This window comes from Bos taurus, chromosome 6, assembly GCF_002263795.3.
Source record: "Bos taurus isolate L1 Dominette 01449 registration number 42190680 breed Hereford chromosome 6, ARS-UCD2.0, whole genome shotgun sequence".
Lineage (NCBI taxonomy): Eukaryota > Metazoa > Chordata > Mammalia > Artiodactyla > Bovidae > Bos > Bos taurus.
Window position 1 is genome coordinate 84,763,136 of NC_037333.1, and position 72,089 is coordinate 84,835,224.

The 72,089-nt window shown below is 38.0% G+C and overlaps 1 protein-coding gene and 1 pseudogene across 1 annotated transcript in view; both read right to left on the minus strand.

Annotated features, from left to right (window-relative positions):
* Positions 1 to 1,913: 1,913 nt before the first annotated feature.
* LOC530356 (UDP-glucuronosyltransferase 2C1-like) lies at positions 1,914 to 41,433 on the minus strand (annotated as a pseudogene).
* An 8,916-nt stretch (positions 41,434 to 50,349) lies between these two features.
* LOC526979 (UDP-glucuronosyltransferase 2C1) overlaps positions 50,350 to 72,089 on the minus strand; it is a 34,220-nt gene continuing 12,480 nt past the window's right edge. Inside the window, 3 exon segments of the mRNA XM_002688305.6 lie at positions 50,350 to 50,879; positions 62,782 to 63,001; positions 64,214 to 64,301. Coding sequence (XP_002688351.2) covers positions 50,600 to 50,879; positions 62,782 to 63,001; positions 64,214 to 64,301 — 588 coding nt within the window. The 3' untranslated portion in view covers positions 50,350 to 50,599.

A 72,089-nucleotide genomic window follows, 5' to 3' on the forward strand; every position in this document is an offset into this window, starting at 1 on the left:
TCTTTCTCTGTATTCCTTATTCACTTAGTATGATAACTTCCACATCTATCTGTGTTGCTGCAATATTTTGAAGATTAATCCCTGTCTATTTCTTCATCTGTAAATGTTTTTTTTCCCACTCCAAAGGTTGCCTTCCTATTTTGATCATGTTCCATTTTGTTGTGCAACAGCTTTTGAGTTTAATTTGATCCCACTTGTTAGTTTTGTTTTCATTTCCAATACTCTTGGAAATGGATCAAAAAAATATATATCATTGTGATTTATTCAAAGAATGTTTTGGTGTTTGGTCTTACATTTAGGTCTTTAATCCATTTTGAGTTAACTTTTGTGTATGGTGTTAAATTGTGTTCTATTTTCGTTCCTTTACATGTATCTTTCCAGTTTTCCCAGCACCACCTATTGAAGATCCTGGTTTTTTATCCACAGTTAGAGATTGATGATAGGTCTGTGGGTTTATTTCTGGACTTTCTATACTGTTCCAGTGATCTATATCTGTTTTGTGCCAGTACCATACTGTCTTGATGACTATAGCTTTATAGTGTTGTCTGGGCAAGCTTATTTCTCCATCTCTTTTTTCTTTCTCAAAATTGCTTTCATCATTCAGGGTCTTTTGTGTCTCCTTAATTTTTTTCTTTAATTGTGATAGTTTATGAAAACTTCCATTGGTAATTTGGTAGGGATTACTTTGAATCTGCAGATTGCCTTGAATACTATAGAAATTTTGATAATATTGATTCTTCCAATTCCAGACTATGGTATGTCTTTCCATGCAAAGAGTTTCATTGGGAAAGACCCTGGGAAAGATTGAGGGTTGGAGGAGAAGGGTACAACAGAGGATGAGATGGTTGGATGACATCACCAGCTAAATGAACATGGGTTTGGGTGAACTCCAGGAGTTGGTGATGGACAGGGAGGCCTGGCGTGCTGAGCTTCATGGGGTCACAAAGAGTCGGACATGACTGAGCGACTGAACTGAACTAGGTTTTTCATAGCTTTTCTTCTGAGGAGCAAGTGTCTTTTAATTTTATGTATACAGTCACCATCCACAGTGATTTTAGAAGACAAGAAAGCACTGTTTCCACTTTTCCACCTTCTATTTGCCATGAAATGATGGGACCAGATGCCATGATTTTCTTTTTTTTTTTTAAATGCTCAGCTTTAAGCCAGCTTTCCCCTCTTTTACCCTCATCAAAAGGCTATTTAGTTCCTTTTTACTTTCTGTCATTAGAGAGGTATCAACTGTGTATCACCTGAGGTTGACATTTCTGCAGCAATCTCAATTCCTACTTGCGATTCATCCAGACCAGCATTTCACATGATGCACTCTGCATACAGTTAAATAAACAGAATGACAATATACAGCCTTATTGTACTTAAGTTATTTTAAAAGAGTGGATATTAAATTCCAGTCATTTACTTTGGTCAATCATACCAATAACCATGCAAACATACAAGAGTCAGCTAGTTCTCTGAAGCCAAGAAGTGTTACAGTACAAATGAAGTACTATCATTATTAATATCCAAATGAAGGATAATCTTCAAATGAGAAACACCACCAACACACACAAAAACAATGTTTTGTATTCCAAAAGGGACAAAGTCTAATGTGGAATAATATGGAAGGAAATTGATGGTGTAAAATGTGCTTTACAGCAGAGTAGAAACCCTAACAGACTTCAATATTCCTTACTGGCAAAGAAGCTCTGTCTAGAGTGTGTTCTGCATTAGTTCTTGTATACTTCTTTTAGAGAATATGAAATAATTATTGATTATTGAACCCTAAATTATGTTATATATTTAAGAAACATTCAACCTGATCAGTATGGAAATAGAATAAATCATTATGTTCCTGAGGCCTCAAACAGCATCTCAACTGGTTGAACTAAAAGCAATGAATAAAATAAAGCACTAAGTCTTTAATGGTAACAATTTCCATATGTTTATTCATCTGTTGTATCTTTGTAAAGAATAGATTATTTTAAACCTTAATTCTGAATCATGTGGCATATTTTTGGAGTGAGTCTTTGATCTTTAACATGATAAGTTGAAGAATAGAAAAGTGCACCGACGACCCAGAGGGATGGTATGGGGAGGGAGGAGGGAGGAGGGTTCAGGATGGGGAACACATGTATACCTGTGGTGGATTCATTTTGATATTTGGCAAAACTAATACAATTATGTAAAGTTTAAAAATAAAATAAAATTAATAATAGAACAACAACAACAACAAAAAAGAAACAAACAAAAAAAAAAAAGAAAACAAAACAAAACAAAAAAAACAGAAGAATAGGAGAGAAATCTTTCCAAATCAGTGGCTGGATTATTCAGATAGACTCTGTCAAGGTTTCTAGTTCAACTGTCAAAAAAAAAAAAAAAAGAAAAACTATTCTCTCTTTTTCTTCTTTGCAGTCTTACCAAACTTCCAGTAACAAAACAGGCAACATTTAGTGACCAGGAATACAACAGTTGCCACGCAAGCTAGCAGGAAGCCAATCACATCCAAAGAGTGGTACTGGAACCAGTTGAGGTCATGGAAAGCTGGTCGAAGGTGCTTGGCTCCTTTGTGGCGCATGACAAACTCAACCCAGAAGACTGCTCGGTCCAGGAGTTTCACAGGCTGATCATGGTGAATTCTTGATAACTTCATAGCATTCTCTTTATAGCTAAAATTGAATAAATAAATAGCAACTTGAAAAGTTCGTTAAGGACATGATATACCTAAAGCAGTTATATATTATAAAAATATATTGTGTAATTAATTATATGATAAATTGTGTCATAAATGATATCACCAAGAATATGAAAATCATAGGAAATTTTGTTTCCTCTTGAGATATTTCTAGATGTGATGGCTCATCAGTTTGAATGTGTTGGATGCTTTATAGTCTCAGTAATTATGGGAAGTGGGAGAGAAACTAATTTCCAGTTGGAAATAGCATTCTGAAGTACAGAACTAGGAATGATGATTAGAATGTGTAGCTTGAGAATACAGAATTTTGATCTAACTTGCTGAGTGTGGTATTGGGAACATGATAGTGACAGGAAGCAGCATGGAGGGGAAGGTCTATGAAAGAGGAACCCTTTCCCCACTCCTTCACTCTTCCCCAGGTTTGGGCTGGAGTGTCAGTGTTAACAAGACTTCAGCAGTAACAGGAAATGGTTTCAGTCTGTGATCTTCATGGTCCTGACATGTCAGATGAAAGCAAAAAAAGCTTCATGCGACCCTCTGGGCAAGAAGTAGGGCCTGAGACTGAATAGATGCTGGCATTTTTGCTTCAGGCTAAAGAGGGCTGGGAGAAGGCAATGGCACCCCACTCCAGTAGTCTTGCCTGGAAAATCCCATGGACGGAACCTGGAAGGCTGCAGTGCATGGGGTCTCTGAAGGTCGGACACAACTGAGCAACTTCACATTCACTTTTCACTTTCATGCATTGGAGAAGGAAATGGCAACCCACTCCAGTGTTCTTGCCTGGAGAATCCCAGGGACGGGGGAGCCTGGTGGGCTGCCATCTATGGGGTCGCACAGAGTCGGACACGACTGAAGTGACTTAGCAGCAGCAGCAAAGAGGGCTGTGTGTTGAAAACCAGAAACATTACTCTGCCAAAAAAGGTCTGAATAGTCAAGGCTATGATCTTCCTAAGGTAAAATGCCAAATAACTAATGCCTTCAACTGTGGTGCTAGAGAAGACTCCTGAAAGTCCCTTGGATAGCAAGGAGATCAAACCAGTCAATCATAAGGGAGATCAATCCTGAATATTCACTGGAAGTACTGATGTTGAAGTTGAAGCTCCTGTATTTTGGTGATCTGATAACAAACAACTCATTGGAAAAGTATATGATACTGGGAAAGATTGAGGATAGAAGGAGAAGAGGGCATCAGAGGATGAGACGGTTGGATGGCAACACTGAAAATGAACATGAACTTGGGCAAACTCTGGGGGATGGTGAGGAACAGAGAGCCCCGTTATGCTGCAGTTCATGGGGTTGCAAAGAGTAGACACAACTGGGTGACTGAACAACAACAATAACAGAGGGCTGCACATGCAGTAGTGAGATGGAAGGATGGCAACGCATAGAACACTACCCCTTCTAACTTCTGTCAAGGAACAGAAGACCCCACCAGGATTTGGCTGAAGGCTTTGAATGGCTGACTTAGAAGCAAGATTTCCTTGGGTTTGTGAAGGAGGAAGTTATTTACCCACACCAAAGTGCAATCATCATTGACAGAGAATGCAGAACATTAAATTGTAGAAAATCATGGGAAAGTATGTAAAAAGTTTTGAGGAAAAGAACTATACACCATAAAAAAATAAACAAAGCCCTGCTGCCCTTTCGTTAAAAAAAAAAAAAAAAATAGGTAGACCTTTCCTAATACACAGGAATTTAAGGAATGAGTACTTTTGAATATATCTCAGGAAAACAAATAATCGTGACAGAATTTCCAAGACAGATACAGAAACATAATATTTATCAGATAAAAAAATCAATAAAATAAATAGATGTACTCTATTAGGACATAAACTGCATCATTAAGTACATATAAATATGAAACTAATGCTAAATGATATTGGAAATTGTGGTCATGGACAAGATTAATATATTGTAATCTTTGATAACATTGCATTGATAATATAGCAAAAAAAATAAGATGTGATGTTAAGAGACACTGATGGAACCTGGTGTTGTTTTAAAGAGTAAAGTAAGTCAGAAAGAGAAAAAAGAATATCATATATTAATATTGTAACCTAGAAAAAAAAATAGTACTGATAACCCCATTTGTAGGGTAGGAATAGAAATACAGATGTAGAGAACAGATTTGTGGACACAGCAGGAGTAGAACCCAGTTGGATGAATTGAGTGAATAGTCCTAACATATATACACTATCATGTGTAAAGTAGACAGGCAGTTAGAAGTTGCTGTATACCACAGGCAGCTCAGCCTGGTGCTCTGGGTCTTCCTAGGTGGCACAGTGGTAAAGAATCTGCAGGAGAAGCACAGACACACGTTTCATCCCTGGTTCAGGGAGATCCTCAGGAGGAAAAAATAGCAAACCACTCCAGCATTCTGCACTGGAAAATCCTACTAACAGAGGAGCCTAGCAGGCAACAGTTGATGGGGTCAAAAAGACGTGGACACCTTAGAGATTGCCACAAAAACAGAGAGGGGTGGGATGGGATGCAGGTCAGAGACAGGCATATATATATATTTAGCATGATTCAGGTTGTACTTGAGAAGGGAATGGCAAACCACTTCAGCATTCTGCTTTGAGAAACCCATAAACAGTATGAAAAGGCAAAACAATATAACACCGAAAGATGAACCCTCCCCAGGTCTGTAGGTGTCCAATATGTGACTGAAGAAGTCAGAGAAACAGCCCCAAAAGGAATGAAGAGGCTGACCCATAGTGAAAATGACAGCTATTTGTGGATATCTCTGGTGTTGAAAGGGAGTACGTCAAGGCTGTATATTGTCACCCTACTTATTTAACTTACATGCAGAGTACATCATGAGAAACACTGGGCTGGAAGAAGCACAAGCTGGAGTCAAGATTGCCAGGAAAAATACCAATAACCTCAGATATGCAGATGACACCACCCTTATGGCAGAAAGTGAAGAACTAAAGAACCTCTTGATGAAAGTGAAAGAGGAGACTGAAAAAGTTGGCTTAAAACTCAACATTCAGAAAATGACGATCATGGCATCTGGTCCCATCACTTTATGGGAAATAGATGGGAAAACAGTGGAAACAGTGGCAGACTTTATTTTTCTGGGCTCCAAAATCACTGCAGATGGTGATTGCAGCCATGAAATTAAAAGACGCTTACTCCTTGGAAGGAAAGTTATGACCAACCTAGATAGCATATTCAAAAGCAGAGACATTACTTTGCCAACAAAGGTCCATCTAGTCAAGGCTATGGAGAAGGCAATGGCAACCCACTCCAGTACTCTTGCCTGGAAAATCCCATCAGGGGCCTGATGGGCTGCAGTCCATGGGGTCGCTAGGAGTCGGACATGACTGAGTGACTTCACTTTCACTTTTCACTTTGATGCATTGGAGAAGGAAATGGCAACCCACTCCAGTGTTCTTGCCTGGAGAATCCAAGGGATGGGGGAGCCTGGTGGGCTGCCCTCTATGGGGTCGCACAGAGTCGGACACCACTGAAGCAACTTAGCAGCAGCAGTCAAGGCTATGGTTTTTCCTATGGTCATGTATGGATGTGAGAGTTGGACTGTGAGGAAAGCTGAGTGCCAAAGAATTGATGCTTTTGAACTGTGGTGTTGGAGAAGACTCTTGAGAGTCCCTGGGAATGCAAGGAGATACAACCAGTCCATTCTAAAGGAGATTGGTCGTGGGTGTTCTTTGGAAGGAATGATGCTAAAGCTGAAACTCCAGTACTTTGGCCACCTCATGCGAAAAGTTGACTCGTTGGAAAAGACTCTGATGCTGGGAGAGATTGGGGGCAGGAGGAGAAGGGGACGTCAGAGGATGAGATGGTTGGATGGCATCACTGACTCAATGGACATGGGATTGGGTGGACTCCGGAAGTTGGTGATGCAGAGGGGGGCCTTGCGTGCTGCGATTCACAGAGTCGGACATGACTGAGCAACTGAACTTACCTGAACTGGTGGTGAAAGTAAAGTCCAATGCTGTAATGAACAATATTGCATAGGAACCTGGAATGTTAGGCCTACGAATCAAGGTAAATTGGAAGAGATCAAACAGGAGATGGCAAGCGTGACACTGACATTTTAGGAATCAGTGGACTAAAATGGACCGCAATAGATGAATTTAATTTAACTGACCATTACATCTACTACTGTGGGAAAGAATCACTTAGAGAAATACAGTAGCCCTCATAGTCAACAAAAGAGTTCAAAAAGCAAAACTTGGGTGCAATCTCAAAAATGACAGAAACATCTCTGTTGGTTTCAAGGCAAATCATTCAAAATCACAATAATCCAAGTATATGCCCCAACCAATGATGCCAAAGAAGCTGAATTTGATGACCTACAAGACTTTCTAGAACTAACACCAAACAAAAGATGTCCTTTTTACCATAAGGGACCAGCACGCAAAAGAAGGAAGGCAAGATACCAAAAGTAACAGGCAAAGTTGGCCTTGGAGTACAAAATGAAGCAGGGCAAAGACTAATAGAGTTTTGCCAAGAGAATACACACCGGTCATGGCAAACACCCTCTTCCAACAACACAAGATGACTTTACACATGGACATTACCAGATGGTCAATACTAAAGTCAGATTGATTAAATTCTTTGCAGCCAAAGATGGAGAAGCTCTATACAGTCAGCAAAAAACAAGACTGGGAGCTGACTGTGGCTCATATCTAAAACTTCTTATTGGCAAATTCAGACTTAAATTGAAGAGAGTAGGGAAAACCACTAGACAATTCAGGTATGACCTAAATCAAATCCCTTTTGATGATTATACAGAGGAAGTGACAATTAGAGTCAAGGGTTTAGATCTGATAGACCAAGTGCCTGAAGAACTATGGACAGAAATTCATAATATGGTACAGGAGGCCATGATTAAAACCATCCCCAGGAAATAGAAATGCAAACAAGCAAAATGGTAGTCTGAGGGGCCTTACAAATAGCTGAGAAAAGAAGAGAAGTGAAAGACAATGGAGAAAAGAAAAAATATATCCATCTGAATGCAGAGTTTCAAAGAATAACAAGGAGAGATAAGATAGCTTTCCTAAGTGATCAATGCAAAGATAGAAGAAAACAATAGAATGGTAAAGACTAGAGATCTCTTCAAGAAAATTAGAGTACCAAGGAAACATTTCATGCAAATATGAGCAAAATAAAGGCAGAAATTGTAGGAACCTAAGAGAAGACTCTTGAGAGTCCCTTGGACTGCAAGGAGATCCAATCAGACCATTCTGAAGGAGATCAGCCCTGGGATTTCTTTGGAAGGAATGATGCTACAGCTGAAACTCCAGTACTTTGGCCACCTCATGCGAAGAGTTGACTCATTGGAAAAGACTCTGATGCTGGGAGGGATTGGGGGCAGGAGGAGAAGGGGACGACAGAGGATGAGATGGCTGGATGGCATCACTGACTCGATGGACATGAGTCTGAGTGAACTCCAGGAGTTGGTGATGGACAGGGAGGCCTGGCTTGCTGCTATTCATGGGATCACAAAGAGTCAGACACGACTGAGTGACTGATCTGATCTGATCTGAACAGAAGCAAACGGTATTAAGAGGAGGTGGCAAGAATACACAAAAGTTTAGACAAAAAAGATCTTAATGAACCAGATAGCCACGATGGTGTGAACACTCATCTAGAGTCAGAAATCCTGGAGTGCAAAGTCAAATGTGTCTTAGGAAGCATTACTATGAACAGAGCTAGTGGAGGTGATGAAATTCCAGCTGAGCTATTTCTAATCCCAAGGAGGCTGGCATGCTACAGTCATTGGAGTCACAAAGAGTCAGACAATTTGAGTGACTAAGCATAGCACAAAAGATGATACTATTAAAGTTATGCACTTAATATGCCAGCAAACTTGGAAAACTCACCAGTGGTCACAGGACTAGAAAAGGTCAGTTTTCATTCCAATCCCAAAGAAAGAAAATGCCAAAGAATGTTCAAACTACTGCAGAATTGTTCTCATCTCACATTCTACCAAAGTAATGCTCAAAATTCTCCAAGCTTGGCTTCAACAGTTTGTGAACTGAGAACTTCCAGACGCTCAAAGTGAATTTAGAAAAGGCAGAGGAATCAGAGATCAAATTGCCAACATCTGCTGGATCATAGAAAGAGCAAGGGAATTCCAGAAAAACATCAGTTTCTGCTTCATTGACTACATTAAAGACTTTATTGTGTGAATCACAAGAAACTGTGGAAAATTCTTAAAGAGATGGAAATACCAGGTCACCATACCTGCCTCCTGCAAAACCTGTATGAAGCAACAGTTAGAACAAGACATGGAACAACAGACTGGTTTTAAACTGGGAAAGGAATATGTCAAACCTGTATATTGTAACCCTGCTTATTTAACTTGCATGCAGAGTACCTCATGAGAAATGCCAGGCTGGATGAAGCTCAAGGTGGAATCAAGAGTGCTAGGAGAAATAGCAAAAACCTCAGGTATGCAGATGACACCAGTCTTATGGCAGAAAGCAAAGAGGAACTAAAGATCATCTTGATGAAGATGAAGGAGGAGAGTGAGATAGCTGGCTTCAAACTCAACATTCAACAAGCGAAGATCATGGCATCCAGTCTCATCAGTTCAGTTCAGTAGCTCAGTTGTGTCTGACTCTGCAACCCCATGGACTGCAGTGTGCCAGGCTTCCCTGTCTATCGTCATATCCCACAACTTGCTCAAACTCATGTCCATCATGTCTGTGAATTCATCCAATCATCTCTTCCTCTGTCTTCCGCTTCTGCTCTTGAAGGGATTAACAATCAGCTGCCTGTTGGTCTGGCTAAGCCATAAGAAACACACCATGGGAAAAGAATAAAAGCAAAATATAGCAATACCATAATCTAAACAAAAGTACATCAGTTTATTAGTTGGGATCGTCATGGCCTAAACTAAGTAGAAACATAATGTGGACCTGGGAATGCAGGTCGGCACAAGTTCAGAACGCTGCTTGTGCATACACCAAGATGTTTTCCCAAGGCATATTTGGGTCTAAGACCTCCAGCTGGGGATATTCCTTGTACAAGAACATAACAAAGATAGTTCAAAGTAATCAATAAAATGAGAGATGTGACCAGGGACACAGGAGGCTGATTTTATAATGGCACAACAAATACTTTATGCATGCCAAGACACTAAATAAAAGTGATGTGACTCTGAGGAACAGGTGGCCAAAGTATTGGAGCTTTAGCTTCAGCATCAGTCATTCCAATGAAAATTCAGGACTAATTTCCCTTAGGACTGACTGCTTTGATCTCTTTGTAGTCCAAGTGACTCTCACCAGTCTTCTGCAACTCCACATTCAAAAGCATCAAATCTTCAGTTCTCAGCTCTCTTTATGGTCCAACTCTTCCATCCATACATGAAACTTCACTAGAAGGACCATGGCAAATAGTTGGGGAAACAATGGAAAGAGTGACCGACTTTATTTTGGGGAGCTCCAAAATCACTGTGGATATGACTGCAGCCATGAAATTAAAAGACGATTGCTCTTTGGAAGAAAATCTATGACAGAATTAGGTAGCATATTAAAAATCAGAGACATCACTTTGCCAACAAAGGTCCAACTAGTCAAAGCTAAATTTTTTTCCAGTAATCATATACAGATGTGAGAGGTGGACCATAAAGAAGGCTGAGCACTGAAAAAATTAAGCTTTTCATCTGTGGCATTGGAGAAGACTCTTGAAATTCCCTTGAACTGCAAGGAAATCAAACCAGTCAATCCTAAAGGAAGTCAATCCTGAATATTCATTAGAAGTATTGATGCAGAAGCTGAAGTTCCAGTACTTTGGCCACCTGATGGAGGAGCCAACTTGTCTGAAAAGACTCAGATTCTGAGAAAGACTGAAGGCAGGAGGAGAAGGGGGCAACAGTGGATGAGATGGTTGGAGGGTGTCACTGATTCAATGAACATGAGACCAAAGGCCTGGAAATAGTTTAGGATGGGGATGCCTGGTGTGGTGCAGTCCATGGGATTGCAGAGTCGGACACAACTGAGTGACTTAACAACAAAACGTTGTTGCATGGTAGAAACTAATGTAACATTTTAAATCGGTTATCTCCAATTAAAAAAACGTTAAACATAAAAGAGAGACACTGGTAAGTGACTTCATAGTGAAAAGTCATTCAATATTTAAAAAATTTAAATGTTTATAAAATAATTTTAATCTCTAATGTCAATGCATGTTTATAGATTTACAGAAAATTTCTAGTAAGAATTTATCTGACATATAGTAACATTTGTCCAACACTGGGAAATATTTTAATTTTAATATAGTTTCTTTTTTCCAAAGAATATATTTGTTTTATTTATGTGAAACAGAGTTACATAATGTAATCCTTCATTATTGAGAATTTATTTATTTGTCTATGATCACAGCTAACTACCATGTTGTACAATGTTCCCAAGAACTTATTTATTTTATTACTCAAAGCCTGTTCCCTATTACTCAAAGCTTGTCTCTCTACTCTTTCAACTCCTAAACCCTGGAAAACACCAGTCTACTCTCTACTTCTATGAGTTTGAATTATTAGGCTGCATGTATAAGTGATGCTAAATAATATTTGTCATTCACTGTCTTACTTCACCTAGCACAATAACAAGTTTTCAAATGTGGAAGTATTTCTGTCTTTTTTTTGTTAAATAATATTCCTTCACATCCATACACCACATTTTCTTTATCTATTCATTCATTTAAAGACACTAAGTTTTAATTCATACCTTGACTTTTGTGAATAATACAGCAATTAGCACTAGGGTGAAGCTATCAAATTGCCAGCATCTGTTCGATCATCGAAAAAGCAAGAGAGTTCCAGAAAATCACCTACTTCTCTTTTATTGACTATGCCAAAGCCTTTGACTGTGTGGACCACAAAAAACTCTGGAAATTCTTAAAGATATGGGAAAAACAGACCATCTAACCTCTTTAGAAATCTGTATGCAGGTCAGGAAGCAATGGTTAGAACTGGACATGAAACAACAAACTGGTTCCAAATGGGGAAAGGAGTATGTCAGGCTGTATATTGTCATCCTTATTTAATTTAACTTATATGCTCAGTACATCATGAGAAATGCTGGGCTGGATGAAGCACAGCTGGAATCAAGATTGCCAGGAGAAATATCAATAACCTCAGATATGTAGATGACACCAACCTTTTGGCAGAAAGTGAAGAACTAAAGAGCATCTTGATGAAAGTGAAACTTGAGAGTGAAAAAGTTTGCTTAAAGCTCAACATTCAGAAAACTAACATCATGGCATCCAGTCCCATCACTTCATGGCAAATAGATGGGGAAACAGTGGAAACAGTGACAGACTATTTTTTGGGAATCCAAAATCACCACAGATGGTGACTGCAGCCATGAAACTAAAAGACGCTTGTGCCTTGGAAGAAAAGTTGTGACCAACCCAGACAGCATATTAAAAAGCAGAGACATTACTTTGCCAACGAAGTCCATCCAGTCAAAGCTATGATTTTTCTAGTAGTCATGTGTGGATGTGAGAGTTGAACTATAAAGAAAGCTTCACATGGAAGAATTGATGCTTTTGAGTTGTGGTGTTGGAGAAGACTCTTGAGAGTCCCTTGTTCTGCACGGAGATCCAACCAGTCCATCCTAAAGGAAATCAGTCCTGAATATTCATTGGAAGGACTGATGCTGATGCTGAAACTCCATTACTTTGGCCACCTGATACAAAGAACTAACTCACTGGAAAAGACCTTGATGCTGGGCAAGATTTAGGTAGGAGAAGGGGACGACAGAGGATGAGATGGCTGCATGGCATCACCGACTCAATGGACTTGAGTTTGAGTAAACTCCAAGAGTTGGCAGTGGACAAAGAGGCTTGCTGTACTGCACTCCATGAGGTTGCAAAGAGTCTCATATGACTGAGCGACTGAACTGAACTGAACTGAAGATGTCTCATCCATATTCTGTTTTCATTTCTTTAGATATATAGCAGAAAGAGAGATCACTGGATAGTGGTGTAGTTCTACTGGTGATCTTTTGAAAAGCTTCCATACCGTTTTCCACAGTGGCTGCACCAATTTACATTCTCACCTGGAGTGCAGTGGAATTTTTCTTTTTCTAAATCCTCACCTCTTTATTTCAGTTCAGTTCAGTTCAGTCACTCAGTCGTATCCGACTCTTTGTGACCCCATGTATCACAGCACACCAGGCCTCCCTGTCCATCACCAACTCTCAGAGTTCACTCAAACTCATGTCCATTGAGTCACTGATGCCATGCATCCATGTCATCCTCTGACGTCCCCTTCTCCTCCTGTCCCCAATCCTTCCCAGCATCAGAGTCTTTTCCAATGAGTCAACTCTTCACATGAGGTGGCCAAAGTATTGGAGTTTCAGCTTGAGCCTCACTCCTTCCAATGAACACCCAGGACTGATCTTCTTTAGGACAGACTGGTTGGATCTCCTTGCACTCCCAGGGACTCTCAAGAGTCTTCTCCAACATCACAGTTCAAAAGCATCAATTCTTCTGAGCTCAGCTTTCTTCACAGTCCAACTTTCACATCCATACATGACCACAGGAAAAACCATAGCCTTGACTAGATGGACCTTTGTTGGCAAAGTAATATTATGCTATCTAGGTTGGTCATAACTTTCCTTCCAAGGAGTAAGCGTCTTTTAATTTCATGGCTGCAATCACCATCTGCAGTGATTTTGAAGCACAAAAAAATAAAATCAGCCACTGTTTCCACTGTTTCCCCATCTATTTCCCATGAAGTGATGGGACCAGATGCCATGATCTTCGTTTTCTGAATGTTGAGCTTTAAGCCAACTTTTTCACTCTCCACTTTCACTTTCATCAAGAGGCTTTTTAGTTCCTCTTCACTTTCTGCCATAAGGGTGGTGTCATCTGCATATCTGAGGTTATTGATACTTCTCCCAGCAATCTTGATTCCAGCTTGTTCGTCTTCCAGCCCAGCGTTTCTCATGATGTACTCTGCATAGAAGTTACATAAACAGGGTGACAATATACAGCCTTGACGTACTCCTTTTCCTATTTGGAACCAGTCTGTTGTTCCATGTCCAGTTCTAACTGTTGCTTCCTGACCTGCATATAGGTTTCTTAAGAGGCAGGTCAGGTGGTCTGGTATTCCCATCTCTTTCAGACTTTTCCACAGTTTATTGTGGTCCACACAGTCAAAGGCTTTAACATAGTCAATAAAGCAGAAATAGATGTTTCTCTGGAACTCTTTTGCTTTTTCCATGATACAGTGCATGTTGGCAATTTGATCTCTGGTTCCTCTGCCTTTTCTAAAACTAGCTTGAACATCTGGAAGTTCACGGTTCACATACTGCTGAAGCCTAGTTGGACAATTTTGAGCATTACTTTACTGGCATGTGAGATGAGTGCAACTGTGCGATAGTTTGAGCATTCTTTGGCATTGGCTTTCTTTGGGATTGGAATGAAAACTGACCTTTTCCAGTCCTGTGGCCACTGCTGAGTTTTCCAAATTTGCTGGCATATTGAGTGTGGCACTTTCACAGCATCATCTTTCAGGATTTGAAATAGCTCAACAGGAATTCCATCACCTCCATTAGCTTTGTTCATAGTGATATTTTCCAAGACCTACTTGACTTCACATTCCAGGATGTCTGGCTCTAGGTGAGTGATCACACCATCGTGATTATCTGGGTCATAAAGCTCTTTTTTTTGTACAGCTCTTCTGTGTATTCTTGCCACCTGTTCTTAATATCTTCTGCTTCTGTTAGGTCCATACCATTTCTACCCTTTATTGAGCCCATCTTTGCATGAAATGTTCCCTTGGTATCTCTAATTTTATTGAAGAGATCTCTAGGCTTTTCCACTCTGTTTTCCTCTATTTCTTTGCATTGATCGCTGAGGAAGGCTTTCTTATCTCTCCTTGCTATTCTTTGGAACTCTGCATTCAGATACTTATATCTTCCCTTTTCTCCTTTGCTTTTTGCCTCTCTTCTTTCCACAGCTATTTGTATGGCCTCCTCAGACAGCCATTTTGCTTTTTTGCATTTCTTTCCAATGCAGAAGTGCGCCGGCTGAGACAGACCTCGCAGAAGCATGGCCGAGAGGAGCTACCCCACATCCGAGGTCAGGGGTGGTTGCAGAGAGGAGCTACCCCACGCCCAAGGTCAGGGGAGGCGGCCAAGGAGCAGCTGCACAGGCAAAGGAGGGCAGAGAGGAGCTACTCCTCACCTCTTAGATCATGTCTTTTAATGATGACCATTCTGAAAGTTCCAAGCTGGCTTGAAACTCATTAAAAAAACTAAGACCATGGTATATAGTCCCATCACTCCAAGGCAAATAGAAGGGGAAAAATTGGAAGCAGTGATAGATTTTATTTTCTTAGGCTCCAAAATCACTGCAGATTGTGACTGCTGCCATGAAATTAAAAGACACTTGTTCATTGCAAGGAAAACTATGATAAACCTAAACAGCACATTAAAAAGCAAGGATATCAGTTTGCTGACAATAGTCCGTATAGTCAAAGATATAGTTCTGCAGTAATCATGTTTGAATGTTATTTCATACATGCATGCTCAGTTGTGTCCTGCTCTTTCAGACTCCACAGATTAAAGTAGTCCGGGCTCCTCCATACATGGGATTTTCCAAACAAGAATACTAGAGTGGGTTGCCATTTTCTAAACCAGGGGAAGATTTTCCAAACAAGAACGCTGAAATGGGTTCCCATTTCCTACACCATGGTTTGATCACTCTCCTAGAGCCAGACATCGTGGAGTGTGAAGTCAAGTGGGCCTTAGGAAGCATCACTATGAACAAAGCTAGTGGAGGTGATGGAATTCCAGTTGAGTTACTTCAAAACCTAAAAGATGATGCTGTAAAGGTGTTGCACTCAATATGCCAGCAAATTTGGAAAACTCAGCAGTGGCCACAGGACTGGAAAAGGTCAGTTTTCATTCCAATCCCAAAGAAAGGCTGCCAAAGAATGTGCAAACTACTGCACAATTGTACTCACCTCACACACTAGCAAAGTAATGCTCAAAGTTCTCCAAGCTTGGCTTCAATGGTATATAAACTGAGATTTTCCAGATGTTCAAGCTGGATTTTAAAAAGGAAGAAGAATGAGAGATGAAATTGCCAACATCCATTGGATGCTAGAAAAACAAGAGAATTCCAGAAAAAATTTACTTCTGCTTCATTGATTACACTAAAGCCTTTGACTGTGTGGATCAAATCAAACTATGGAAAATTCTTCAAGAGATGGGAGTACCAGACCACCTACCTGCCTCCTGCAAAACCTATATGCAGGTCAAAAAACAACAGTAAGAACCAGACATGGAAAAATGGACTGGTTCCAAACTAGGAAAAGAGTACTTCAAGGATGTATATTGTAAATCTGCTTATTTAACTTGTATGCATAGTACATAATGCAAAATGCTGAGCTGGATGAAGAACAAGCTGGAATCAAGATTTCCAGGAGAAATATCTATAACCTTAGATACGCAGATGACACCACCAGAATGGCAGAAAGCAAAGAGGAAATAGTCTATTGATGAAGGTGAAAGAGGAGAGAGAAAAAGCTGGCTTAAAGCTCAACATTTGAAAAATGAAGATCGTGCCATCTAGTCCCATCACTTCATGGCAAATCGATGGGGAAACAGTGACAGACTTTATTTTCTTGGACACCAAAATCACAGTGGATGATGAGTGCAGCCATGAAATTAGAAGAATCTTGGTCCTGGAAGAAAAGCTATGACAAACCTAGAGCGTGTATTAAAAAGCATAGAAATTACTTTGCTGACAAAGTCTATATAGTCAAACTATGGCTTTTCCCAGCAGTCAGGTATGGATGTGAGAGTTGGACCATAAAGAAGGCTGAGAGTCAAAGAATTGCTTTTTCACTGTGGTGTTGGACAAGGCTTTTGGGAGTCCCTTGGTCTGCAAGGAGATCAAACTGGTCAATCCTGAAGGAAATCAACCCTGAATATTCACTGGAAGGACTGATGCTGAAGCTGAAGCTCCAATATTTTGGCCATCTGATGTGAAGTGCTGACTCATTAGAAAAGACCCTGATTATGGGAAAGATTGAAGGCAGGAGGAGAAGGGGACGAAGAGGATTAGATGCTTAGATGGCATCACTGTCTCGATGACATGAATTTGAGCAAGCTCGGGAGATGGTGTGGCAGGCAGAAAAGTCTGGCCTGCTACAGCCCATGGGGTCGCAGAGCTGGACACAACTGAGGGACTGAAAAATACCATGGGATCTCCTGACTCAGGAATCGAACCTACATATCCCACAACAACTGCATCAGCAACTGGTTTCTTTACCACTGAACCATAAAGAAGGCTGAGCACCAAAGATTTTATGCTTTCTGATTGTGGTGTTGAAGAAGACTCTTGAGAGTCCCTTGGAGAGCAAGGAGGTCAAATCAATCAATCCTGAAGGAAATCAACTCCGACTATTCCTGGAAGGAGTGATGCTGAAGCTGAAACTCCAATACTTTGGCCATCTCATGTGAAGAACTGACTCACTGCAAAAAACCTGATGCTGGAGCAGATTGAAGGGAAAATGAGAAGGGGGCAGCAGAGGATGAGATGGTTAGACAGCATCGCACTTCACACTCTAGGAGACAGTGGAGAATGGAGGAGCTTGTCATGCTGTAGTCAATGGGTCACAGCATCAGACACAACTTAGTGACTGAACAACATCAACAACAATTCTAATAGGTGTGAGGTGGGATTTTGATTTGCATTTCATGATGCTTAGTAACATCAATCCCCTTTTCAAGTACCTGTTGACCTGTCTTCTTTGGGCAAATATGTATTCAGTAACTCCATTCATTTAAAAAAAAAAATTGCTCTTGAGTAATATGTGTTACTTATATCTTTTGTATATCAGTCTATATCAGATGTGTAATTTTCAAAATATTCTCCAATTTTGTACATTGACCTTCATTTTGTAAATCATTTACTTTTCTGTGTAGAAGCTTTTGAGCTTGATAAAGCCCCACCTTTTGTTTTGCATTGGTTCCTTGTATTGTTGGTATCATATCCCAACATTTCTTGCCAATACCCTTGTCAAGAAACTTTTCCTCCAGTTTTATAATAAGACATTTATGGCTTCAGGTCTTATCTTCAAGTCTGTAGTCCATTTCTAGTCAAGTTTTGTAAGTAATGCAATGCGGTGGTTTAGTCTCTAAGTCGTGTCTGTCTCTTGTGACATCATGGACAGTATCCAACCAGGCTCCTCTGTAGACGGGATTCTCCAGGAAAGAATACTGGAGTGGGTTGCTAATTCCTTCTCCAGGAGTTCTTCCTGACCCCAGAATTGAACCTTGGTCTCCTGCATTGAAAACAGATCTTTACCAACTGAGCTATGAGGGAAGTAATGTAATATAAGGGTCCAAGTTTTATTCTCCTGCATATGATTATTTAGTTTCCCTAGTACTACTTATTGAAGAGATAACACTTTTCCTATTGAGTTATTCTTCACTTTTTCTCAAATATTATTCAACTTTATATATAAGGGTTTGTATCAGGGCTCTCAATCCTGTCCATTGGTCTATTTTTATGACAATATCATCTTTTTAAAATTGCTATAACTTTGTAGTATAGTTTTAAATAACAAGTTGGATGTCTCCAATGTCATTATTTCTTGGGACTGCTTTGGTTGTTTGAGATCTCTTGTGACTTTACACAAATTTAGAATTTGTTTTTCAATTTCTATGCCCCCAGAAGGACTTAGATATTGGTCATTCAATCCATTCTTCTTTCTCTGCCAAGGAACTCTTTCTAGCTGAAAGTTCTCTCTTGGTGATGAGTAATGCTGGCTTGGGGATGATGCTGGTAAAATAAAGCTGCCATCATTCTGGTCTTGTGTGATTTATCTCAGATTTTTTGTTCTACTGTGTTGCTAAAATTTCTTACATGGCCTTTAGGACACTCCCAGAGATAATTTTGCTCATGGATAGTGTCCAGTTTTTATTCTCTGTCAGGAAATGAGGAGGCTGGGATCTTCCTCCTACTTATAAATTAGCAGAAGTAAATTTCTAAACTGGTAATGTTTATAACTACGCAGATTGTGACTGCAGCCATGAAGTTAAGACACTTGTTCCTTGGAAGAAAAGCTATGACCAACCTAGACAGCAATTAAAAAGCAGAGACATCACTTTGTCAACAAAGGTCCGTCTAGTCAAGGCTATGGTTTTTCCAGTGGTCATGTATGGATGTGAGAGTTGGATTATAAAGAAAGATGAGCACTGAGGAATTGATGTTTTTAACTGTGGTGTTTGAGAAGACTCTTGAGAGTCCCTTGGAATGCAAAGAAATCCAACCAATCCATTCTAAAGGAAATCAGTCCTGAATATTCATTGGAAAGACTGATGGTGAAGCTGAAACTCCAATACTTTGGTCACCTGATGCGGAGAACTGACTCATTGGAAAAGATCCTGATGCTGGGAAAAATTGAAGGTTGAGGAGAAGGGGACAATAGAGGATGGCATCACTGACTCAGTGGACATGAGTTTGAACAAGCTCCGAGAGTTGATGTTGGACAGGGAAGCCTGGTGTGCTGCAGTCCATGGGTCACAAAGAGTCAAACATGACTGAGCGACTGAACTGAACTGAACTGACATGAGGAAAGCTGAGTGGTTTTTCAGTTTTATTTTTATGATTTTATTGTATTCCCTAAATTCTTTATAGTGGCAATATCTGGAATTTTTTAAAAAATAATAAGTACCATTGTTAATTTAAAAATTCATATATTTTTAACAATATATCATTTTCTTTAAATAAATGTAGTAATTCTTTGAGATTATAATTTATCACCAAGTAGTGGTAGGTGACAATATACCTTCACAAAATTTAGGAAGTATAAAATAATCTTATTTGATATTAGGTGTGCTCTAAATTATGCAAAATTTATCAATTCAAAATTATATAAAGCTGATTATTCCTTCAAAAGCAAATGATTCTTAGAAAAGAATATATTCTCTACTCACAAAGGGTTGTTAATAACTGCTTTCAATGCATTAAGCAGATCTGCACTTGTCATTCTTTGCAAGTCTACTGCAACAGCTGTGCCTTTGGCTTTCATATGAGCAACATTATCATGCTGGTCACCAAACATAGGAATTCCAACTATAGGGACCCCGTGGTAAATAGCTTCATAGATTCCATTGGTTCCACAGTGAGTGATAAAAGCTCTGGTTTTGGGATGACCTAAAAATTAAAAATAAATAAATATTATTCTAAGTTGTAAGAGTGTCAGAAACAGAAAATCATGACACCTGCATAAGCCAAATTCTATTAGGTAACATCTTCTATGTAATTCTGTGCCATGAGAACACATATATATTCTTATAGGCTCTGAAGAAAGCAGCAATTAATTACTCCAGGCTAAGGTCCCATCACTTCATGGGAAATAGATGGGGAAACAGTGGAAATAGTGTCAGACAATTTTTTTGGGCTCCAAAATCACTCCAGATGGTGATTGCAGCCATGAAATTAAAAGATGCTTACTCCTTGGAAGGAAAGTTATGACCAACCTAGATAGCATATTCAAAAGCTGAGACATTACTTTGCCAACAAAGCTCCATCTAGTCAAGGCTATGGTTTTTCCAGTGGTCATGTATGGATGGGAGAGTTGGACTGTGAGGAAAGCTGAGCACCGAAGAATTGATGCTTTTGAACTGTGGTGTTGGAGAAGACTTTTGAGAGTCCCTTGGACTGCAAGGCGATCCAACCAGTCCATTCTAAAGGAGCTCGGTCCTGGATGTTCTATGGAAGAAATGATGCTAAAGCTGAAACTCCAGTATTTTGGCCACCTCATGTGAAGAGTTGACTCATTGGAAAAGACTCTGATGCTGGGAGGGATTTGGGGCAGGAGGAGAATGGGACAACAGAGGATGAGATGTTTGGATGGCATCACCGACTTGATGGACATGAGTTTGAGTGTACTCCAGGAGTTGGTGATGGACAGGGAGGCCTGGAGTGCTGCAATTCATGGGGTTGCAAAGAGTTGGACATGACTGAGCTACTGAACTGAACTGAACTGAAGTATAATTAGTGATTCCAGCAATTAAGTCATTCCACAGACAACTAAGAAGTTTCCTGCAGATATGGTAGAGAACACTTGTCATTTGACAAGTTGTTGCAGGAAAAATATAATAATAAAAAAGAAAGGAGGGACTGAAGAAATTAATATTTTTGTTGATGGGAAAGGGGAGGTGAGATGTTCAGGGTTTCAATATGAGAATGTTGACATAACAAGCTAGAAAGATAGGCTACATTAGTTCATGGTGTACTCTGTTTAAGAAAATAGGATTTGCACTTGACTTTATACTAACATGCAGCCTTTATTATACATGAAATATAGGTGAAATGGTTGCCAGATTTTTTTTCCATAGAGAAGAGAGGTGTGAGAAAATTGGTGAAGAAAATCAGGAGTGTGTTGCAGTATTCTATACAAAAGTTAATGAAAGCCTGATCTAAAGCTACTTTCTCTGACCTTGATCCTGAGGAGGCAGAGATTATATCATAAATGAGAGAGCCATAAATTTGATATTTATGTTAGATTTTGATAAAGATCCTTGACCAAGGTTTAGTCAGGTTCCTCTGAACTCTTCTCAACTAGAATTTGATTTTGTGGCTCCACTATCTCTGCATTGCCCAATTTTAGCAAGCATTCTACTAGGTTAGTTGAACTCTGTACTTTTCCATCCAATGAACTTCCACTATGTTCTTTTGTGATAAATTCCCCATTTTTCTTTCTGCATCCAAATTGTTTCCAGTCTCTCTGTTTTACTGTAAAAGTCCATTGCACTAATAACTATACTTATGGTGATGGTCTTGAGTAAATGTGCTTTACAGTCTTTAACATGTGTCATGAATAATCCTTTCTTTCAAAACTCCTGAAGCAATGTGAAGATTTATTAAAGTTTTTTTTTTCTTATTTTAAATACAAATTTGTTGAAATCTGTTATTGAATAATCATTTAGATTATACCTCATTCAGCTCTGTTTATCTTTCTTCTCTTTGGTCTTACCAAGAAGATCATTCTGTGGAATCCATTTATATAGCCGGGTATTGGCTCCTAGTGTTTCTGGTTTCTTTCCTGTGTATCTCCACAGAACCTATTAAGATAAATGTCTTTATTAGAAGGTTTTAGAATCACATCCTGGCAGAAGAAGTTAACCTACCCTGATGACTCAGATGGTAAAGAATCTTCCCACAGGACTGGAGACAGGGGTTTGATCCCTGGATCAGGGAGATCCCCTGAAGAAGGAAATGGCAATCCACTTTAGTATACTTGCCTGGAATACTCCATGGATGGAGAAACCTGGCAGGCTATAGTCCATGGGGTTGAGAAGAGTCAGACACGACTGAGTGACTTCACTTCAATCAAATTTGATGCCTCCAGGTAATGCACAAGCAAACTGAGTCCCTAAGTGATTAGGTAATGAATGTTTTTAAACCATAAACACCACAGCCATGTTTTCAAAGGCTTGGAATGATCCTAGTTAATAGCCTTTCATCTTCGGGTTAATTCTAACAATCCAATGAAGAAAAATGATAAAGATGTAGATGAAGAATGACAATCTGAATCTGAAAGAACTACATACTGGTGTTACTAGGCCACTCTGGTAAAGGGGCTTTTTGAAACAATGTTTTCAGAGGCAAGTGGAGGGATGTTATTTACCTCTTTTGAACTATTTTTTACGTACTTACCATTAATGTAGACTCATATAGTAAAATATTCATAATCATATTTATCATTTTAAAGTATTCTAAGTCTAGAGTTTGGTTGCATTAAAAACATACACAAGGTGTAACCATCATTTATGGCATGGCATCCAGTCACACAGTCATGTCCGACTCTTTGTGACCCCATGGACTGCAGCCTACCAGACTCCTCTGTCCATGGGGAGTCTCTAGGTAAGATTACTGGAATGAGTTGCCATGCCCTCCTCCAGGGGATCTTCCTGACCCATTGGAGTTGGTGATGGACAGGGAGGCTTAGTGTGCTGCAGTCCATGGAGCCACAAAGAGTTGGACATGACTGAGTGACTGAACTGAACTGAGAAAAAACATGTCACTCAGTTGAAACCTAGAATGGTATCAATAAAAAATTATAGTTTGCTGGAACATTGTAAAGTATACTCCTAAATCTTTTACTGTATTGTAAGTTTTAAATGTTGAAGAATCACTATTTAGGATTTCATTTAGGATTACTTTTAGGATTCATTATTTAGCATTATTAAAAGAATAATTATTTAGGATTATTTTTAGAATCTCAGCTCTTATTCCCAGGTTCAATTACGACAATGCTCAAAATCAGTAATTACTAGAAAATATAGTCCCAAGACATTCTGAGAATCAAACCTATTATTTTGAATATCTTTTCCTTTATTCTCTGTCATGTTATTTGCAACTTGTTTATATGCTTCAGATTTAAAGAAATGTAAGAATAGCAAAAAGTGTTACATTACATGGATGCCTTAAAACCTAATGCACAAAGCTGACTGATGGTTTAACAGTAGCAAATGATTAATTTTCATTTATTATTTAAAATACTGCAATAGAATTTCCTTAATAATGCCAGGTTTAAAGCAAGATAGCAATCAAATATCCCCTTTTATCATTTACACACTTTCATTAGAGCTCACTTGATACTAATAATATGAATGCCCTTTCCTACATTTTACAAGTATACTTTTATTATGAATTTCATGGATTTTAAAACAGCTGTCCCTGAAAAAAAATATTATCTGACCTTCTGTGGAATCTGGGCAAGGGCTGACGCAATCATATTAGACTTTTCTTCTGAGAGATTTTTGATCATTGACCCTAGAGTAAACACCACGACTCCATCTTCTCCAGAGCTTTGAACAAACTCTTCGAGCTCCTATGAAGAAAACAGCCTTTGTAATATGAAAGCTTACAGTTATAATTGATGTCACATTCTTCCCAATGTGTCTGAATTATTAGAACAATTCTGTACTTTCATATGTTAATGATTTCAGTGTATAATAAATGGCAAATTAAAAATTATTGTTACTAAAGGCTCATTTAGTAAAGCATATTTGAGGTATGAGTGTGTCTTTGTGCATGTGTGTTTGTGTTTACAAATTATTGACTGCCTGTTATCTTTTGCCATTTGCTGAGCTCTTTACATGTATCATTTAATTTAGATATATGGTGGTTTTATGAGATATGTATACATTTTCAGATGGGAAATCTATCTCCGTAAGGTTAAGTAATTTGTTCAAGTCTACACAGCAGTAGCTGGCAGAGAAAATTTCTACCTTTAGTTAAATAGCTCTGGTGCTGCAATTTTTATTTAGCCTTAGATGCTAATAAGGTTGTTTTCATTTTTTCTGCTGAATTATGGTCAGTACAATGACACAATTTTGGTATATTTACTTTTCTCTGTTTTCTAAACTTCTATTTTCTTTTACTTTGATTAGATTTGTTTTTTTTTATATAAGCTTCCATATATACAGGTAGGAATGAGGTAGCCATGTAACTCCTGACCAGACAAGTAATGCAGAAATACCTATAAAGCATACTCTGAGGATTATAGGAATATAGTAGTAGAAATATATAGCTTTGAATTGAAAATAAAAACAACCTATATAATCATACTGAAATAAATCTTTCCATCCTCTGTTTAAATAGTAGCAAAACTAAGCCAATTAAGTACAACAACAACAAAAAAAAAAAGTGTGTGAGGCGTGAAATGGAAAGACAGGGAAGATATTTATATTAAGGGACTTCTCACATGTTTATGGAGAAGGAAATGGCAACCAATTCCAATAATCTTGCCTGGAAAATCCCATAAACAGAAAAGTCTGTCAGATTGCAGTATATGAGGTCGCAAAGTGTCAGACAACACTGAAGTGACTTAGCACTCACACACATGGTTATGGAGGATGTCAAGTTTAATCTGCAGAACAGTACATTAGGCTGGAGACTCAAAAAGCCACTGCTGTAGTTCAAGTTTGAAGGCTGCTTACTGGCATAATTCAGTCTTTTGTTCTAGTTACATCTTCAACTAATCGAATGAGGCTTACCCACATAATGGAGAGTAATTTGTTTAACCAAGGTCCACATCTTTAAAAGTTGATTTCATCTAAAAATAGCCTCTTAATAAGTTCTAGAAAAATGTTTGTCTAAATACCTGGGTACCTGGCCAGGCAAGTTGACACTTAAAGTTAACCATTACACCATGTTGGGAGATGATTTGACTTGAGATATAATGATATCTTTATGTTCAATTATAGCATAGTATTTGTAAGATACTAGGAAATATTTTTTAATTTATATAAAACACATTTTCATGAATAGTTAATGGACTTTGAACAAGAAAAGAAAATATTGAGGACTACTTCATTAGATAATAATACATAATCCAAAATAAAGGCTACTCACCTTCTTACTGTAGTGTATAGTCTAAGAAAATAATGACCATTAAATTCTATGTCTGTTTTCTCTGTTTGGGGATCAAATACTTTAACAATAAACCAGAAACCATTTTAAGAGATAAATACTCATAACTGGGTCAGGAAGATCCCCTGGAGAAGGGAATGGCAATTCCATTCCAGTATTCTTGCCTTGAAAATTCCGTGAACAGAAGACTCTGGCAGGCTATAGTCCATGGGGTCTCAAAGAGTCAGATATGACTGAGTGACTAACACTTCACACTTCATTCATGTAGGACAATAATAAGCACATTTAATTACCTTAGGTAGGGGCTTTGCAGGCTTGCAGTGCAGTCCTCCGACAAATTCAGTATTAGGTAAGTAAGGTTGAGGAAATTCAAAATCCCAGTAACTTCGAAACAACCACATGTCAGCTTTCCCCATAATCTCACATAGTGTTGTAGGTTTTCCTGAATAAAAATGAAGGATAAGAGAGGGAAAGGAATCTGATATGTTAAATGAGAGATATATCTTCACCTAATTTTCTAAGTAAATTCTTAAAGACCAATACGCAGCCTGTGCAACCCAGGTTAAATCAATTGGCCTTTTCCCCTGAAGAGTACACATAGTCAGATTATGAATAAAGAAGCACGGATTTGGGCTTCCCTTGTGATTCAGCTAGTAAAGAATCCGCCTGAAATGCCAGAGACCTGGGTTCGATCCCTGGGTTGTGAACATCCCCTTGAGAAGGAAAAAGCTACCCATTCCAGTATTCTGGCCTGGAGCATCCCATGGACTTGCATAGTCCAAGGGGTCACAAAGAATCCCACATGACTGAGCGACTTTCACTTTCAAACACAGATTTAAGTATGGAGCGAAGCCAAAAGCCTGTTGCTCTCTCTCTCTGTCAATGGAGTCTTTCATCTTGATCTAAGCCTGAGCCCACTCAGGTGCTCCTATAAGTACAAGAAACTTAGGTAGCGATTCTCAGCCTTCTGTGGTAGAGTTGCACCTTCTTCTCTGGAATTCCAGTTTATCTCATCCTCATTGCTCCAAAAGCCTCTGATTATGTTGAAAAACAACTTGCGTTTTACCCATCTTTTTTTCTATTATTTTCAAGTGTGTTATCACAACTAATTGCATCCTGAATACTTTTAAAACAATTCTTAAAATGATTGTCTCCTTTGCTATAGGAAATGAAATTTCTTATTTTATAAGATTTTATCCTCTTGGTGAAAATATTGCATTGCATAATAATCTGGTGATGAAATAATTTCTATTTTATAGTGAATCTTACCCAGAGTTTTGGTGTCCTTTTGAAATATATGCTCCATGTCACTGAGAGGAGGAAACCATAGCCATCTGGTTTCTCACTACATGGCTTTTTGAATATTTTCCATGATGTTCTAAGTGCACTAAAGTTTTGACTAGAAAATATAAGGGATTTTGAACTCCTAGGAAGATGTATCTGCATAACAGATCAAGGCAAATCTCAGTAAATGAGGGGTTTTATTCTGGTAATGGCAATATCCACTTTCATACTCAGCACATATCTTTAGGAAAATGTGCATAGGTTTTACTTTGTCATTTATTTTTTAATTTACTCTGAACTTTTGAGATAATATACTTTGAAGTTAATTGTTAACTGTTATATGTCTGTCTGGTAGAAAATACCATCTCCCAAATCATGATTCTATTGCTCTATAGGGCATTTTTTTTTTTTGATCATTGTTTTGTCTAGCCTACTACTCTTATCCTAAAATTCCTTTGTCTCTTGAAAGTTTTATAAAGAGTTTCACAAGTTTTTGAAATGAAGGCTCTTTCTTGGTTATTTTCTCATCAATTATTTGAACATAACTATGACATGTTTTAATAAATAATTTTATAAATTACTTTTAATGTATATTTATACATAATTTATATTCATGCATATATTTATTATATGTTTATATATTTTATAATATGTATAAATGTATATTAATATAATATATTTATAATTTTATAGATAAAAGTTGTTAATTATGCATTATATTTTTAAAATTTGAAAAACATGCTTGTAATATATAATATAATGAAAATTTTAAATTCTGAATAGCCAAATTATATCTATAACTTATAGAATTTTAACATTGATGAGGATAAAAAAAAATGTGTTTCTTCTATTTACCAAGTATTTACTCTTCGTCTCAGATTATTGGTATACTCCACCAAAGGATATTCTAAACTGCTAAGAATTATGGAAGAATCAGGGACAGAGTAATATTCTTATCACTGGAAAAGATGTTCCTAAACTGAGTGTCAGACTTCTGGGATCAGAAGTAAACAAACAGCTTCAATCCAATTGTAGATCATTCAAGGCTTAATCCATGACTCAGAAAATGTCGCTTTGATGACATTTTAAGTTATCTTTACTCAGTGTTGCCTTTTGTAGCTTGAACTCTCAATATGGATGTGTGATAGTTTCTCCCCACATTTTATAGGGCCATTTCTAGAGATATAAGCACCTGTCCATCACAAAATGCCCAGAAGAAGTTTCAGTGCAACATATTGACCTTGATTAAGTCATATGCCTTTTTGAACATATTACATATTGCTAGAAAGCAGAGTTCTTTAGATGCACTCATGTTGTTTGTGAGTTGTTGAGTAATTTCTCAGAGGAAATATTGAATAGACTTATGGTCACTTCCTTTTTTCCAGTGACGTGAAAGTTGTTCAGTCGTGTGCAACTCTTAGTGATCCCATGGACTATACAGTCCATGTAAATCTCCAGGCCAAAATACTGGAGTGGGTAGCCTTTCCCTTCTCCAGAGGATCTTCCCAACCCAGGGATCGAACCCAAGTCTCCCACATTTTAGCCAGATTCTTTACCAGACAAGCCATAAGGGAAGCCCAAGAATACTGGAGTGGGTAGCTTATCCCTTCTCCAGCAGATCTTCTCGACCCAGGAATTGAACTGGGATCTCCTACACTGCAGATGAATTCTTGACCAAATGAGCTATACATTTCAATCCTATATCTTTTTTATGTTTTTAGGAATAAACAAAATTTTTAGTAATGATAGGATAGTAGAGATAAATCTGTTAAAACTAGTAACAAGGAAAATAATAAAAATTCATATTAAAATGAAAAAGTTCCAAATAGACAAATCAATCCTGAGAAAGAAAAACAAAGATGTAGGCATCACACACTCTGATTTTAAGAAATATTATAAAGCTATATTAATCAAAATAATACATGCAGGTTTAAAAACAGTCACATGTTCCATTAGAACAGAAGCAAAAGCCCAAAGATAAGCTCATGCATATGTGGTCAAAAAATATTTCATAAGAAAGCCAAAAATACTCAATGAAAGAAGATAGTCTCTTAAATAATTATTACTAAAAAAAAAAAAAAAAGGATAGTCACATAGAAAAGAATAAAACTAAACTCTGATCTTACGCCACTACAAAATTATATTAAAATGGATAAGAGGCTTAAATATAAGACTTAAAACCATAAAATTACTCAAAGAAAACAAAGGGAAATAATTCTTGACATTCACAGTGGCAGTGAATTTAGATATGATACCTAAAGTATAAGTGGGCTTCCCTGGTGGCTCAGCTGGTAAAGAATCTGGCTACCATGTGGGAGAACTGGGTTAGGAAGATACTCTGGAGAAGGGAAAGGCTACCCACTCCAATATTGTGGCTTGGAGAATTCATGGACTGTATCTTGATATTAACATGGTGAAGTAGAAGGATGTGCGCTCATCTTCTGTGTGAACTCCAAAATTGCAACTAGCTGCTAAACAACCATCGACCAGGAGAAGGTTGGATTCCCCCTAAAAAGATACCCCAGGTCCAAGAGCAAAGGAGAAGCCCCAACAAGATAGTAGGAGGGGGGAAATTGCAGTTAGAATCAAACGCCATAGTCGCCAGAGATGCTTGGAGGGCTCAAACAAAATCTGCACACCAAGACCCAGAGATCCCAATGAAACTGAGACAGAACTGCCCTTGATTGTTTGATTGTCTCCTGAAGAGGTACGGGTCAACAGTGGCCTGCCGCAGTGACAGGGGCTATGACTGCAGCAGACTTGTGTCATGAACCATGTGGCATAAGCCCTCTTGGAGGAAGTCGCCATTAGCCCCACCATAGAGTTGGTGAGCAGATGAGAACCCCCCAGGGAATATGACTTTGAAGGCTAGTGGGGCATCATTATAGAACTTTCTGTAATGTTCTTCCACAGGATTGGAGAACCAGACACTTGGAAAGCACAAAAAACAATCTTGCACACACCAGCAGCCAGGAGAAATGAGCAGTGTCCCCACAAGAGACTGAGTCAGACTTGCCTATGAGTGTTGAAGAGTCTCCAGTGGAGGCATGGGTTTGACGACCAGTAATGTTGAGGATTTTGGCCACCTGATACGAAGAGCTGACTCATTTGAAAAGACCCTGATGCTAGGGAAGATTACAGGTGAGAGGAGAAGGGGACGGCAGAGGATGAGATGGTTGGATTGCATCACTGATGCAGTGGACATGAGTTTGAGTAACTCCAGGACTTGGTGATGGACAGGGAGGCCTGGCATGCTGCAGGCCATGGGGTGGCAAAGAGTCTGACATGACTGAGTGACTGAACTGACTGACTGACAATGCTGAGGAAGATGAATTTGAATGGTTCTATGAAGACCTACAAAACCTTCTAGAACTAACACCCAAAAAAGATGTTCTTTTCATTATAGGGGACTGGAATGCAAAAGTAGGAGGTAAAGAAATACCTGGAGTATCAGGCAAGTTTGGCGTTGGAGTACAGAATGAAGCAGGGCAAAGGCTAATAGAGTTCTGCCAAGAGAATGCACTGTTCATAGCAAACACCCTCTTCCAACAACACAAGAAAAGACTCTACACATGCATAACACCAGATGGTCAAAACCAAAATCAGATTATTATATTCTCTGCAGTGAAAGATGGAGAAGCTCTATACAGTCAGCAAAAACAAGACTGGGAGCTGACTGTGACTAAGATTATGAATTCCTTATGGCCAAATTCAGATAAATTGAAGAAAGTAGGGAAAGCCACTAGACCATTCAGGTATGACCTAAAACAAATCCCTTACTATACAGTGGAAGTGAGAAATAGATTCAAGGGATTAAATATGATAGACAGAGTGCCTGATGAACTATGCTTGGAGATTCCTGACATTGTACAGGAGACAGGGATCAAGACCATCACCAAGAAAAGAAATGCAAAAGAGCAAAATGGTAGTCTGAGGAGGCCTTACAAATAGCTGTGAACAGAAGAGAAGCAAAAAAAAAAAAAAAAAAAAAGGAGAAAAAGAAAGAGATATCCATTTGAATGCAGAGTTCCAAAGAATAACCAGTAGAGATAAGAAAGACTTCCTCAGGGATCAGTGAAAAGAAATAGAGGAAAACAAAATAACGGGAAAGACTAGAGATCTTTTCAAGAAAATTAGAGATACTAAGGGAACATTTCATGTAAAGATGGGCTCGATATAGACAAAAACTGGTATGAACCTAATAGAAGAAGAAAATATTAAGAGGAGGCAAGAATATACAGAAGAAGTATACAAAAAAGATCTTCATGACCCAGATAATCATGATGGTATGATCACTTATCTAGAGCCAGATAATCTGGAATGTGAAGTCAAGTGGGCCTTAGGAAGCATCACTATGAACAAAGCTAGTGGATGTGATGGAATTCCAGTTGAGCTATTTCAAATCCTGAAAGATGATGCTGTGAAAGTGCTGCCCTCAATATGCCAGCAAATTTGGAAAACTCAGCAGTGGCCACAGGACTGGAAAGACCAGTTCTCATTCCAATCCCAAAGAAAGGCAAAGACAAAGAATGCTTAAACTACCACACAATTGCATTCATCTCACATTCTAGCAAAGTAATGCTCAAAATTCTCAAAGCCAGGCTTCAATAGTAAATGAACCATGAACTTCAAGATTTTCAAGCTGGTTTTAGAAAAGGCAGAGGAACCAGAGATCAAATTGCCAACATTCCTTGGATCATCGAAAAAGCAAGAGAGTTCCAGAAAAACACCTATTTATGCTTTATTGACTATGTCAAAGCCTTTAATTGTGTGGATCATAACAAACTGTGGAATATTCTTAAACAGATGGGAATAGCAGATCACCTGACCTGCCTGTTGAGAAATATGTATGCAGATCAGGAAGCAGCAGTTAGAACTGGACATGGAACAACAGACTGGTTCCAAATAGGAAAAGGAGTATGTCAAAGATGTATGTGTCTAACTGCTTACTTAACTTATATGCAGAGTACATCATTAGAAATGCTGGACTGAATGAAGCACAAGCTGGAATCAAGATTGACAGGAGAAATATCAATAACCTCAGATATGCAGATGACACCACCCTTATGGCAGAAAATGAAGAAGAACTAAAAAGCCTCTTGATGAAAGTGAAAGAGGAGAGTGAAAACGTTGGCTTAAAGCTCAACATTCAGATAACTAACATCATGACATCTGGTCCCATCACTTAATCGCAAATAGATAGGGAAACAGTGGAAACAGTGAGAGATTTAATTTTTGGGGCTCCAAAATCATTGCATATGGTGATTGCAGCCTTGAAATTAAAAGCCACTTGCTCCTTGGAAGAAAAGTTATGACCAACCTGCTGCTGCTGCTGCTGCTAAGTCGCTTCAGTCTTGTCCGACTCTGTGCGACCCCATGGACTGCAGACTACTAGGCTTCTCCGTCCATGGGATTCTCCAGGCAAGCACACTGGAGTGGGTTGCCACTTCCTTCTCCAATGCATGAAAGTGGAAAGTGAAAGTGAAGTCGCTCAGTCGTGTCTGACTCTTAGCGACCCCATGGACCGCAGCCTACCAGGCTCCTCGATCCATGGGATTTTCCAGGCAACAGCACTGGAGTGGGGTGCCATTGCCTTCTCCAATGACCAACCTAAACAGCATATTAAAAAGCAGAGATGTTTCTTTGCCAAAAAAATGCCCATCTAGTCAAGGTTATGGTTTTTTCCAGGAGTCATGCATGGATGTGAGAGTTGTACTATAAAGAAAGTTGAGTGCTAAAGAATTGATAAATTTGAACTGTGGTGTTAGAGAAGGCTCTTGAGAATCCCTTGGACTGCAAGGAGATCCAACCAGTCCACCCTAAAGGAAATCAATCACAAATATTCATTGGAAGGACTGATGCTGAAGCTGAAACTCCAATACTTTGGTCACATGATGTGAAAACTGGTTCATTTGAAAAGACCCTGATGCTGGGAAAGATTGAAGGCAGGAAGAGAAAAAGATGACAGAGGATGAGATGGCTGGATGGCATCACTGACTCAATGGACATGAGTTTGAGTAAACTCCAGGAGGTTGAATGAACAGGAAGTCATGGCATGCTGCAGTCCATGGGGTTGCAAAGAGTCAGACATGACTGAGCCACTGAACTGAAGTAAACTGAACTGAAACAACGGGGAGGTAACACAGCCCCATCCATCAGGAGAAAATTGGATTAAAGATTGACTGAGCATGGCCCTACCCATTAGAATAAAACCCAGTGTCCCCCACAATTAGGCTCTCCCATCAGTTCAGTTCAGTTCAGTCCCTCAGTCGTGCCCAATTCTTTGCGATCCCATGAACCACAGCATGCCAGGCCTCCCTGTCCATCATCAACTCGTGGAGTCCACCCAAACCCATGTCCATTGAGTGGGTGACGCCATCCAACCATCAATTTGAGATTGATGCAATCTCAAAAATGACAGAATGATCTCTGTTCGTTTCCAAGGCAAACCATTCAATATGGTAATCCAAGACTCTCCCATCAGGAAGCTTCATAAGCCTCTTATTCTTATTCATCAGAGGGCAGGCAGAATGAAAACCATCATTATACAAAACTAATAAAAGTGATCACATGGACCACAGCCTCATCTAACTCAGTGAAATTGTGAGCCATTACATTTAGGGCTGCAAAGATGGAGAGGTCATGATGGAAAGTTCTAACAAAATGCAGTCCACTGAAGAAGAGAATGGCAAACCACATCAATATTCTTTCCTTGAGAATGCCACGAGTAATATGAAAAGGCAAAAAGATATGACACTGAAAGATGAATACCTCAGGCCGGTAGGTGCCCAACATGCTACTGGAGAAGAGTGGAGAAATAACTCCAGAAAGAATAAAGTGATGGACCAAAAGCAAAAACAATGCCAGGTGTAAATGTGACTGGTGATCGAAGTAAGTCTGATGCTGTAAAGAACAATATTGCACCAGCTCAGTTCAGTTCAGTCGGTCAGTCATGTCTGACTCTTTGTGACTCCATGGACTTCAGCACACCAGGCTTCCCTGTCCATCACCAACTCACGGAGATACTCAAACTCATGTCCATTGAATCAGTGATGCCACCCAACCATCTTATCCTCTGTCATCCCCTTCTCCTCCTGCCTTCAATCTTTCCCAACATCAGGGTCTTTTCAAATGAGCCAGTTTTTCACATCATGTAAACAAACTATTGGAGTTTCAGCTTGAGCATCAGTCCTTCCAACGAATATTCAGGACTGATTTCCTTTAAGATGGACTGGTTGGATCTCCGTGTAGTCCAAGGGACTCTCGAGAGTCTTCTCCAACACCACAGTTCAAAAGCATCAATTCTTCGTGCTCAGATTTCTTTATAGTCCAATTCTCACATCCATACATTACTACTGGAAAACCCATAGTTTTGACTAGATGGGCCTTTGTCGGTAAAGCAATGTCTCTGCATTTTAATAAGCTGTCTAGGTTGGTCATAATTTATCTTCCAAGGAGCAAGTGTTCTTTTAATTTCATGGCTGCAGTCACCAGCCTGCAGTGATTTTGAACCCCCCCAAATTAAAGTCTGTCACTGTTTCCATTGTTTTCCTATCTATTTGCCATAAAGTGATGGAATTGGATGCCATGATCTTAGTTTACTGAATGTTCAGTTTTAAACAAACTTTTTCACTCTCCTCTACTACTACATCTACTTCTGCTTTATTGACTACCTCAAAGCCCTTGACTGTGTGGATTACAAAATAATGGAAAAATTCTTCAAGAGATGGGACTATCAGACCAATGTACTTGCCTCCTGAGAAATCCATGTGCAGATCAAGAAACAACAGTTAGAACTGGATATGGGACAACAGACTTGTTCCAAATAGGGAAAAGAGTATGTCAAAGTTGTATATTGTCACACTGCTTATTTAACTTATATGAAGAGTACATATTGAAAAATGCCAGGATGGATGAAGCACAAGCTGGAATGAAGATGGCAGGGACATATATCAATAACCTCAGATGTGCAGATGACACCACCATCCTGGCAGAAAGCCAACAGTAGCTGAGGATCCTCTTGATGAAAATGAATGAGGAGAGTAAAAAAGTTGTCTTAAAACTCAATATTCAAAAAATGAGGATCATAGCATCTGGTCCCATGACTTAATGACAAATTGATGGTGAAACAATGGAAACACTGAGAGACTTTATTTTGGGGAGCTCCTAAATCACTGTAGATCATGGATGCAGCCATGAAGTTAAAAGATGCTTGCTCATTGGAAAAAAAGCTATGAACAACCTAGACAGCATATTAAATTCCAGAGACATTAATTTTCTGATAAAGGGCCATCTAATCAAAGCTATGGTTTTTCCAGTAGTCATGTATGAATGGATTTGGACTGTAAAGAAAACTGAGCACTGAAGAATGGATGCTTTTGAACTGTGCTGTTGGAACAAACTCTTGAGGGTACCTTGGATTGCAAGGAGATCAAACCCATCATTCCTAAAAGAAATCAGTCCTGAATATTCATTGGAAGAAGTGATGCTGAAGCTGAAGCTCCAATACATTGGCCACCTGATGCAAAGAACTGACTCACTGGAAATGAACCTGATGCTGGGCAAGACTGAAGGCAGGAGAAGAAGTGGATGATAGAGGATGAGATGGTTGGATGGCATCACTGACCCTATGGACAGTGAGTTTGTGTAGGCTAAGGGAGTTGGTGATGTACAGGGAAGCCTGGAATGCTGCTATCCATGGGGTTTCAAGGAATAAGACATGGTTGAGCTACTGAACTGAACTGAAAGTATAAGTAACAATATAAAAAAATGAACTAGGTGAACTTCTTTCAACTAGCGGCTGCTGCACACTGCACAGTAAGAGAAATGATCAACAAACAAGAAGGCAGCCTATAAAAATAGAAAAAATATTTGCAAACTCTATGTCTGCAATGTGGTTATTGTTCTTGTTCAGTCACTCATTCATGTTCTACATTTCGTGGCACCATGGACTACAGCAATCCAGGCTTTCCTATCCTTCATCATCTCCTGGAGCCTGCTCAAACTCATGTCCACTGAGACGGTAGTCCCATCCAAACAGCTGGTCCTCTGTCATTCCCATTTCCTCCTGCCTTAAATCTTGCCCAGCATCAGGATCTTTTCTAGTAAGTCGGTTCTTCACATCAGGTGGCCAAAATATTGGAGCTTCAGCTTCAGCATCAGTCCTTCCAATGAATCTTAAGGATTGATTTCCTTTAGGATTGACTGGTTTGATCTCCTTGCAGTCTAAGGGAGTCTCAAGATGTTTCTCCAACACCACAGTTCAAAAGGATCAGTTCCTCCATGATCAGCCTTCTTTATGGTCCAACTGTTGCATCAATATAAAATTACTGGTCAAACCATAGCTTTGACTATATGGATCTTTGTTGCCTAAGTAATGTCTCTGCTTTTTAATATGCTGTCTAGGTTTGTCACAGCTTTTCTTCCAAAGTGAAAGGTCTTTTAATTTCATGGCTGCAATCATTATCTGCAGTGATTTTGGAGCCCAAGAAAATAAAGTCTCTCACTCTTTCCGTTGTTTTCCCCATCTTTTTTCATTGGTGATGGGACCGTATGCCATGATCTTCATTTTTTGAATGTTGTGTTAAACCAGTTTTTCACCTTCATCAAGTCTCTGTTGTTCCTCTTCACTTTCTACCATAAGGGTGGTGTCATTTGCATATCTGAGGCTATTGGTATTTCTCTTGGCAATCTAGATTCCAGCTTGTGCTTCATCCACCCTGGCATTTTTCATGATGTATTCTCCTTCATGAAAATAAGCCAGGGAGAGGATATACAGCCTTGATGTACTCCTTTCCCTATTTGGAACCAGTCTGTTGTTCCATTTCCAGTTCTTACTGTTCCTTTTGACCTCCATACAAGCTTTGCAGGAGTCAGGTAAGATAATCTGGTATTCCCATCTCTTGAAGAATTTTTCCATTATTTTGTAATCCACACAGTCAAAGTTTTTGACATTGCAATAAAGTGGTACTAGATATTTTTCTGGAGCTCTCAATTTTTCTACGATCCAGCAGATGTTGACGATTTGATCTCTGGTTCTTTGCCCTTTTCTAAATCCAGCTTGAACATCCACAGTGTTGCAGCATGGCTTTGAGAATATTCAGCATTACTTTGCTAGCGTGTGAGATGAGTGCAATTGTGTGGTAGTTTGAGCTTTCTTTGGCATTGCCTTTCTTTGGGAATGGGATGAAAACTGATCTTTCTGAGTCCTGTTGCCAATGCTGATTTTTCCAAATTTGCTGGCATATTGAGTGCAGCACTTTCACAGCATCATCTTTTAGGATTTCAAATAGCTCAGCTGGAATTTCATCACCTCCACTAGCTTTGTTTGTAGTGATGCTTCCTAAGGCCCACTTAACTTCAGGCTCCAGGATGTCTGACTCTATGTGCATGACCACACCATCATGGTTATCTGGGTCATGAAGATGTTTTTTATACAGTTCTTCTGTGTATTCTTGCCACCTCTTCTTAATATCTTCTGCTTCTATTAGGTCCATACCATATCTGTCCTTTATTGTGCCCATCTTTGCATGAAAATTTCCCTTGGTATCTCTAATTTTCTTGAAGAGATCTCTAGTCTTTCCCATTGTATTGTCTTTCTCTATTTCTTTGCACTGATCACTTAGGAAGATTTTCTTATCTCTCCTTGCTATTCTTTGGAACTCTGCATTCAGATGAATATATCTTTCCTTTTCTCCTTTGCCTTTAGCTTCTCTTCTTTTGTCAGCTAATTGTAAGGATTCCTCAGACATTTTGCCTTTTGCATTTCTTTTTCTTGGAGATAGTCTTGATCACTGCCTCCTGTACAATGTTATGAACCTCCATCCTTAGTTCATCAGGAACTCTGTCTATCAGATCTCATTCTTTAAATCTATTTGTCGTTTCTACTGTATAATCACACTGGATTTGATTTAGGTCATACCTGAATGGTCCAGTGGATTTCTCTACTTTCTTTAATTAAAGTATGAATTGGGTAATAAGGAGTTCATGATCTGAGCCAGAATCAACTTCCTGTCTTGTTTTTGCTGACTGTATAGTTCTTCTCCATCTTCAACTCCAAGGAATATAATCAATCTGATTTCGGTGTTGACCATCTGGTGATGTCCACATCTAGAGACTTCTCTTGTGCTGTTGAAGAGGGTGTTTGCTATGACCATTGCCTTCTCTTGACAAAACTCTGTTAGCCTTTTCCCCGCTTCATTTTGTACTCCATAGTCAATTTGCCTGTTACTCCAGCTATCTCTTGACTTCCTGCTTTTGCCTTCCAGTCCCTTATGATGAAAAGGACATCAACAAACAAGATGGCAGACTAAAAGGTCATGTGCTCATCTTCTCCTGTGTGAACTCCAAAGTTGCAACTAGCTGCTGTACAACCACGGACAGAATGTTGGATTCCACAAAAAAAAAAAAAAAAAGATATCCCAATTCCAAGGGCAAAGGAGAAGCCTCAATAAGATGGTAGGAGGGGCAAAATTGTCTTTATAATCAAACCTCATACTCACCAGAGATGCTTGGAGGACTCAAACAAACTCTTGTGCACACCAAGACCCAGATGTCCCATAGAGACTGAGCGAGACCTACTTTTGATTGTTTGAGTATCTCCTGCAAAGGTATGGGTCAGCAGTGGCCTCCTGTGGGGACAGGGAATCTAACTGCAGCAGGTCTGGATTATCCAATGAGAGGCCTGAGCCTCATGGTGGAGGTCGTCATTAGCCCCACCATAGAGCCGCTGAGCAGATGACCCACAAACTGCAGAACAATTATACTCAAGATTTTCCCACACTGTTAAGAAAGTTCAGATTTTCTTAGAACAGATTTTCCAATCTGGGAATCTGGCAATGTAACTGAGAACCCACAGGGAATTTGACTTTGGAGGCCAGTGGGAGACCGAGCCAGACTTGCCTTTGAGTGTCCAAGAGTCTCTGGTGGAGGCATGGGTTGAAAGTTTGGCCTCAGGCCAAACAACAGGGAAGGAACCTAGCCCCGCTCATCAGCAGAAAATTGGATTAAAGATTCACTGAGCATGGCCCTGCCCATCAGAACAAAACCGGTTCCCCCACAACAGGCTCTCCCATCAGAAAACTTGCATAAGCCTCTTATCTTTTTCATCAGACGGCAGACAGAATGAAAACCACAATGAAAAACACAGAAAACTAACCAAACTGATCACATGGACCACAGCCTTGTCTAACTCAGTGAAACTGTGAGCCATGTCGTGTAGGGCCACCCAAGATGAGTGGGTCACAGCAGAAAGTTCTGGCAAAATCTGGTACACTGGAGAAGACAATGCCAAATCACTTCAGTATTCTTGCCTTGAGAACCCCACGAACAGTATGAAAAGGCAAAAAGATATGACACTGAAAGATGAAATCCCTAGGACGGTAGATGCCCAATATGCTACTGGAGAAGAGTGGAGAAATAACTCCAGATACAATGAAGAGATGGAGCGAAAGCAAAAATAATGTCCAGGTTTAGATGTAACTGGTGACAGAAGTAAAGTCTGATGCTGTAAGAGAATATTGCATAGGAACCTGGAATGTTCAGCCCACAAGTCAACATAAATTGGAAGTGATCAAAAAGGAGATAGCAAGAGTGAACATAGGCATTTTAGGAATCAGTGAACTAAAATGAACTGGAGTGGGTGAATTTAATTCAGATGACCACTGTATCTACTACCATGGGCAAGAATAACTTAGAAGAAATGGGAGTGTTCCTCATAGTCAAGAAAAGTGTGTGAAATGCAGTACTTGGGTCCAATCTCAAAAATAACAAAAGTAGAAATTAAGAGTTTTCAAATAAATACCATTTGTATTTATGTGTAGCGATGGATATTATCTAGAGTTATTTGGTGATTATTTCACAATAGGTGCAAATATCTAATCATTTTGTTGTATACCTGTGTTGAAACAAAATTATTTTAAGTCTGGAGAAGCAAAATTTTGCATGAAAATTTTTCTACCAGTTGAGCCACTGCCCAGCACTCCCTGTTTTAGTGTGCAATGTGCTTCTGCATTATACATTAACTAGATCCCCTCAGAAGACACAGGGAAGTTTACTGTACAGAAAAACTAATTTCCTCCTGGCACCAGCAACCTAACTCATTAAAAGCTAACATTCTTTCCTTAATCTTTTAAGGGGTCACAGTGACCCACCACTCACTTTTTAGGACTACATAAACTGGCAATATAATGTTCTGATGTATAACTCTTTCATGTATAACCCCTTCCCTCAAAAACTTATATGACAGTTCTTTAACTTCTAATGGGCAGAGCATTCCTCAGAGCTTCCTGACAGATTTTCTCCAGGGTTATAATCCTCAGATTGGCTCAAATGAAATCTTCCATACTATTCTAGGTTGACTATTGACTAATTTTTTGTCACAATCTGAAACTAATACAGTGTTGCATGTTAATAATACCTCAAAAAAAAATCTAACTAAATAATATACGAAAGGTACTGTTTTCTCAAAGATAAGTTACCTCTTATGCAAAACTTCCTTATCATAATCACATAAACATAATAAAAAATAAATTAGTCAAAAGCAAAATAGAAGAGGTACATGGGCTTGCTAAAATAGAGAAAAAATTTGTGCTCAGGGTCAAAAGTCACTAGTTGACCTCTAATGACCTCTAACCTTAAATAGAAGAAGAACAAAACACTAAAGTGAATTAAAAACTCTAGAAGCATGGTCCTATAGGAAAAAAAATCTTCTTTTGTTTTTACACTTTTGAAGACAAGAACAAATGAAACCAAACTACATTATTTATTTTCTAGTTTCATGCTCACCACATTGCAAACCTGGTCATCAATTAACTATTCTTTCATAGAATACAAATATAAAGCCTTAAGAAGAACAGGTTAATCAGAAAGGAATCAGGTTGTGAAAAAGGAGAAGCAGAACACAAGAGTAGTCCAAGGTTATGGAAATTAAGCACACTGTCAGATTTGGGTTTTCCAGACACTCCAAAAACTTAAGCTTAAATATAGAGAATATTCCTTTTTGGATATATACCAGGGTTCCCCTGGTGACTTTGATGGTAAAGAATCAACCTGCAATGCAGGAGACCTGGGTTCGATCTCTGGGTTGGGAAGATCCTCTAGAAGATGGAATGTTATCATTATTCAATCATATAACACAAAACAACAACAAAAACAATTAGAGTGTTATTAATTTTTACATTCAAAACAGTGTAGCCACCCTAAAATAGCATTTGTAAGTTTTCATACAGTTAGATAAATGTTTACATTATTTATAGAATATAAGAATATTTATTATATACATATTATTCTTACCTAAAACCTTGCTGTAATATTCATCCCATTCCGGAAATACATAATAGGACTATATCATGTCACTCACTGTATACAGTAACCAGTTCTCCAGCCTCTGTATAAAAGTCATCTTGTCTGTCAGTCTTGATGTGATACCAGGAACATATGAAGAAGGCATAGGAAGCCCAGCACACAGTCTTTCAATGACATTCACACAGAAAAACCGAAAAGTGAATATAAATGGAATATTCAGGAGTTCAGCCACCAATTCCCCACAAAAACTTAAAGGATCAGCAATACAGACATCAAACTTGGCTGCCTGTAGCCTGCTGAGTAACTCCTTGTTTGTGATAGCACTGTCACACACTCTTCTGTTTATTAATAAAAATTTTCTCTCTAAGTCTGCCAGTTTTATTTGCATTTCCCACCATGAGAGTTTTGGCAGTTCAAAAGTTTCTTCATAGAGAATGGTATTGAGCTCTTCTATCAAAGTTTCTTTAGTTACTGAAATATGGAGGATCTCCACATGATAGGGAATCTTGGTATGATCAATTGCAAGATTTTGTGAAGGTACCAGGACAGTTATCTCATGCCCACGAAGGTGAAGCTCTTCTAGAATAACTTGTAAATTAATCCAGTGACTAAAATCCGCAGGCCATACAAGAACTTTGCCCGTCCTCCCGGAGTCAAGGAAACATAGATGCAGCATGAAAAGGATGCAGAAGCCTTTCACAGTCTTCATGGTTAACTCTTGCTTGAATTAAATCTTAAACCAAATGCATGAAACTCACAATCCAAAGATCTCTCCTTAACAATTCCAATGAGTTCATAGTAGGTTGGGCTGAACTTTGAAATGTGTACTTTGTATAATGGATTAAAATGGAAAGCAACTGCTTTGAAGTGAAAAAAAAAAAACAAAAAATAAATAAAACACAATACACTGAGTTAGGAAATATTTACTCAGGCTTAAACACAAATCCATAATAATTTCTAAGTAATATTTTAAAATCTGAGATTATGTGATTGCATATTCTATTAGGGCTAGATTTTTTGGAATATTTTTTCTGGTTTTATTTTTAAGATCATTTGAACAGGAAGATCTCTATAGTGTTTTTTTTTTTTTTACTGATAACTCTTCTAGATATTTTAGGTACAGAAGTGATCATCACTTAATGCTGGAAATACACACACTTTAAGAGATGTTAAGGCAAGGAGATTTATTTTATTTTTAATTTTATACTGGATTATAGTTGATTAACAATGTGTTAGTTTCAGGTGTACAGCAAAGTGATTCAGTTATACATGTACATATATCTGCTCTTTTCAAAATTCTTTTCACATTTATGTTGTTACAGAATATTGAGCAGAATTTCTTGTGGTTTATAATAAGTATAGTAAGTCCTTGTTGGTTCAACTACTTTAAATATAGTAGTCTATATCTGCTAATCCAAACTCCCAATTTATTTTTCCCCCTACCTTGCCCATTTTGTAACCATAAGTTTGTTTTTAGTGTGTATCTGTTTTTGTTTTGTAAATAAGTTCTTTTTTCTTTTTTTAGATTGCACATATAAGCAATGTGATAGTTATCTTTCTCTGTATTCCTTATTCACTTAGTATGATCACTTTCAGGTCTATCTGTGTTGATGCAATATTTTGGAGATTAATCCCTTGTCAATTTATTCATCTGTAAATATTTTTTCCCACTCTGAGGTTGCCTTCCTATTTTGCTTATGTTCTGCTTTGCTGTGCAACAGCTTTTGAGTTTAATTTGATCCCATTTGTTAGTTTAGTTTTCATTTCCAATACTCTTGGAAATGAATCAAAAAGGATATTATTGTGATTTATTCAAAGAATGTTTTGGTCTTACATTTAGGTCCTTAATCCATTTGGAGTTAATTTTTGTATATGATGTTAAATAATGTTCTACTTTCATTCTTTTACATATATCTTTCCAGTTTTCCCAGCACCACCTATTGAAGATCCTGTTTTTTCCTCCACAGTTAGAGATTAATTGAATATAAGTCTGTGCGTTTATTTCTGGACTTTCTATACTGTTCCAGTGATCTATATCTGTTTTGTGCCAGTACCATCTGCCTTGTTGACTATAGCTTTGTAGTGTAGTCTGGGAGAGCTTATTCCTCCACCTTTGTTTTTCTTTCTCAAAATTGCTTTCACCATTCAGGGTCTTTTGTGTCTCCATAATTTTTTTTTAATTGTGTTAGTTTATAAAAAATACCATTGGTAATTTGGTAGGGATTGCATTGAATCTGTAGATTGCCTTGAGTACGGTAGAAATTTTGATAATATTGATTCTTCCAATTCAAGACTATGGTATATATTTCCATCTGATTGTGTCATCTTTGATTTATTTCATCAGGGTCTTATCCTGTTCAGAGCACAGGTCTTTGGCTTCGTTGGTACGATTATTCCTAGATATTTTATTCTTTTTGATGAAATGGTAATGGGGATTTTTTTTCTTTAATTTCTTTCTGATCATTCATTGCTGGTGTATAGAAATACAACAAATTTCTGTATTAATTTTGTATCCTGTTTACTTACCAAATTCATTCATGAGATCTAGTAGTTTTGTGCATCATCTTTAGGATTTTCTATGTGTAGTATCATGTTTTCCATAAACAGTGATAGTTTTTTTTTTTTTTTTCCAGATCTTTTATTGGTGTATAGCTGCTTTACATTGTTGTGTTAGTTTCTGTTGTACAACAAAGCGATCAGCTGTACGTATACATATGTACCCTCCCTCTTGGACCTCTTTGTGAATCCCCATCCCACCATCTAAGTCACCAAAGAGCAACAAGCAGAGCTCCATAAACTATACAGCAGGTTTCTACCATTTATCTGTTTTGCACATGGTAGGTTATATATGTCAAACCCAATCTCCCAATTCATTCCCCCTCCCAAGTCCACATATCTGTACTCTATGTCTGCATCTATACCCTTGTCCTGCAAATAGATTAATCTGTACCTTTTTTTTTTTTCAGATTCCACATGTATGCATTAATATATGTTATTCATTTATCTGCTGATGGACATTTATGTCACTTCTATGTTCTGGCTATTGCATTAATAAATAGTACTGAAATGACATTTGAGGTGCATATATCTTTTTGACATATGGCTTTCTTAGAGTACATGACCAGTTAGGAATTGCTGATCTTCTGGTAGTTCTATTTTTAGTATTTTAGGGAACATCTTTACTGTTCTCCATGTGGCTATACCAATTTGCATTCCAACCAACAGTGCAAGAGGGCTCCCTTTTCTTCATTCTTTCTCCAACATTTATTGCTTGTAGATTTTTTGATGATAGCCATTCTGAGTGGTGTGAGGTGATGTTGTTGTTCAGTTGAGCAGTTGTGTCTGACTCCTGCAACCCCATGAATTGCAGCATGCCAGGCATCACTGTCCTTCGCTATCTCCTAGACTTTGCCCAAACTCATGTCTACTGATTTAGTGATGCCAATCAACCATCTCATCTTCTGTCACTCCATACTCCTCTTGCCTTCAAACTTTCCAAGGAGTCAGCTTTTCATATCAGGTAGCCGAAGTATTTGAGATTCAGCTTCTGCATCAATCCTTCCAATGAATATTAAGGGTTGATTTCCTTTAGGATTGACTGGTTTGATCTCTTTGCTGTCCAATGGTTTCTCAAGAATATTCACCAGCACTACAGTTAGAAAGCATTCATTCTTCAGCATTCAGCCTTCTTTATATTCCAAATATCACATCCATACATGACTACTGGAAAAACCATAACCTTGACTATAGATACCTTTATCAGCAAAGTGATGTCTCCACTTTTTAATCCTCTGTTTAGGTTTGTCATGGGCTTCCTTCATAGTGTGGTTGGTAAAGAATCTGCCTGCAATGCAGGAGACCTAGGTTCGATCCCTGGGTCAGGAAGACACCCTGGAGAAGGAACTGGCAACCCACTCCTATATACTCACCTGGAGAATCCCATGGACAGAGGAGACTGGCTTGGGGTCACAAGAGACAGACACGACTTAGCACCTAAACCACAAATCCCACCAGGTTTGTCATAGCTTTCCTCTCAAGGAACAATCATCTTTTAACTTCGTGGCTGCAGTCACGGTCTGCAGTGATTTTCCAGCCCAAGAAAATAAAATCTGTCACTGTTTCCACTTTTTCCCCATCTATTTGCCATGACATGTTGGGACTGGATGCCATGATCCTAGATTTTTTGAATGAGTTTTAAGCTGCCTCTTTCACTCTTCCACCTTCATCAAGTGGCTCCTTAAGTCCTCTTTACTATCTGTTATTATGAGTTCAGATTTAAACAGATTTTATATTTTGTGAAAAGTACTGAGGAAATGGAAGTATTTATAGCCCCTAATATAAAACTTCTCAACCACTATAGACAGCTTGTAGAAATAACGTTTCTTTATGAAATATTATACACATGGAATTAAACTTTTCACTGTGGATGGGAAGACTTGTAGATTCCTGCTGAGATTTGCATCATTACGGAGGGCTCTTACACAGCTTGGGTGGCTTCCCTCCGTGAAGAATAATGGTTTACATCTGAATATTGCATTAACTGTGAAAGGTAGATGTCTGAATTTCATGGTGTCATATGGACTGTTGATATCATATATGAGGGAATTACATCTAAATATATGAAGGACTATTTTTTTTGGAGAGAAAGTGGGTGGCAGTAACTGACAATGAGAATTAGAATCTCAGCCTGTTTGGCAAAGTTTAGAGAAAAAATCTAGAACCATGGCAGAGCTGGAATGAGATTCAGAGGCAAAGAACCTGGGGAAAAAATAAAATTGAAAAGCAGAAAATGGTAGGTAGCTGTTGGGGTCCAGCCCCAGCAGGATCCAAGGGTACCCTCAGGATGGACGGCGTCAGTTAATGAATGACACGGGGAGGCCAAGCTTCAGTAAGCGAGGCCCGTAACTTTATTTTCAAAAGGCGCTTTTATACCCTGACTTGTACATAGAGGGAAATGAAAGATGCAAGGTCATGCAGAGACAGCCCAAACACTCCAGCAGTTTTGCCCTTATCGAAACCAGGATTTTTTTCTGTATGCCTTTCCATAAACAAGGGTCTTATGCTATGTACATTATCTTCTGGCCTGGAGGCCTGTTGACATTTTATGACCCTTTTTTTAATAAAGGTTGATCAACCAGAAAACTTGTTTTCCCTTGAAGTGTTTTTTCTTTATATTTCTAATCTGTGTCAGCCTCAGAAAGTACTAAACAGAGTTACATTCTCACGGAACAAAGGTGCGTGAGTCACAACAAAGAAAGAACTTATTAGCTCAAAGGTCTGATGTGGTTAATACCAAGGCTACTACTTGTTTTTCTTACATTCCAACTACATTAACTAATGCACTCCCAGGTGCACAATGGACAAGGGATATGGGAACTTGGCAGCAAGCATTGGCCCAATAATGAAGCCCTTTACCAGTACTATTCTAATAATAATGGGCTTTATTCCCATTAGGACTTTTAGAATGTTTAGGCTTCTCGTGCCTTTCATGGTTGGGAAGTTGTGAACAATCATGTGTGTTAGTTGTAAGAGTAAGGAAAAACCTGTCAAGCAAGCTAGAATGCCAACAGACGAGTTAGAACAGAAATATTCCTTTCATGCCCAGGAGACTTATCAACTTAGAGCCCTAAGTTGATTTTCTCCAGAGAAAGGTGGTCAGGGATAGCCCCCTGCTAATATCAGAAGAGTGGTTGAAAGGCATAATATAGTAAACAGTAGACAGACAGATTTTGGTTTCTGGGTAGGTGCTCGAAAAGGTCCAGGGAATCCTTCGAGTCCTGATCCGCCTTTGCCTGTCAGGTCTTCTCCGCATGACCTTTGTCATGGGTGGGATCTCCCATGGTGGTTCCCAGCAGGTAGCAATTCATGTACACTGCAAAATTTATGTTTTCTGCTCCATAGGCAGCAGATCCTTCTAAATTCCAACTCTATTACCATTTAGAATATTACCGTTGATACTCCCATTAATTTAGGCAATATGTTAGACTTCAGTAAGCAGGTGACTTATTATCTTTGGTAAAATATATAGAACATAATGGAAACAAACACTTCCCTTATCATAAAGGCAAGTAAATTTAATAATCAAAGTATAACACTGCGTGAATAACATTTTTTTATAACATATAGAACCTGATTCTGTGTTCATATATGTATATGTATATATATATATATATATATATATGAATGTACACACATGAACAAAAAGCTTGCATCTACCTATAGTATTTTAGATTATCATGATCCAGAAAAACTTGAGCAGGACTACATAATATAATCACATATGAATTGTTAAAGAGTTTAAAATATATTTTATTTTATTTTTAATATAAATTTATTTATTTTAATTGGAGGCTAATTACTTTACAATATTGTATTGGTTTTGCCTTACATCAACATGAATCCGCCACAGGTGTACACATGTTCTCCATCCTGAACCCCTCTCCCACCTGCCTCCCCATACCATCCCTCTTAAAAGATATTTTAAAGCATATTACTTTAACTATAAGAGCCAGAGGTCATAAAACTCCAAAAGTAATGTTTATTAGTACTTAAACTAGAGAAATGTAACCTATTACAAAGATTTAGCCTTTGTATACCTAAAATTATTATCAGATTTTTAATACAATGATTTTAATCATGTATAGATGTGCTAAGTCTCTTCAGTCATATCTGAGTCATTGGGCCCTTGTGGACTGTAGCCAGCCAGGTTCCTTAGTCCATGGGGTTCTCCAGGCAAGAATACTGGAGTGGATTGCCATACCCTCCTCTAGGGAATCTTTTCTGACCCATGGATCACACCCATGTCTTTTATGTCTCCTGCATTGGCAGGCAGGTTCTTAACCACTGACACCACCTGGGAAACCCCATAATGATATATAGATGACACAAATAGGTAAATATTATGGTTTAAGAAAAGCTTGGGTCCCTACAAGATAGAATATATGCATTTAGTTGTCAGAGTAATCTTTTTTAATAAACTCAGAAAATTCAGAAATAAAGTCTCTAAATCCTGAGTTACTTAAACTCCTTTATGTTAACATCATTGCATATTGATAAAAAATGAAGATATATCTTGAGTTTGGCATAAAATGACCAAAGATTAAACTATGATTTAAAGACTATTATAGGAAAGGATATTATCATATTGCTAATATATGATTTAGGTTTATGGTGTATTACTGCTTTAATTACATGCATTATGTCTTTAGCAACATCAGTGCTTGCATTTTTAAGTTCTATTCCTTAAAGTAATATAATTATTTAATTATTCAAAGCCTCATAAAATTGAGAAAATATATTTTTAGCTCCTCTATTTCTTTACAGTTAATTCCCCAACTAATAATAAATTATGATTACCTTGTTCTCATACCTGTAAAAGACAGTAATTGCCCAAATCATTTATATCTATTCTGATAGTGTTATATTTGTTCAGTTTTTATATTTGGTAGACTTACATTTGTATTTAGTTATTTTAGATCTAACTTGATTTATAGATGTCAAAGTTCATGGTGAATCATTTACTGAACTTGGTTAATAGATAACATCATCTGAGTTAGACTGAATAACTTTTTTGACGTCAAGGGCAAATTATTGGCAAGCGTATTGAAGATAGACTTTTAGAAAAGAAAGGAAGAGATTTTTTTTAATGGAAAATTTGATGGAATTTCAAGACAAAATCATGGCCAGAACTCCCCATATTCACCTATAGGATTAGAGAAGGATAAAAAAGAGAACATTCTATTTTTAGAGACATGTTTGTTTTATTAAAATTCAATTTATGTTTTCATATTTGCTGCAGATTTCAGGCTGATGCTAGTTAGTAAGATGCCTAGATACTTGTGCTTAGTATAGTAGTCACAGTACAGCTCATGAGAGGACCAGGAGAAATATTGAGACAAAGTAAAAGAAAGAAAGAACTGGATTAACTCCTGAATTTCTGAAGGAGAAATCATCCCAAAAAAGCAGCATTTATGGGAAGTGCATTTTCTGTCCAAAGTGTCTGCAGTGCAACTCTAAACAGTTTTTTTCTTCTTTGCAAATATTTATATTGTAAATAAAATTAATGTAGGATTCAAGTTAAGTAAACTTTTGATATAGTTGTTGGTATCTGACTCTTTGTGACCCCGTGGACTGCAGCACACCAGTCTATTCTGTCCTTCACTATCTCCCAGTTGTTGTTTAGTTGCTAAGTCAGGTCCAACTCTTTGTGATCCCCTGGAATGTAGCCTGTCAGGCTCCTCTGTCTATGGGATTTCCCAGGCAAGAATACTGGAGTGGGTTGCCATTTCTTCCTCTGAGGGATCTTCCTGGGTCAGGGATCAAATGAGAGTCTTCTGCATTGGTAAGCATTTTCTTTACTGGTAACCCACTAGGGAAGCCCTCACTATCTCCCAGAGTTTTCTCAAATTTATGTCCATTGAGTCAGTGATGCTATCTAACCATCCCATCCTCCATAACCTCCTTCTTCCAAAAGCAGGGTCTTCCCCAGTGAATCAACTCTTCTTATCAGGTGGCCAAAGTATTGGAGATTCAATGGTAGCATCAGTCCTTCCAGTGAATATTCACGGTTGATTTCCTTTAGTATTGACTGGTTTGATCTCCTTGCAGTTCAAAGGACCCTCAAGAGTCTTCTCCAGCACTACAATTTTAAGGCATCAATTCTTCACTGCTGGGCTTTCTTGGTCCAACTCTCATAAATATACAGGGAAAAGGATAACTTTGAGTACATAGACCTTTGTCTGCAAAGTGGTATCTCTGCTTTTTAACACACTGTCTAGGTTTGTCATAGCTTTTCTTCTGAGGAGCAAGCATCTTTTAATTTCATGGCTACAGTCAGCATCCACAGTGATTTTGGAGGATAAGAAAGCAGTTTCCACTTTTCCTCCTTCTATTTGTTATGAAATGATGGGACCAGGTGCCATGATTTTCATTTTTTTTTTAATGCTCAGCTTTAAGCCAGCTTTTCCCTCTTTTACCCTCATCAAAAACCTCTTTAGTTCCTTTTTACTTTCTGTCATTAGACGGGTATCATCTGTGTATCACCTGAGGTTGATATTTCTGCGGCAATCTCAATTCCTGCTTGTCCAGGCCAGCATTTCGCATGATGCACTCTACATACAGTTAAATAAGCAGAATGACAATATACAGCCTTATTGTATTTAAGTTAGTTTAAAAGAGTGGGCATTAAATTCAAATCATTTACTTTGGCCCATCGTACAAATAACCATGAAAACATACAATAATCAGCTAGTTCTCTGAAGCCAAGAAGTGTTAAAATACAAATGAAGTACTATCATTATTAATATCCAAATGAAGGATAGTCTTGGAAAAAAAAAAACAACAGCGTTTTGTATTCCAAAGGGGACAAAGTCTAATGTGTGATATGAAAGGAAATTGATGATGTAAAATGTGCTTTACAGCAGAGTAGAAATCCTGTCAGTCTTCTGATATTCTTGACTGGCAAAGAAGCTCTGGCTAGAGTGTGTTCTGCATTAGTTCTTAAATATTTCTTAGAGAATATGAAATAATTATTGAGTATTGAACCCAAAATTATGTTAGATATTTAAGAAATATTCAACCTGATCAGTATGGAAATAGGATTTATCATTATGTTCCTGAGGCCTCACCAGCATCTCAACTGGTTGAACTGAAAGCAATGAACAAAGGAAAGCACTAAACTTTAACTGTTAAAATTTCCATGTGTTTATTCATTTGTCATATCTTTTTAAAGAATAGATTATTTTAAACCTTAATTCTGAATCATGTGGCTTATTTCTGGAGTGAATCTTTGATCTTTGTCTTGATAAGTTGAAGACTGGACAAGAATCCAGATGAAGAGGAGAGAAATCTTTTCAAATCAGTGGCTGGATTATTCAGATGGATTCTGTCAAAGTTTCTAGCCCAATTATTAAAAAAAAAAAAAAAAGGCAGAAGAGACTACTCTATCTTTTTCTTCTTTGCAGTCTTACCAAACTTCCAGTAACAAAACAGGCAACATTTAGTGACCAGGAATGCAACAGTTGCCACACAGGCTAGCAGGAAGCCAATCACATCCAAAGAGTGGTACTGGAACCAGTTGAGGTCATGGAAAGCTGGTCGAAGGTGCTTGGCTCCTTTGTGGTGCATGACAAACTCAACCCAGAAGACTGCTCGGTCCAGGGGTTTTACAGGTTGATCATGGTGGATTCTTGATAACTTCATAGCATTCTCTTTATAGCTAAAATTTAATATATAAATAACAACCTGTAAAGTTTGTTAAGGACATGATACACCTAAAACACATATATATTATTAAAAATATATTGCATAATTAATTATATGGTAAGTTGTGTCATAATTTATATCACCAAGAATATGAAAGGCTTAAGAAAATTGTTTCCTCTTGAGATATTTCTAGATATGATGGTCCATTGGCTGGAATCTGTTGGATGCTTTAGAGTCTCAGCAATTATTGGAGGTAGGAGAGAAAATAATTTCCAATTGAAAATAGCATTCTCAAAGCACAGAAATAAGAATGGATTAATAGAATATGTAGCTTGAGAATACAGAATTTTGATCTAACTTGCTGAGTGTGGCATTGGGAATATAATAGTGTAGGAAGCAGCATGGAAGGGAAGGTCTATGAAAAAGGAACCCTTTCCCCACTCCTTCACTCTTCCCCAGGTTTGGTCTGGAGTGTCAGTATTAATTAGACTTCAGCAGTAATAGGAAATGATTCAAGTATGTGATCTTCATGGTCCTGACATTTCAGATGAAAGCAACAAAGCTTCATGTGATCTTCTAGGCAAGAAATAGGGCCTGAGACTGAATAGATGCTGGCATTTTTGCCTCAGGCTAAAGAGGGCTGTGTGTTGAAAACCAGAAACATTACTCTGCCAACAAAGATCTAAATAGTCAAGGCTATGGTCTTCCTAATGGTCCCATACCATTGTGAGAGTTGGACCATAAAGAAGTCAGATGCCAAATAATTGATGCTTTCAACTATGGTGCTGGAAAAGACTCCTGAAAGTCCTTTGGACAGCAAGGAGATCAAACCAGTCAATCATAAGGGAGATCAACCCTGAATATTCACTGGAAGGACTGATGTTGAAGCTGAAGCTCCAGTATCTTGGTCATCTTATGAGAATAGACAACTCACTGGGAAGGTCCACAGTGCTGGAAAATATTGAGGGAAGAAAGAGAAGAGGGCATCAGAGGATGAAACGGTTGGATGGCATCAGTGAAAATGAACATGAACTTGGGGAAACTCTGGGAGATAGTGAAGGACAGGGAGGCCTGGTGTGCTGCATTTCATGGAGTCGCAAAGAGTAGACACGACTGAGCAACTGTACAACAACAGCAGAGGGCTGTGCCTGCAGTAGTGAGATGGAAGGATGGCAATAGCTGGAACACTAACCCTCCTGACTTCTGTCAAGGAACAGAAGACCAAACCACGGTTTTGGCTTAACGCTTTGAATGGCTGACTTAGAAGCAAGATTTCCTTGGGTTTGTAAAGGAGGGAGGTTATTCGCCCACACCAAAGTGCAATCATCATTGATAAAGAATACAGAACATTAAATAGTAGAAAATCATGGGAAAGCATGCAGCAAGTTTTGAGGATGAGAACTATAAATGAGAAAAAAGTAAACAAAGCCCTGTTGCCCTTTGGTTTAAACAACCAAGGCAGGCCTTTTTTAATACACAAAAATTTAAGGAATAAGTACCTCTGAACACATCTCAGGAAAACAAACAACAGCAACAGAAATTCCAAGACAGATACAGAAAGTATTTATCAGATAAAAAGTCAACAAAATACTCCATTAAAACACAAATTGGTTCATTAAATCCATATAAATATGAAATTAATGCTAAGTGATATTGGAAATTGTGGTCATGGGCAAGATGTGTACGTTGTAAGCTTTGATAACATTGTACTGATAATATAGCAAAGAAATCTAAGATGTGATGTTTAAGAGACATTGATGGAACCCACAGCCTGTTTTACAGAGTGAAGTAAGTCAGAAGGAGAAAAACAAATACCATATATTAATATTGTAACCTAAGAAAAAAATTGTACTTATTACCCCATTTGTAAGGTAGGAATAGAAATGCAGATGTAGAGGACAAACTTGTGTACACAGCAAGGGATGGGACACAGTCGGACAAATTGAGGAAGTAGCACTGACCTATATATACTATCATGTGTAGAGTAGATAGCCATTAGAATTTGCTGTATAACACAGAGAGCTCAGCCTGGTACTCCGGGGCTTCCTAGGTGGCTCAGTGCTAAGGAATCTCCCTGCCAATGCGGGAGAGCAGGAGATGCACGTTCGATCCCTGGGTCAGTGAGATCCTCTAGAGAAGGAAATGGCAATCCATGCCAGTATTAAACCCTGGAAAGTCCTATCAACAGAGGAGACTAGCAGGCTACAGTCCATGGGGTTGAAAAGACTTGAATATACCCAAGAGATTGCCACAAAACACAAAAGCGTGGGATGGGGTGGAGGTCAGAGGAAGACGGTCAAGAAGGAGGGGATTTTATATATATATATATATATATATAAACTTATGGAGGATTCACATTGTTGTACTGGAGAAGGGAATGGCAAACCACTTCAGCATTCTGCCTTGAGAATTCCATGAACAGTATGAAAAGGCAAAAAGATATGACACCAAAAGATGCACTGTTCAGGTCAGTAGGTGTCCAAAATGTTACTGGAGAAGATCAGAGAAATAGCCCCAGAAGGAATGAAGAATCTGACCCAAAGTGGAAACGATGCCCATTTGTGGATGTCTCTGGTGGTGAAAGTAAAGTCTGATACTATAAAGAGCAATATTTCATAGGAACCTGGAAATGTTAGGTCCATTAATCAAGGCAAATTGGAAGTGGTCAAACAGGAGATGGCAAGAGTGAATATCGACATTCTAGGAATCAGCGAACCAAAATGGACTGGAATGTGCAAATTTAATTCAGATGACCACTATATCTAATACTATGGGCAAGAATCCCTTAGAAGAAATGGAATAGCCCTCACAGTCAGCAAAAGAGTCCAAAATGCAGTACTTGGGAGCAATTGCAAAAATGACTGAATGATCTCTATTCGTTTCCAAGGCAAACCACTCAACATCACAGCAATCCAAATCTTTGCCCCAGCCACTAAAGCTGAAGAGACTGAAGTTGAATGGCTCTGTGAAAACCTACAAGACTTTCTAGGACTAGCACCAAAGAAAGATGTCCTTTTCATCATCAGATCAGATCAGATCAGATCGGTCACTCAGTCGTGTCCGACTCTTTGTGACCCCATGAATCGCAGCACACCAGGCCTCCCTGTCCATCACCAACTCCTGGAGTTCACTCAGACTCACGTCCATCAAGTCAGTGATGCCATCCAGCCATCTCATCCTCTGTCGTCCCCTTCTCCTCCTGCCCCCAATCCCTTCCAGCATCAGAGTCTTTTCCAATGAGTCAACTCTTCGCATGAGGTGGCCAAAGTACTGGAGTTTCAGCTTTAGCATCATTCCTTCCAAAGAAATCCCAGGGCTGATCTCCTTCAGAATGGACTGTTTGGATCTCCTTGCAGTCCAAGGGACTCTCAAGAGTCTTCTCCAACACCACAGTTCAAAGGCATCAATTCTTTGGCACTCAGCCTTCTTCACAGTCCAACTCTCAGATCCATACATGACCACAGGAAAAACCATAGCCTTGACTAGATGAAACTTTGTTGGCAAAATAATGTCTCTGCTTTTCAATATGCTATCTAGGTTGGTCATAACTTTCCTTCTAAGGAGTAAGTGTCTTTTAATTTCATGGCTGCAGTCACCATCTGTAGTGATTTTGGAGCCCAGAAAAATAAAGTCTGACACTGTTTCCACTGTTTCCCCATCTATTTCCCATGAAGTGATGGGACCGGATGCCATGATCTTCATTTTCTAAATGTTGAGCTTGAAGCCAACTTTTTCAGTCTTCTCTTTCACTTTCATCAAGAGGCTTTTGAGTTCCTCTTCACTTTCTTCCATAAGGGTGGTGTCATCTGCATATCTGAGGTTATTGATATTTCTCCTGGCAATCTTGATTCCAGCTTGTGTTTCTTCCAGTCCAGCATTTCTCATGATGTACTCTGCATTTAAGTTAAATAAACAGGGTGACAATATATAGCCTTGATGAACTCCTTTTCCTATTTAGAACCAGTCTGTTTTTCCATGTCCAGTTCTAACTGTTGCTTCCTGACCTGCATACAAATTTCTCAAGAGGCAGATCAGGTGGTCTGGTATTCCCATCTCTTTCAGAATTTTCCACAGTTTATTGTGATCCACACAGTCAAAGGCTTTGGCATAGTCAATAAAGCCATCATAGGGGACTGGACTGCAAAAATAGGAAGTTAAGAAACACCTGGAGTAACAGGCAACTTTGGCCTTGGGGTACAAAAGGAAGCATGACAAAGGCTAACAGAGTTTTGTCAAGAACACGCACCGGTCATAGCAAACACCACCCTCCTCCAACAACACAAGAAATGACTCTATACGTGGTCAATGTGTAGAGATGGTCAATCCCAAAACCAGATTGATTATATTCTTTGAAGTTGAGGATGAAGTTACTCTATACAGTCAGCAAAAACAAGACCAGGAGTTGACTGTGGTCAGATCATGAACTCCTTATTGCCAAATTTAGATTTACATTAAATAAGGAGGGAAAAGCAGTAGACCATTCAGATATGACATAAATCAAATCACTTACAATTATACAGTGGAAGTGACAAATGAATTCAAGGGATTAGATCAGATAGACAGAGTGCATGAAGAACTATGGACAGAGGTTTATGACATTGTACAGGAGGCCATGATCAAAACCAACCCCAAGAAAAAGAACTATAGAAGGGAAAATGGTTGTCTGAGGAAGCCTTACAAATAGCTGAGAAAAGAAGAGAAGCAAAATGCAAAGGAGAAAAGAAAATAAATATCCATCTCAATGCAGAGTTTCAAAGAATAGCAAGGAGAGATAAGATAGCCTTCCTATGTGGTCAATGCAAAGAAATAGAGGAAAGCAATAGAAAGGGAAAGATTTGAGATTTCAGAAAACTAGAGATACCAAGGAAATATTTCAAGTAAAGATGGGCACAATAAAGGACAGAGATGGTATGGACCTAACAGAAGCAGAAGATATTAAGAAGAGGTGGCAAGAATACAAAGAGTTCAGTTCATTTCAGTCACTCAGTCATGTCTGACTCTTTGCTCATGGACTGCAGCACACCAGGTTCCCTGTCCATCACCAACCTCCAGAGCTTGCTCAAACTCCTGTCCATCAATCTGGTGATGCCATCGAACCATCTCATCCTCTGCCATCCTCTTCTCCTCCAGCCTTCCATCTTGCCCAGCATCAGGATCTTTGCCAATGAGTCAGTTCTTTGCATCAGGTGGCCAAAGTATTGAGGCTTCAACTTCAACATCAGTCCTTCCAATGGATATTCAGGAATGATTTCCTTTAGGATGGACTGACTGGATCTCCTTTCAGTCCAAGGGACTCTCAAGAGTCTTCTCCAACACCACAGTTCAAAAGCATCAGTTCTTCAGTGCTCAGATTTCTTGATGGTTCAGCTCTCACATCCATGCATGACTACTTGAAAAACCATAGCTTTGACTAGACAAGACTGCAAGGAGATCAAACCAGTCAATCCTAAAGGAAATCAGTCCTGAACATTCATTGGACGGACAGATGCTGAAGCTGACTCCTATTGTACTCCATGGGGTGGCAAGGAGTTGGACATGACTGAGCTACTTAACAACAACAAAAAGTTGTTGCAAGATAAAAAAGAATACAACATTGTAAATCAGTTACCCCCCAATTGAAACAGCATATGTTTTCTAATATGCTGTCTAGGTTGGTCATAGCTTTTCTTCGAAAGAACAAGTGTCTTAATTTCATGGCTGCAGCTACCATCTGCAGTGATTTTGGGCAACTATACAAAAAAGATCATGACCCAGATAACCGCAATGGTGTGATCACTCACCCAGAGCCAGACATTCTGCAGCGTGCAGTCAAAAGGGCCTTAGGAAGCATCACTATGAACAAAGCTAGTGGATGTCATGAAATTCCAACTAGGTTACATCTAATCCCAACAATCCTGGTGGGCTACAATCCATTGTATCACAAAGAGTCAGACACAACTGAGGGATGAAGCACAGCAGGAAAGATGATACTATTGAAGCTTTGCACTTAATATGCCAGCAAATTTGGAAAGCTCATCATTGGCCACAAGACTGGAAAAGGTCAGTTTTCATTCCAATCCCAAAGAAAGGCAATGCCAAAAAATGTTCAAACTATCGCACAATTGCACTCATCTCACATGCTAGCAAAGTAATGCTCAAAATTCTCCAAGGTTGTTTTCAACACTATGCAAACCAATAACTTCCAGATATTCAAGCTGGATTTAGAAAAGGCAGAGGAATCAGAGATCAAAATGCCAACATCCATTGGATCATCAAAAAAGCAAGAGAGTTCCAAATCAATGTCTGCTTTTTCTTTATTGACTGACTACACCACAGCATTTGACTGTGTGGATTACAACAAATGTGGAAGATTCTTCAACAGATATTATATATGTAGGATATTATATCTGATGGGATATTATATCGCAGACCTGCTTCCTGAGATATATGTATGCAGGTCAAGAAACAACAGTTAGAACTGGACATGGAACAACGGACAGGTTCCAAATTAGGAAATGACTACATCAATGCTGTATATTGTCACCCTGCTTATTTAACTTTTATTTAGAGTACATGGGAGATGTCAGGCTGGATGAAACACAATCTGGAATCAAGATTGCTGGGAGAAATATCAATAACTTCAGATACACAGATGACACCACCCTCTTGGCAGAAAGCGAAGAAGAACTAAAGAGCCTCTTGATGATAGTGAAAGAGGAGAGTGAAAAAGTTGGCTTAAAACACAGCATTCAATAAACTAAGATCATGGCATCAGACCAATCATTTCATGGCAAATAGATGGGGGGAGGGGCTCAAAATCACTGCAGATGGTGACTGAAACCATGCTATTAAAAGACACTTGCTCCTTGGAAGAAAAGCTATAACCAACCCAGACAGTATATTAAAAAGCAGAGAAATTACTTTGCTGACAAAAGTCCGTCTAGTCAAAAATATGGTTTTTCCAGTAGTCATGTATGGATGTGAGAGTTGGACTATAAAGAAAGCTGAGTGTCCAAGAATTGATGCTTTTGAACTGTGGTGTTGGAAAAGACTCTTGAGAGTCCCTTAGACTGCAAGGAGATCAAACCAGTCAATCCTAAAGGAAATCAGTCCTGAACATTCATTGGACGGACAGATGCTGAAGCTGACTCCTATTGTACTCCATGGGGTGGCAAGGAGTCGGACATGACTGAGCTACTTAACAACAACAAAAAGTTGTTGCAAGATAAAAAAGAATACAACATTGTAAATCAGTTACCCCCCAATTGAAAGTAAGTTAAACAAAAAAGAGAGACGCTGATAAGAAGTGACTTCATAGTGAAAAATCATTCATTATTTAAAAAATTAAAATGTCTAAGAAATAATTTTAATCTCCAATGTCAATGCTCATTTATAGATTTATACAAAATTTGTAGCAAGGATTTATCTGATATATAGAAACATTTATTTAACCTTGGCAAATTTTTAAATTTTAATTAGTTTCTTTTTTCCAAAGAATATATTTGATTTATATGAAATATAATTATATAACAAATGTAATCCTTCATTACTGAGAATTTATTTATTTGCTTATGATCACAGCTAACCACCATGCTGCACAAAGTTCCCCAGAACTTATTTATTTTTTTACTCAAAGCCTGATCCCTATTACTCAAAGGTTGTCTTTCCACTCTCCCAACTCCTAGGCCCTAGAAAACACCACTCTACTCTCTGCTTCTATGAGTTCAAACTTTTAGGTTATACATATAAGTAATCTCAACTAATGTTTGTCATTCATTGTCTGAGTTACTTTACTCAGCACAATTCCATGTTTTCACTAATGGCAGTATTTCCTTTGTCTTCTTTGCTAAATATTATTCTTTTACATACCTATACCACATCTTCTCAATCTATTCATTCATTGACAGACACGTAGGTTTTATTCATATTTTGTTTTTTGTGAATAATACAGAAATTAGCACTGGGATGAAGATATCTCTTCCATATTCTGTTTTAATTTCCTTTGGTTATATATCCAGCAGTGAATGCTGGATAGTGAATTTGTTTTGTTGTTGATATTTTGACAAGCTTCCATACTGTTTTCCAAGTGGCTCCACCAATTTTCATTCCCATCCGGAGTGCACTGGAGTTCTTTTTCTACATCCTTACCAATACCTCTTACACCTTGTCTTTTAATGATGGCCTTTCTAAAAGTTCTAAGCTGGCTTGAAACTCAACATACGAAAAACAGACCATGGCATCTGGTCCCATCACTCCATGGCAAACAGAAGGGGGAAAAGTGAAAGCAGTGATAGATTTTATTTTCTGGGCCACAAAATCACTGCAGACATTGACTGCAGCCATGGAATTAAAAGACACTTGCTCCCTGAAAGGAAAGCTCTGATAAACCTAAAAAGGATATTAAGAAGCAGAAATATATATCATTGTGCTGACATGGTCCATATAGTCAAAGCTATGATTTTCTAATAGTCATGTATGAATATTATTTCATGCTTTTGTGCTCAGTTGTTCCTGCTCATTGAAACTTCACAGACTAAAGTAGTCCAGGCTCCTCTGTACATGGGGTTCACTAAGCAAGAATAATGGAGTGGGTTGCCATTTCCTACTCCAGGGGAATATTTTTCAAACAAGAATACTAGATTGGGGTGCCATTTCCTACTCCATGGTGTGATCACTCACCTAGAGCCAGAAATCTTGGAGTGTGAAGTCAAGTGGACCTTAAGAAGCATCACTATGAACAAAACTAGTGGAGGTGATGAAATTCCAGTTGAGCTATTTCAAAACCCAAGAGATGATGCTGTTAAAGTGCTGCACTCAATATGCCAGCAAATTTGGAAAAGTTAGCAGTTGCCACAGGACTCAAAAAGGTCAGATTTAATTCCAGTCCCAAAGAAAGGCAATGACAAAAGAATTTTCAAACTACTGCACAATTGCACTCATTTCACATGCTAGCAAAGTAATGCTCAAAATTCTCCAAGCTCAGCTGCAATACTACATGAACAAAGAACTTTCAGATATTCAAACTGGGTTTAGAAAAGGCAGAGGAACAAGAGATCAAAATGCCAACATCCACTGGATCCTATAAAAAGCAAGAGACTTCCAGAAAAACATCTACTGCTTCATTGACTATGCTAAAGCCTTTACTGCATGGATTACAACAAAGTGGAAAATTCTTCAAGAGATGGGAATACCAGACCACTTTGCAAGTCAAGAACCACCTGTGTGCAGGTTAAGAAGCAACAGTAAGAGGTGAACATGGTATGCTAAAGCCTTTACTGCATGGATTACAACAAAGTGGAAAATTCTTCAAGAGATGGGAATACCAGACCACTTTGCAAGTCAAGAACCACCTGTGTGCAGGTTAAGAAGCAACAGTAAGAGGTGAACATGGTACATTGGACTGGTTACAATTAAGAAAGGAGTACATCATGAGAAATGCCAGGCTGGATGAAGTTAAAGGTGGAATCAAGATTGCCAGGAGAAATATCAAGAGCCTCAGATATGCAAATGACTCTGCCCTTATGGAAGAAAGCAAGGAGGAACTAAAGAGCCTCTTGATGAAAGAGAAAGAAAGTGAAAAAGCTGGCTTGAAGCTCAACATTGAAAAACACTAAGAATATGGTATCCTGTCCCATCACTTTGTGACGAATAGATGTGGAAACAGTGTCATACTTTTATTTTCTTGGGCTCCAAAATCACTCTGGAGAGCAACTGCAGTCATGAAATTAAAAGGCTCTTGCTCTTTGGAAGAAAAACTATGACAAACACAGACAGCATATTAAAAAGCAGAGACATTACTTTGCTGACAAATGTCCCTATAGTCAAAGCTATGGTTTTTCCAGCAATCATGTGAGAGTTGGACCATAAAGAAGGCTGAGCACTGAAGAACTGATGCTTTCTAATTCTGGTGCTGAAGAAGACTCAAGAGTCCCTTGGACAGTAAGGAGATCAAACCAGTCAATCCTAAAAGAAATCAACCCTGAATTTCATGGAAGGACTGATGCTAAAGCTGAAGCTCCAATACTTTGGTCACCTGATGCGAAGAGCTGATTCACTGCAAAAGAACCTACTGCTGAGTCAGATTGAAGGGAAAAAGAAAATTGGGCAGCGGAGGATGAGATGGTTAGATAGCATCACCACCTCAATGGACATGTATTTGAGCAAACTCCAGGAGATAGGTGAGGACATGGTAGCCTGGCATGCTGTAGTCAATGGGGTCACAGAGTCAGCAACAACTTAGTGACTGAACAACCTCAACAACAATTCTAATAAGTGTGAGGTGGGAAAGGTGAGGTTTTGATTTGCATTTTATGATGCTTAGTAGTGTCAAGCCCCTTTTCATGTACCTGTTGGCCATTATACATCTTTTTGGGGCCAATATCTATTCAGTAACTCCATTTAAAAAAAAATTTTGCTATTGAGTAATATGAGTTACTTATATCTTTTGTATATTAGTTTCTTATCATATGTGTTATTTTCAAAATGTTCTCCAATTTGGTATGTTGCCTTTCATTTTGTAGGTCATTTCTTTTGCTGTACAGAAGCTTTTGAGCTTAATATAGCCTCACCTTTTGTTTTGCACTGGTTCCTTGTACTGTTGGTATCATATCCCAAAATTTGTTGCCAATACCCTTGTCAAGAAACTTTTCCTCCTGTTTGATCATAGGAGTTCTGTGTTTATGGTCTTATGTTTAAGTCTTTAGTCCATTTCTAGTCATCTTTTGTAAGTAATGTAATATACAGCTCCAAATTCTATTCTCCTGCATATAATTATCTAGTTTCCCTAATACTACTCATTGAAGGGATAACGCTTTTCCTATTGAGTATTCTTCACTTTTTGAAAAATATTATTCAGCTTTATATATGAGGGTTTGTTTCAAGGCTCTCAATCCTGTCCATTGGTCTGTATGTCTATTTTTATGACAATATCATCTGTTTAAAATTACTATAGCTTTGTAGTACAGTTTGAAATAAAAAGTGGGATGCCTTCAATGTCATTATTTCTTGGGACTGCTTTGGCTGTTTGAGATCTCTTGTGGCTTCATACAAATTTAGAATTTGTTTTTCTATTTTTGTGTCCCAGAAAGCCTTAGAAATTGATCACCCACTCCATTCTTCTTTTTCTACCAAGGAACTCTTTCTAGCTGAGAGTTCTCTCTTGGTGCTGAGCAATGCTGCCTTGAGGATGATGCTGGTAAAATAAAACTGTTATCATTTTATTCTTGTGTGATTTATCTCAGGCTTTTTTTTTTTTTTTTGGTTGTTGTTCTACTGTGTTGCTAAAATTTCATACATGGACTTAGAGCATTCCCAGAGGTGATTTTGTTCATAGATAGTGTCTAACTGTTATTTTCTGCCAGGGAACAAGGAGGCTAGGGTCTTCTCTGCCTCCATTTGGATCTCTCAATTTTGCTTCATTCTCTTTCTCTAGTTTTAATTTAAAATATACCAATATAAAATATTTTAAATGAACAAATATAACTCTATTTTTACAAATATATTTCTATTACTTTCTATTTATAAATTAGACAAGCAAATAGCAGAAGTTTCTAAACTGGTGTTGGTTATAACTACATGAGGAAAGCTGAGTGGTTATGTTTTTATGATTTTGTTACATTTCCTAAATTCTTTAGAGTGATAATATCTGCAATTTTTAAGAAATAAAAAGTACTATTGTAAATTAAAAAGCTTATATCTTTTTAACAATAGATAATTTTCTTTAAATAAATGTAGTATTTCTTTGAGGTTGTAATCTATCACTCAGTAGTGGTAGGTGACAAAATAATTTCACAAGATTTAAGAAATATAAAATAATCTTATTTGATATTACCCATGCACTGGTTATTATATAAAATTATCAATTTATAATTGTATAAAGCTGATTATTCCTTCAAAATACACGAGGCTTCTTAAAAATGTATATATTCTCTACTCACAAAGGGTTGTTAATAACTTCTTTCAAAGCATTCAGCAGATCTGCACTTGTCATTCTTTGCAAGTCTACTTCAACAGCTGCCCCTTTTGCTTGCATACGAACAACATTATCATACTGGTCAGCAAACAAAGGAATTCCAACCATAGGGACCCCATGGTAAATAGCTTCATAGACCCCATTGGTTCCACAGTGAGTGATAAAAGCTCTGGTTTTGGGATGGCCTAAAAATTAAAAAAAAAAAAGAAAGAAACATTATTATTCTAAATTGTAAGAGTTTCAGAAACAGAAAACCATGACACCTGCATAAGCCAAATTCTATTAGGTAACATCTTGTATATAATTATGTGCCATGAGAACACATATAAATCCTTATAGGCTCTGAAGAAAGCAGCAATTAATTACTCCAGGCTAAGTATAGTTAGTGATTCCAACAATTAAGTCATCCCACAGACAACTAAGAAGTTTCCTGCAGAATACATGATGGAGAGTACTTGCCATTTGACAAATTATTGCAAGAAGAATATATCAATAAAAACAAAGGGAGGGACTGTAGAAACCAAATATTTTTGAAGATGGGAAAAGGGAGGTGAGATGTGTAGGATTTCAATATGAGAATGTTGGCATAACAGGCTAGAAAGATAGGTTACATCAAGTTCATGATGTACTCTGTTTAAGAAAATAGGATTTGCACTTGACTTTATACTAATATGCAGCCATTTATATTATATATGAAATATAGGTGAGATGGCTTGCCAGATTTTTTTTCTCCAGAGAAGAGAGGTAGGAGAAAATGGATGAAGAACATCAGGAGTGTGTTACAATATTCTATACAAAAGTTAATGAGAGCCTGATCTAAAAGTACTTTCTCTGACATTGATCCTGAGGAGGGAGAGATTAATCATAAATGCAAGATTTATAAACTTGATATTTATGCTAAAGTTTGACAAAGATCCTTGACCAAGGTCTAGTCAGGTTCCTCTGAACTCTTCTCAACTAGAATTTGATTTTGTGGCTCCACTATCTCTGCATTGCCCAATTTTAGCAAGCATTTACTAGGTCAGTTCAACTATTTGTAATTTTTCATCCAATGAACTTCTATTATGTTCTTTAGGGGAAAATTCCCCACTTTTCCTTTCTGCATACAGAGTTGTATCTCTCTGTCTTATTGTAAAATAAGACTCTCTGTCTTACTGTAAAAGTCCATTGCACTAATAACTATACTTATCATGATGGTCTTGAATAAAGTGTGCATTAGTCTTTAAAAAATGTCATGAATAATCCTTTTTTACACAAAATACTGAAGAAATGTGAAGAACACATTAAAATTTCTTTTTTCTTATTTTAAATATAAATTTGTAGGGTATCTGTTATTGAATAATCATTCAGATTAAACTTCATTCAGCTCTATTTATTTTTCTTCTCTTTGGTCTTACCAAGAAGATCATTTTGTGGAATCCATTTATATAGTCAGGTATTGGCTCCTAGTGTTTCTGGTTTCTTTCCTGTGTATTGCCACAGAACCTATTAAGATGAATGTCTTTATTAGAAGATTTTTAGAATCACATCCTATCAGAAGTTAACCTATGATTGACCAGATTTGATGCCTCCAGGCAATACACAAGCAAACAGTCCCCAACAATGAGTGTTTATAAACCATTAACACTATAACCATGTTTTCAAAGGCTTGCAATAATCCTAGTCAATGGCCTTTCATCTTCCAGTTAATTCTAACTTGACCCAATGAAGAAAAATGATGAAGATGTAGATGAAGGAAAACTACAATCTGCATCTGAAAGAACTACATATTGATGTTTCTAGGCCACTCTGGTAAAGAGGATTTTTGAAACAAAGATTTTACCTCTTTTGAACTTATTTTTTTACATACTTACCAGTAACATAGACTCATAAAGTATTCATAACTATATTTATCATTTTAAAGTATTGTAAGTCTAGAGTTTGGTGACATTAAAACATCTTCAACGTTGTGTAACCATCAACTATATGGCATGGCATCTGGTTGCATGGTCGTGTCTGACTCTTTGTGACGCCGTGGACTGCAGCCTGCCAGGCTCCTCTGTCCATGGGGATTCTCCAGGTAAGATTACTGGAGTGGGTTGCCATGCCTTCCTCCAGGGCATCTTCCTGACCCATTGGATAGGACCCAGGTTTTCCACATTGCAAGCAGATTATTTAACAACTAAGGCACCAGGGAAGAAAGCTGAGTGCCGAAGAATTGATGCTTTTGAACTGTGGTGCTGGAGAAGACTCTTGAGAGTCCCTTGGACTGCAAGGAGATCCAACCAGTCCATTCTAAAGGAGATCAGTTCTGGGTGTTCTTTGGAAGGACTGATGCTGAAGCTGAAACTCCAATACTTTGGCCACCTTATAAGAAGAGTTGACTTATTGGAAATAACTCTGATGCTGGGAGGGATTGGGGACAGGAGGAGAAGGGGACAACAGAGGATGAGATGGTTGGATGGCATCACCGACTCAGTGAACATGAGTTTGAGTGAAGTCTGGGAGTTGGTGATGGACAGGGAGGCCTGGCGTGCTGTGATTCATGGGGTCACAAAGAGTTGGACACGACTGAGCTACTGAATTGAACTGAAGGCACCAGGGAAGTCCAATCAGCTCTATGTTTACCTCAAATATTTTCATCATCTATAACATCAACTCTATCATTAAATAACTCCCTATAGCTCTCATTCCTTAGCCCCTGATAATCTCTGCCCTACTTTCCATCTCTGTAAAATTGGACTACTCTAGGTAACAGGTACAAGTAGAATCATACATTATTTGTATACATAAATCATACAGTATTTGTTTTCTTCTGACTTAGCATTATTTTATTTCAGGGTTCACGCTTGTTTCAACATATCATAACTTCCTTTCTTTTTAAGGTTGAATAATATTTCACTATATACACATATGTATACATATATATATATATATATATGTATGAATGTATGTAAATAAATTGCAAAGCAGAAATAGAGGAACAGGTGTAGAAAACAGATGTATGGATACCAAGGGGGAAGGCAGGTGGGATAAAATGCGAGATAGGGATTGACATATATACACTACTGATACCATGTTTAAAGTAGATAACTAATGAGAACCTGCTGCAAAGTACAGGGAACTCTACTCAATGATGTGGAGTGATCTATATGTGAAGGAAATCCACCGAAATGTGATGTGTGTATACATATAGCCGATTCACTTTGCTGTATAGTAGAAACTAATACAGAGAAGGCAATGGCACCCCACTCCAGTACTCTTGCCTGGAAATTCCCATGGATGGAGGAGCCTGGTAGGCGGCAGTCCATGGGGTCGCAGAGAGTCGGACACGACTGAGCGACTTCACTTTCACTTTTCACTTTCATGCACTGGAGAAGGAAATGGCAACCCACTCCAGTGTTCTTGCCTGGAGAATCCCAGGGACAGGGAAGCCTGGTGGGCTGCTGTCTATGCGGTCTCACAGAGTCAGACACGACTGAAGTGACTTAGCAGCAGAAACTAATACAACATTGTAACGTAACTATACTAAAACAAAACTAAAAACTATTAACCCTCCAAAAAATAAAAAACAAAATAAATTCTTTATCCATCATTTTTCTGACATGAAAATTGTTGCTCTGACTTGTTCAGTTGCTCAGTTGTATCTGACTCTTTGCAACCACATGGATTGCAGCATGCCAGGCTTCCTGTCCTTCACCATTTCCCAGAGTTTGCTAAAATTAATGTCCATTGAGACAGTGAAGCCCTTCATCCATCTCATCCTCTGTTTCCCACTTCTTATCCAGCCTTCAATCATTTCCAGCATCAGGGTCTTTTCTAATGAGTCAGTTCTTCACATCAGATGGCCAAAATATTGGAACTTCAGCTTCAGCATCATCCTTGCAATGAATATTCAAGACTGATTTCCTTTAGGGTTGACTGGTTTGATCTCCTTGCAATCCAAGGGACTCTCAAGAGTCTTCTCCAACACCACAGTTCCAAAGCATCAGTTTGTCAATGCTCAGCTTTCTTTATGGTCCAACTCTGACATTCATACATGACTCCTAGAAACACCATAGCTTTGACTATAGGGACCTTTGTCGGTAAAGTAATGTATCTTCTTTTTAATGTGCTTTCTATGTTTGTTATAGCTTTTCCTCCAAGGAGCAGGAATCTTTTAATTTCATGGCTGCAGTCAATATCAGCAGTGATTTTGGAGCCCAAGAAAATAAGGTCTGTGACTGTTTCCATTTTTTCTCCATCCGTTTGCCATGAATCAATGGGACTGAATGCCATGATCTTTGTTTTTTGAATGCTGAGTTTTAAGCCAGCTTTTTCAGTCTCCTCTTTCAGCTTCATCAAGAGATTCTTTAGTTCTTGTTCACTTTCTGCCATAAGGGTGGTGTCATCTGCATGTCTGAGGTTATTGATATTTCTCCCAGCAGTCTTGATTCCAGCTTGTGCTTCTTCCAGCCCAGTGTTTCATATGATGTACTCTGTGTATAATTTAAATAACCAGGGTGACAATATACAGCCTTAACATATTCCTTTCCCAATTTTGAATCAGTCCATTGTTCCAGGTCTGGTTCTAACTGTTGTTTTTTGACTTGCATACAGGTTTCTCAGGAGGTAGGTAAAGTGATCTGGTATTCCCATCTCTTGAAGAGTTTTCCAGTTTATTGTAATCCACACAAAGGTTTTAGCATAGTCAATAAAGCAGAAGTAGATGTTTTTCTGAAATTCTCTTGCTTTTTCTAGGATCCAAGAGATGTTGGCATTTTGATCTCTGGTTCCTCTTCCTTTTCTAAATCCAGCTTGAATATCTGGAAGTTCTTGGTTCACATACTGTTTAAGCCTATCTTGGAGATTTTGAGCATGACCTTTCTATCATGTGAAATGAGTGCAATTGTGTGGTAGCTTGAACATTCTTTGGCATTGCCTTTCTTTGAGAATGGAATGAAAACTGACCTTTTCCATTCCTGTGTCCAGTGATGAGTTTTCCATATTTGCTGGCATATTGAGTGCAGCACTTTAACAGCATCATATTTTAGTATTAGAAATAGCTTAGCTGGAATTCCATCACCTGCACTAGCTTCGTTCATAGTGTGTTTCTTAAGGGCCAGTTGACTTCGGACTCCAAGATGTCTGGCTCTAGATGAGTGATTACATCATCATGGTTATCTGACTCATTAAGTTACTATGCCTGCTGCTGCTGCTGCTGCTAAGTCACTTCAGTCGTGTCCGACTCTGTGCGACCCCATAGACGGCAGCCCACCAGGCTCCGCCTACAAATATGTGTTTTAATCACTGATTTCAATTCCTTTCAATATATAGCCAAGACAGAATGTCTAGTTCATACGATCCTATGTTTAACTTTCTAAGTAACCACAAAAATGTTTTTCGCAGCAGATGCATCATTTTTACTCCTAGTAGCAGTCCACCAAGTCCTATTTCTCTACATTTTCACCAACATGTTATTTTCCGTTTTTTCCCTTCTTTTTCTGATAATAGATATCCTATTGAATGAAGTATTAATTTTATGTGCTTTTGATTTTCATTTCCATAATGATGAATGATGTTGAGCTTCTTTTCATATACGTTTTGACCATTTGTATATTCCTTATCTATTCAAGTACTTTTCCATTTTTCAATTAGATTTTGTTGTTGTTGAGCTGTAGCAGTTCTTTTATGTATTGTGCACATTAATTCCTTACCAGATACATAATTTGAAAAGATTTTCTCACAATCTACATTTTATCTCATTCTCTTGATGCAAAAGGGTCTTCATTTGAAGAAGTCTAATTTATATATATATTTTTTCTTTCTGCTTTTGCATTTGCTGTCTTACCTATGAAATCATAGCAAAATCCACTGTGATGAAGTTTTCCCTTAGATTTTCTTGTAAAAATGTTATATTTTTACTACAAAGTTTAAGTCTTTGATAGATTTTGAGTTGATTTTTTGTAAAAGAGGAGAGTCCAGATTTCTTCCTTTGTATGTGGACCTCAAGGTATTTTCTGCCAGTCTTCTGTTTTTCTCATTAACAGTTGCTCTTTATTTTTTGGCTCTTTTGGTATGCCAGAGGGAAGAAGTGAACTTAGCATCTTCCTAATCTGCTGTTTTATCTACACTTCTATCATAGTTTCTTGTAATCCTTTTTATATCTATAACACCATTAGTAATTTCTGTAGGTTCATTTCTGACTTTATTTGCATCTATTCTTTTTTTCCTTTTTGCCAGTTTAATATTTTGATAATATTGCTGATCTTTTCAATCAACTAGCTTTGGTTTTACTGACTTTTTTTTTTTATCTTCTTTTAATCTCTGCTCTAATCTTCATAGTTACTTCCTTCTACAAGCTTTGGGTGTAGTTTTCCTTCATTTTATAATTCTTTAAGGTATAATATTAGAATATTAATTTTAGATCTTTTTTCATTTTAAAGGTAGGCATAGAGGTATAAATTTCCCTGTGATCCCTTCTTCCTCTAAATCTCTTATTTTGATCTCTTGTGTTTTCATTTATTTAAAAATTATTTTTAATTTTTCTTGGGATTTATTCTTTGAGGTATTTATTGCTAACTTCAAAGTATACAAAAACTCTGCTCTTTAATATCTCCATCCAACTCTTTCTGTAATTAATGTCATAAATTACATATTTAATCAGTGTTCCTAATTACATAAATTATAATTGCTTTATGTATTTTATTTTAATTGAGAAAGACAAAATGAATTGGAGTTACAACCAAATTTAGATTGATATCAGCTTTTAAAATTATTTTTGATCTTACCTTTACTGCAGCCATTTTTGTCTCCATGTGGTTTGCTTTACTATCTTGTAGCTTTTCATTTCATCCAAAAAGAGTCCTTTTTGTATTTTCTTATATGCAAAGTCTAATGGTAATGATGTACCCCTCAGCTTTTGTTTTTCTGTTAATGTCTTAATTTCTATGTCATCTTTGAAGGAAACTTTGACAAAATTGCCAATTAACATTTTTTTTTTCTTTCAGCACTTAGAATTTATCAATCTAAATTGCAGAGTTTCTGATGAGAAATTTGCTGATCATTTTAGTGAAGATATCTTTTATGTGATGAATTACTTCTGTCTAGCTCCTTTCAATATTTTTTCATTGTTTTTGGCTTTCAACAGCTTGAATTTAATATGTCTTTGTATAGGTCGTTTTGATTTTATCCTACTTGAAGTCCTCAAGCTTCTTAAACTTGTATATTCATGAAGTATTTCATTAAATCTGTAATATTTCATGCCATTATTTACTTAGTATCCTTTCTGTCCATTTCTCTTTTTCAAGAAGTCCTACAGTCTCTATGATTATTCACAGGAAAGTGTCCCGCAAGTGCCTTAGGGTTCATTTTTCTACATTTGCTTTTCTTTCTGTTCCTCCAATTTGATAATTGTGATTATCTTTTCTTCAAGTGTGCTGATACTTCTTCATAGTCATGTCTGATTTGGAACCCATGATGTGAATTTTTCATTTCAGTTATTATAAATTTTTAGCTCCATGTTTTTTTGTTGTTGTTGTTTAATTTTTCCCCTTTATCAGTATTTTACTTCCTTTTTACTTCCTTTCCTTCTCTTTATTGTTCTCTTCTTGCCTGGAGAATCCCTATGGACAGAGGAGCCTGGTGGGCTACAGTCCATAGGTTCGCAAAGAGTTAGACACCACTGAGTGACTAAGCACACAAAAGGCAAACATACAGTAAAGACAGGATAGCATCCACACAAAAATGATATCAAAACCACCAATGGTGACAAGTGGAGATTACAGATATTGGAAATGTATTTTTGAAATGATATTTGAAATTAAAAGATCAGCAACTTAATACAAGTACATATATAGATGCTATACCAAAACCTTATGGGAAATGCAAAGCAAAATCTACAATAGCTACACATATAAAAAAAGACAACGCAATCCAAGCACAACACAAAGGACAGTTATCCAACCACAAGGGAAGAGGAGGGAAAAAAGAAGGGAAGAAAAAGACCTATGGAAACAAACCCCAAACAATTAAGAAAATGGCAACAGGAACATACACATTGATAATTACCTTAAATGTAAATAGATTAAAAGTTCTAACCAAAAGACATAAACTGACAATTGATAATGAAAACCAGATTCATATATATGCTGTGTACAAGAGACTTTAGACCTAGGGACATACACTGACTGAAAGTGAGGAGATGGAAAAAGATATTCCATGCAAATGGAAAGCAAAAGAAAATTGAAGTAGTGATACTTGTATCATACAAAATAGACTTTACTACAAGGACTGTTACAATAGAAAATAAAGGGCACTACATAATAATCAATGGATCAACATAAGAAGAAGTAATAGTAGTTGTAAACGTATATGCACCCAACATAGGAGACAAATGCTAACAGCTTTTATAAAAGGAGAACTCAACAGTAATACAATAATAGTAGGGCACTCACACCAATGGGCAGATCATCCAGACAGAAAATCAATAAGGAAACACAAGCCTTAAGTAATACATTAGATCAAATAGACTTAATTGATATTTATAGGACATTCCATCTGAAAGCAGCAGAATACAGTTTCTTCTCAAGTGGACACAGAACATTCTCCAAGATAAATCACATCTTGGATCACAAAGCAAGTTTTAGTAAATTTAAAATAATTGAAATTGTATCAAGCATTTTTCTGATCACAAAGCAATGAGATTAGAAATCCCCTGGAGGGGGAGGGAAGCAAGAAAACACAAACACACGGAGGCTAAACAGTATGTTACTAAACAAACAGTGGATCACTGAGGAAATTTTTAAAAATCTAAGGATTAATGACAACAAATATACAATATCAAAAACATATAGGACACAGTAAAAACAGTTCTAAGAAGGGAATTTTTAGCAATACAATATTACCTCAAAAAACAAGAAAAATCTCAACTAAATATCCTAACCTTAACCTGAAGCAACTAGAGAAAGAAGAATAAACAAAATCAAAGTTAGTAGAATGAAGTCATAATGATCAAAGCAGTAATAAATGAAACAGAGACAAAGAAAACAGTAGCAAAAATCATTGAAACTAAAATCTGGTTCTTTGAGAAAATAAGCAAAATTAGCAAAACTTTAGCCAACTCATCAAACAAAAAAGGAAGAGGGCTCAAATCAATAAAATCAGAAATGCACAATACAGAAATACAAACGATATTGAGAGTACTAAAAGCAACTGTTTATCAACAAAAGACAATTGCATGACATGGAAGAAATGGACAAAGTCTTAGAAATGTTCAATCTCCCAAGACTGAACCAGAAAAAAAAAAAAAAAAGA